Below are 69,465 nucleotides of genomic sequence, written 5' to 3'. Positions count from 1 at the left end.
AATTGTATACATATGTAACAAACCTGCACGTTGTACACATGTACCCTAGAACTTAAAGTGTAATAATAATAATAATAATAAAGGCTAAAAAAAAAAGAATACAGAATTGTCTGTTTAGAAACAGTCAAAAAATATACTCCCACATCATACCTTAAAATGTATGGGTTACAGCCAGTATTCTCCTCAGAAGTAAATTCATAGCCTTAAACCGTTTAATTATCAAACTATAAAGGATGAATATGAGTAAACTAGGCCCCAAACAAAAATTCCCATTGAAATGACCAAGAAAATACGGAAGTTAAGGGAATAAAAATTGTACCTATCACTGACTACCTTTCACAAGCCAGAAAGAGAGAAATTTTCAACAGATATTGTTCAGAGAGGACAGGACTAGAGAAGATACAGAAAATTAATCTGTGAGCCCAGGATCACACTGGCAAGTTCCCCGTTGTGCCTGTGCAGAGATTTACAAAAATCTAAACCTTCCCCTGCCCCTACAGCTGAAACTGAAAGTCAGAGACAGAAACCACCTGGGCTTCTGCTGGGTGACAGGTCAGGGCAGGTGCAGCAGCCAGCACAGCACCTGACATATAGCAGGTGCTTCAGGTGTTTCTGCTGCATAAAGAAAGCAAGGATGAGCAGCCAGGAACAGTGCACTGGCCAGCAAAGCATCGTAGCTCCCGTGCGCAGACCAGCCTGAAGAATCAAGAGCTGGGCCCTACACTGAAGGCAATTTGTCCAGGAAATTGAAGAAGTGTCATGAGAAGGACTGCCCTGGGGCTCCAGAGGCTCAGGAGGTGCTGCCTTGGCGAGGCCATCTCTGCATCTAGAAGGATCAGGGAGTGGGCCACCCAAGCACTCTGCAGAGTCCAAAGTGGGGGCGGGCAAGGAGTAAGGATGGTGGTGTCCCAGGGACTGAAGATGGCTTTTATCCTGAAGGGGATGGGGAAACTCACAGGAGGAAATCATAAACATTTGCTGAAGCAGTGGGCAAGAAAACCAGGCTCAGCACAGGAGCTTCCAAGGCCCTGGCAGAAGGAGCCCCTACCAGTTGCAGGGGAAGGGACAGGGGACACTGCCCCACTCCTACCCAGTCCCTTTCTGGCTGCCCAAACCTGCTGTCCTCAGATCTGGGGGACACTCCTCCTGCCCTACCAAAATGGCATTGGCTCTGGGAGGTAATTACTATTGGTAGGTGATATACTTTGAATATTTGTCCCTGCTCAAATCTCATATTGAAATGTAATCCCCAATGCTGGAGGTGGGGCCTGGTGGGAGATGATTGGATCATGGGGGCAGATTTCTCATGAATGTTTTTACGCCATCCCCTTGGTGCTGTCCTTGCGATAGTGAGTGAATTCTGGCTGCATAAAAGTGTGTGGTACCTCCCCCTCCTCTCTCTCGATCCTGTTTTCGCCATGTGAAACGCCTGCTCTCGCTTCCCCTTCCGCCAGGACTGGAAGCTTCCTGAGGCCTCCCCAGAAGCTGATGTTGGAGCTATGTTCCCTGTACAGCCTGCAGAACTGTGAGCCAATTAAATCTCTTTTCTTTATAAATTTCCCAGTCTCAGGTATTTCTTTATAGCAATGAAAGAAGAGCCTAATACAGTGGAGGTTGAGAGACTCCAAGTAAACAGGGCAGGACAGGTGGGTTTAGGGTTGAGGGTGAGCACCAGGAGTAAGGGGACCATGCTAGCTTACGGAATGGACCTCAAGACCCAGGGCTCCCCAGGACACGAGGCTGTCAGCGTGGGCCACTGGGTCACAGGCAGCCTCCTTCCTTGCACCACACTCTGGGGCCTGCCTACGCCCACCCCCAGCAACACTGAACCTCTGGAAGACCCTGGCTCTGCAAAGACAAAAGTCTGTGAACATGAAGCCTTAATTTAAAATTAACCAATGCCTCTTTCACAGGTTTGGTAAATAAACGTCTGGAATTCTTTCTTCAAACACAAATAACCGAGTTAGTCTCATTACAAACAATAGCTCCCTGCAGATGGGCAAATGCCACAGAAATGTCACCAAAAAGCCTGGAAATGGAGGGTGTGCTTGCCTGGGGCTGGGCTGGCTCACTGAACCTCAGTTTCTCCAGTATAAGACACTCCTCTCCCACAGGTTCTGAGATCCTGGAGGAAGATGGGTCTCACCCAAGTCCCTGGCCCCAGTTGAGTCTGGGATTCATCGGATAGAGCAGTTGGGTTGGGGGAGCTCCAGCTGAGAGGAGGTGGAACCAGGTGGGGTCCTGACCATGCCCTGTCCTCTCCAGGGCCCTAGCCAGGCTGCTGGCCCTCCCAGGGGGCAATAAGACCCCATTCTCCCCAGGCAGGGGGACACAGGTGAGGCTTACAGTCTCTGCTCACTGACTGGGGGACCCGGTGCCACGGCCTACCTGCCCCAGTGTGTTCAGAAGGTCCCTCTCCAGCAACCTCGGTTCCCAGAAGGTGCCACGTGCAGCCAGGGTGCTTAGAACATAGGACCGACACAGTGGCTCACGCCTGTAATCCCAGCACTTTGGGAGGCCAAGGCGAGCGGATCACCTGAGGTCAGGAGTTTGAAACCAGCCTGGCCAACATGGTGAAACCCCGTCCCTACTAAAAATGCCAAAAATTAGGCTGGGTGCGGTGGATCACACCTGTAATTCCAGCACTTTGGGAGGCCGAGGCGGGCGGATCACCTGAGGTTGGGAGTTCGAGACCAGCCTGACCAACATGGTGAAACCCCATCTCTACTAAAAATATAAAAACAAACAAAAAAATTATCCGGGCATGGAGGCTTATGCCTGTAATCCCAGCTACCTGGGAGGCTAAGGCAGGAGAATTGCTTGAATCCGGGAGGTGGAGGTTGCGGTGAGCTGAGATCACACCATTGCACTCCAGCCTGGGCAACAAGAGTGAAACTCCTTCTCAAAAAAGAAAAAAGAAAAAAAATCAAAAGTTAGCCCACTGTGGTGGCACATGCCTGTAGTCTCAGCTACTCAGGAGGCTGAGAGAGAAGAATCACTTGAACTTGGGAGGTGGAGGCTGCAGTGAGCTGAGATCACACCACTGCACTCTAGCGCAGGCAAGAATGAGACTGTCTCAAGAAAAAAAAAAGAACATGAGGGGTGTCATCCTTCTCCCCTCCATCCCCAGGCCCTGGCTCCAGGCCCCTAACCACCTCCTGCTGACCTCACTTCTCCTGTACCCCAACTCCTCCTGTACCCAAACTGGAATCCCATCCCAAATCTCCCTGTCCCCCACCTCCTCCCAAATCCCTCCTCTCCCTCCTCCTACTCCCCTCAGGGTGTCAGGCCTTCTCAACAGGGTCCCCACAGCCTCATCATTCTCCATGCTGGGAGACCTGGTAGCCCATGGCATGTTACAAGGGGCACAGCTGATCCCCTCCACAGAGCCCTGGCGCCCACACCTACACATGGGCTTGTAACCGGAGGTGGGGGGAAGCTGAGATGCACCAGCTGTGTGCACAGGAGGCTCAGCCCGGTGAACCATCTTCACAACCAGGATCCACCAATACCCTTGCTGCAGGTCCCAGAGGCCTGCCTGGCAGGTGATCATCTGCAGGAGTGCTGGCATCACCCGGCACCAACACCCACAGGGACCAGGCTGGGGTGAGAAAAGGCACAGGACTGGCGGGGAACAGAAGCTAAGCAAGAAGCTCCCGCACCTACTGTGCGAGGTGCTAGAGGCAAGCTCGGTGGGGACCAGCTCCGGGCCGAGGATGGCCTGGATCCCATAGCAAACCAAGAAGTGTGTCACCTCACACACCCCCGCTGGGGGATCTGGGCTCCTAATTCGCAGATACAGAGCCATGCACAGGGTAGCGGCACCTCATGGAAGGGGCAGATCCCTGCACTGTCTGTCTTCCCATTGAGGGGTCTGTCCTCAGTGCAGGGCCCCAGGCAGGCGCTGTCTGCAGAAGGTGGGAGTGGCTGTCTCTCTGGAGAGCGGCTGCTGGGGCCCCTTCCCTCAGCTGCTCCCTGAGGCCTTGGTATCCCTGGTGTCTGATCATCCCACCAATGCTCTGCCCCCAGCACACACACATCTTCTGCCCCACTGGGACCTCAAGGTTAAGCCCAAGTTGTTCAAATACAGAAAAGCTACTCAGGGTATGAAATGTTTGTTGCTGCAGCCCTGATGGTGGAGAAAAGTTGGAAACAGCCTGAACGCCCAAGATGGAAGCCATCTCCTGAACACACCTGGGAAAAGAGCAAGCCTGGAGGGGAAGGAGCTGGGGCGCCAGAGGAGAGGCAAGCCCAGTGCAGTGGGACACCAAGGGTATGACGACAGGGGGCGCTGATGGGCAGTGCCAGGGGCACAGGACCATGGCACACATCACACTTAGAAAGCACACATCGGGGACGGTGGGGGAGGTCAGGTGCGCTGGGCTGTGCGCCTGCAACAGGCATGAGTTTTTGTTCCTCCTTTACTGTGTTTTCTACATTTTCTATAAACAAGCACATACTGCTTCATTATTTAAAGGGCCAGGCACTATGGCTTACACCTGTAATCCCAGCATTTTGGGAAGCCGAGGCGGGCAGGTCACTTGGGGCTAGAAGTTTGAGACCAGCCTGGCCAACGTGACAAAACCCCATCTCTACTAAAAATACAAAAATTAGCCATGTGTGGTGGCGGGTGCCTATAGTCCCAGCTACTCAGATGGCTGAGGCACGAAAATCACTTGAACCTGGGAGGCAGAGGTTGCAGTGAGCCAAGATTGCACCATTGCACTCCAGCCTGAGTGATAGTAAGACTCTGTTTCCAAAAAAAAAAAAAAAAAAAAGTGGGGGTGCTGGCACCACAGTCACCTGGCCTCTGCCACTCGGTGTCTTGGCCTCTCCTTGGCTCTCAGCCTCTCAGGCACACCCAGGGAAGCCTGGCCCAGCAGATGCAGGAAATACGTCTATGGCACTGCAAGGGCCTCAGCTCCAGGCCTGGGGTGGGTGTGGTGGAGCCTCTGAGGAGGGAGACGCTGCCTAGTGAAGGGTGGACCTTGTCCAGGGTGAGACCTCTCCACCTACGCAGTCCCTGACTGCTCAGTGGCCTGGCCTCACTTTTTCCACCTGTATACTCACTGGCCCTCCAGGCACTATGGACCCCCTGGATGGGCCCTGGGGGCACCCAGCACCTCCCCCCAGGGCACACAGCAAAGGCCCTGGGGAGGACTGGGAGGATGGGGTTGTTTTTTTGTTTTTTTTTTTTGAGACGGAGTCTTGCTCTGTCGCCCAGGCTGGAGTGCAGTGGTGCCATCTCAGCTCACTGCAAGCTCCGCCTCCCAGGTTCACGCCATTCTCCTGCCTCAGCCTCCTGAGTAGCTGGGACTACAGGCTCCCGCCACCGCGCCCGGCTAATTTTTTGTATTTTTAGTAGAAACAGGGTTTCACTGTGGTCTCGATCTCCTGACCTTGTGATCCGCCCGCCTCGGCCTCCCAAAGTGCTGGGATTACAGGCGTGAGCCACCGCGCCCAGCGAGGATGGGGTTGGTAGCCATCTCTGCAGCATCATTATCTTGCAAAATGCAGCAAGTAAATTCAGATGTGTAAATGGCCTAATTAGAATTTCAAGAAGAGTAAAAATATTTTTAAAAGAGAAAGTTTAACTAAAGGCTTATTTTAAATACTGAAGTTATCACCTGCAAAATGGTCAACCTGGCAAGATGGGCCACAGGGGAGGGGGTGTGGGGCGCCCAGCCCCCATCTTCCCCAGCCTCACACCGTATAGCTGTCCCCACGTCCTCTGCCAGGCAGGTGAGAGAAGTCTTAGGCTCCCCAAATCTGAGCTTTAGGGGGGCACCCCCACAGGAACACTCCTACTGCATTGGACCTGACTCAAAGGATGCCCTCTGCTGTGGTTAAGGCACCCAGCCTGAGCCCAGGGAGGCTTCAATAACAGCCAGAGCCAACTGCAGCCAGAGGAGGCCCAAGGAGGGACCAGAGAGGCAAGCCCAGGGGCCTGGGATGCTCCAGGGAGGAGAGGGATGAGGTGAGAGCTGGGGTAGACACGGGGGATGAAATGCACCAAACAGCCACTGCACTGCGGCCTGTGGACAGCTCAGGAGAGTCCCTGGGCATGGCATGGCCAGGGCCCTTGCTGGTGTCCTGGCACTGCAGGCCTCCCCAGGTTGACCCCATAGCACAACCTCACCACCAGCCATGAGTCATCCTGAACAAGGGGCGGCACAGCGGGGGTGGCTGGCCAGCCTACACCAGGCTCTCCAGCTACAAAGATAAGGTCTTCATGCAGCAGCCAGATCGCCGACCACCACCTGCCCACCAGCCCAAGGCTGGGACACAAAGAGGACACACATGAGCCCCTGGTCTGGCAGTGCCTCTGTCAGAGGCATGTGAACCAGAACAACTCCATCTTGAATAGCAGCTGGGTAAAATGAGGCTGACAACTACTGGGATGCCTTCCCAGACAATTAAGGCATTCTAAGTCACAGGATGAGATAGGAAGTCGGCACAAAATACAGGTCATAAAGACCTTGCTGATAAAACAGTTTGCAGTAAATGAGCTGGCGAAAACCCACCAAAACCAAAATGGCCACAAGAGCGACCTCTGGTTGTCCTCACTGCTACACTCCCACCAGCGCCATGACAGTTTACACATGCCATGGCAATGTCAGGAAGTTACTCTGTATAGTCTAAAAAGGGGAGGCATGAATAATCCACTCCTTGTTTAGCATATCATCAAAAAATCACCATAAAAATGGGCAACCAGCAGCCCTCAGAGCTGCTGTCTGTAGAGTAGCCATTCTTTTATTCCTTTACTTTCTTAATAAACTTGCTTTCACTTTGCACCGTGGACTCACCCTGAATTCTTTCTTGCGCGAGGTCTAAGAACCCTCTCTTGGGGTTTGGATCAGGACCCCTTTCCTGTAACAACTCTGCCTCGGGTCACAAGGATATTGGAGCCCATGATGCTCGAGGATGAGGCCAGTCCTCCCAGCAGCCTGGGCAAGGGACACCCTCCTGCTTCCCCATGAAAGGCCACGTGAGCTGACGTCAGGAGAGTCACACCCCTCACCACAGGCTGGCTCAGGGGCTGTGGGCCCCGAGGTCCCAGCAGTGCCCCCAACCTTAGCATACAGCATCGAAAGGCCAGGCACCCACAGAGAGGGCCAGGTGGCTGTGGGGGCCCAGGCCTTATTCTCAGGAAACGGGTCCCAGGCACACCACAACCCTCACAGGGGAGCCGGCCTGCTCCAGCAGTGCCAGCTCACAGGGAGTCCCATGCAGGTCCCAGGGAGAAGAAACCACACACACCCCCAGAGAATGACCACACACACCCCCAGAGGCACACATAGGATACCTGGGACGCCTGCCAGCAGACCGACAGCCAGGAGGCCCCCCACCCCGATCTTTACAACACCGGCAACCACAAACTGTAAGACACGAAAGCGTTGGGGCGTTTCCATTTTCTAATGACAGAAGACACTAGTCAAGAAACAGTTCAGGCTGGGTGCGGTGGCTCATGCCTTTAATCCCAGCACTTTGGGAGGCTGAGATGGGAGGATCACCTGAGGTCAGGAGTTCAACACCAGCCTGGCCAACATGGTGAAGCCCCATCTCTATTTAAAAAAAAAAAAAGATTACAAAAATTAGCCAGGGATGGTGGCCGGCGCCTGTAATCCCAGCTACTCGGGAGGCTGAGGCAGGAGAATTGCTTGAACCTGGGAGGTGAAGGTTGCAGTGAGCTGAGGATGCACCACTGCACCCCAGCCTGGGTGACAGAGGGAGACTCTGTCTCAAAACAAACAAACAAAAAGGAAACAGTTCAGATGCAGCTGTAAAAACAAAGTTAAATCACTGCTGCCCGTTTACATCAGAATAAATACTAGTTGGTGCTATGGGCTGAATGTGTGCCCAAAGTCCATGTGCTGGAAACTTAATTCCCAACACAACAGTGTTGAAGATGGGACCTCTAAGAGATGTTTAGGTCACAAGGGCTCTGCATATGAATGGATTAATTCCGTTACTGTGGGAGTGGATTTGTTATTTCGGGTGCAGGTTCCTGATAAAAGGATGGGTTCTGCCTCCTTTAGCGCTCTCACGTGTGCTCCTGCCCTTCTGCCACCTCCTGGTCCTGGGGTATGCCACGACAAGAAGGCCCTCGCCAGATGTGGCCCCTCAATCCTGGACTTCCCCGTCTCCAGAATTGTTAGAAATAAGTCCTTGTTTTTCAGGAATTAGCCAGTCTCAGGTATTCTGATACAGCAGCACAAAATGGACTAAGACAGACAGATTAAGTCCTGTGTACAAAACTAAAGTAAAAATACCTTCTAGAAGAGGCCGGGCGCGGTGGCTCAAGCCTGTAATCCCAGCACTTTGGGAGGCCAAGACGGGCGGATCACGAGGTCAGGAGATCGAGACCATCCTGGCTAACACAATGAAACCCCGTCTCTACTAAAAATACAACAAAATTAGCCGGGCGAGGTGGCGGGCGCCTGTAGTCCCAGCTACTCGGGAGGCTGAGGCAGGAGAATGGCGTAAACCCGGGAGGCGGAGCTTGCAGTGAGCCGAGATAGCGCCACTGCACTCCAGCCTGGGCGACAGAGCGAGACTCCGTCTCAAAAAAAAAAAAAAAATACCTTCTAGAAGAAAAGACAGGTGCATGTTTATCTGGCTATATGCTAGGGAGGGTTGACTACACAATATCTAAAAATGGAGAAAGGCCGGGCGCGATGGCTCACACCTGTAATCCCAGCACTTTGGGAGGCTGAGACGGGTGGATCATGAGGTCAGGAGATCGAGACCATCCTGGCTAACAGGGTGAAACCCTGTCTCTACTAAAAATACAAAAAATTAGCCAGGCATGGTGGCGAGTGCCTGTAGTCCTAGCTACTCGGGAGGCTGAGGCAGGAGAATGATGTGAACCCAGGAGGCGGAGCTTGCAGTGAGCCGAGATCACACCACTGCACTCCAGCCTGGGCAACAGAGCGAGACTCCGTCTCAAAAAAATAACAAAAAATAAAAATTAAAAAATAAAATAAAAATGGGGAAAAATCCAACAGACTTCACCACAAAATGTGAAACATTCTTGACATCAAAAATGATCATAAGGCCGGGCGTGGTGGCTCAAGCCTGTAATCCCAGCACTTTGGGAGGCCGAGACAGGCGGATCACGAGTTCAGGAGATCGAGACCATCCTGGCTAACACGGTGAAACCCCGTCTCTACTAAAATACAAAAAAAATTAGCCGGGCGAGGTGGCGGGCGCCTGTACTCCCAGCTACTCGGGAGGCTGAGGCAGGAGAATGGCGTGAACCCGGGAGGCGGGGCTTGCAGTGAGCTGAGATCCGGCCATTGCACTCCAGCCTGGGCAACAGAGCTAGACTCCGTCTCAAAAATAAATAAATAAATAAATAAATAAATAAATAAATAAAATGATCATAAATGAAAATTAAAAGGGTGAGAAAAATGTACAGCAGGCAAAAAGATGAGTGAAGAATGAATATCTTTTATATATAAGGACTCATACAACAGCTGAGAAACCCATCAAAACCCAAGAGAAAGCCCGGCACGGGGGCCAGGCAGCCACAGGAGACGAAGCCGCAACACCCTGCAGGCACACGGCAGCTGATGGAGGCGGCCAGGCTGGTGCTGATCTCTGACAGGACACCACTGCTGGTCAGCTATGGGAAAGGGCAGGGCATCTGTGTCCCCGCCAGTCCTTCTCACCCAGGCCTGGTCTCAGCGTGCACTACCCCATCACACCCTCCCAGCTCCCCCTCCTAAGGGAGCCCTGCTACTCATCACCATCTTGTAACTCCACAGTTGGCCACTGGTTTCTCTGTCTGTTGTGTTGTTTCTCTGTGTGTCTCCTCAACCTGGCTGGGAGCTCCTCAGGGGCAGGGCTGGGCCTGATGTGCCTGTGATGCCCAGGACTCAGCATGAGGCTGGGTGAGTGGGTGCTGAGTATGGCAACACATGGGTGTTTACATCAGCCCCTGTCCCAGCTGAGCCCTGAGGCTCCCTCTTGCTGTGGGCAGGACCACACCCCAGGGCCCAGCAGAGCAGGCAGCCACAAGCCAGGGCCCAGGTTGCCCAGGCCAGCACCACACCAGCGCCCAGAGCAGACATGACAAATCAATCACCACAGCAGACCGGAATAAACAATCACCACATTCCAGGTGGGCAGGACAGGAGATGGGGAAAGGCAGAGAAAGAGGCACAGAGAGGGCCACAGAGAAACACAGAGAAGACCAAGAACTGGAAGGGGGAGGGAAAAGGAGGGACAAGAAAGGAGCAAGCAACAGGAAGGAAAGTGAGCAAGTGTGCCTGGGCAGCCTTGGACCTGCCCAGCCAACCACCCTCCTGCGGGCCTTGTTACCAGGGCTGTCGTTTGGCATCTGGCTGACCTGGCCTCCCTGAAGTGTGGTGGCCTATGAGGAGTTAAGGGCAGTGGGACAGCCCCTCTTGCCACCCTGAGACGCCCCATCCCCTGTGCCACAAGCAACCCAAGTACCCTGCCTGAGCCTCTTTGTCCCAACCCAGAAGACCCTGCATAGCCAAATGTCCTGAGCAGTGACATTCTCGGCCAGACGCTGGTCCTCCCACATGGTCTATGGCTGTGATCAGAGCACGTTCAGACTATTCAGTTACGGGCTGTCTGCAGCCATTTTCATCCTACAATGGCAGAGCACTGCAACTGTGACAGAGACCATAAGCCTTGCAAAATTGAATTACTTACTCTCTGACCCTTTCAGACAAAGTTTTGTGTGCCTGGCCTCCAGGACTATCCTCTATCCCTGTGGCTCCAGTCTCCCAGGGGCAAGTGAATGGCCTGGCCCAGTAGGCTGTGCCGATACTGGATGCCACTGTGGCTGGCATCCTAGCTAAGGCAGGTGAAGAGCAGACCCAGTGAATATCCAAACCAACATCAACTAGCAACCTAGTCAGCCAGCCCCAAACAGGCTTGTCCCTAAAGCCAGACATCAAACCAGTGGCTGCTGTCCATATTCCGGCCAGTAACAAACTGGCCTGAAGCTGGGAGGCAGGAGGCCCTCACATCCACCCTGTCCAGGCCAGGAGCTGTGCCCACCCAGGGTGAGAAGGACCAGGAGCACACCGGGTCCACGGCCACAGTCCATCCCTGTCACCCCCACCCTCCAGGCCCACCAAAACACTCTGCTGTCCTACATGGGAGAGGATGTCCCCAAGCTAAACCCAGAATACTCACCTGTCTTGAGGGGAGATCAGCATGTCCTGACGCCCACCCTGCGGGCTCTCGCTCCTGCAGGGAAACCAGAAGGCACAAGTGAGGTCAATCCAGCTGGTAAGTCCCTGCTGGATAAAGGTACACGAGCCCAGACCGTCCTCTAAGCAGGACCTTGTCAAGCCTGACCTGAAGGTCATCCCATGGTGCTCCCGACTCATAACCACACACTCATGTGTACCTTCTTGTCCCCACGAGTCCAGGACTGCAGTTGACACTGGGCTGCCAGGGTTCCTTGTCAGCATTTCTAATGCTGTTGACCATCCTTCAGGAACGTGATCCTTCAGAGATGTGGACGGATAATGATGTCTTCCCCATCACACACAGCACAGTAGGAGGACTCCCACCCCAGGGTAGCCAGGCTCGGGTCCTGCTGGCCCATGCAGGTGCTCATAACCCCACAAGGCACCTGCTCTACCTCCCTGGAGTCTGCTCTGCCTTGTAGGCCAGGCCATGTGCCTCTCCCGAGGTTTCCTGAGGCCAACACAGATCCTGGGCCCTCGGAGGCAGGCAGCTGCCCCCAACAGTCACCAGGACAGGGAAAGCTGGGAAGCAGGCAGGTTCCTGGCCCTGGAGCTGAGGCCAGGTATGAATGACCATTTGGTCCCAGCCAGGTGTGAATGACCATTTGTCTGGGACGGGGGGACCTGGCACTCAAGCCTGTGGTGCTCAGGCTTATGGGCTGGAGCAGGAGACAAGGGGGTGCCTGTGCTCCCACAGCCTTCAGCCTTCCTCAGGGAAGGACCCTGCGGTTTCCTGTCTTAGCCAATGGCCCGAGGGACACATTCCCTCTCGTTATATCTAGGCCTGGGGATGTTGCCAGAATGTTCATGTCGTAAAAATGAAAAACAAGACACCGCAGACAGACAGGGAAGGGCTGGGCCTCGGACGGGAGGCCGTCTCTGGGGAACATGGGTAATGAGAGCTCTCTCCCCCAGCTCTATGGTGTTTTCTAGACGGTTCTGAGGCTCTGCCCAATAGTCCTTTGTGGTCATGGTCCATTCTGGCGCCCCCACGGTGTGTCTCCCTGTCTCCCAACAGCCTCTTCATCATGGGAAGGGGTCCAAGTGAGGGTGGGCAACAGGCTACACCTCAGGGTGGGATCATGGGGGGTGGGACATGGGGCCTGAGGCAGGGAAGAACCAGGGACCAAGCCAGGCACATGTGCATATGCATGTGCGTGCATATGAATATGAGTGTGTGTGTGTGCCTGAGAGGGGCAGGCCTGGCTGGGAGCCCACCCACCAGCACTGCGTCCCCAAGAAGAGATGCTGCTCCTACTCCAAGGTCTGAGGCTTAGGAACCAGCTTTTGCTCTGAGTGTGACATTGCTAGGAAACCTCTGCTTTTAGCTTAAGTGTTCACATAGGTTTTGAACCACAGAGAACCATGTGACTTTTTAAAATCAGCCCTGATAAGCACCAGCCTCTCCCGAGGAGTCACCATGTGCCACAGACTCACGACACACTGGCTGCGAGCCATCATCTCATGGACACCACCAGGTGCCTCAGGTTGGCTACACACCCCATTTTACACATGGAGAAACTGGGTCCAGGCCAGACAGTGGCTGGGCCAGGATTTAACTCAGGTCTTCCTGCCCCCAGGGCCTCCCAAAGTCCCCCACCCAGATGGGGAAGTATGGCCAAAGAAGAACACGGCTCTTTCCTCATGGGCCTCCCGCCTCATGGGGTCCAGCCAGGCCAAGAACCTGCAACCATATGGGAGAGCCAATAGGAGACCCTGGAAAGGGGTTCAAGTGAGGCACTGGAGAGGGCTTCCCCAAAGAGATGGGTGGGAGCAGAGAACAGCAGCACCACAGGAGGCTGGATGGTAGGAGCAGCCAGAGCTGCAGGTCTCCTTCCTAAGGGTACACTAGCCACAGCAGCATCGTACAGGCAGGGGCAGAGCAGAGCATCTGTGGCCAACCTAAGGGAGCTCTGGGCAAAGGACAGATAGAGGGATGACAGGCAGGACAGTGATGTGAATGCAGAACTAGTGATGGGATCATATGGAAAGGTGGGGGGTGCTCACCTTGGGGAGCCCCCCGAGTACCACTTCAAGGCTGCTCTGCAGGTTCTGAGGTCACCTGCCTGGCCAAGGACCCACTACCAGCCGCCTCAAGGCCAGGGGACGACTACACGCTTTATTGGGCCCTTTCCCCCAGTGAGGATGGCCTGGCATGGGCCCCCCCCACCAAACTCTCCAGATCCAGTGGCTGGCCACGGGGCTCTGCCAGCCCCTGGCTACACCCCACTGATGCCCTAGGAAGGCCTGTGGTTCCGGCACGGTATCCATGATCCAACCAAAGGGCTGAGAGGTCTCATACTGGGGCATGAGCCTGGCCCGGGCCACATAGCCAGATTAGCAAGCTACAGCCCCTTGGATGGCTGACAGCACGGGGCAGCTCCCATGGGTACACACTGGGCCCAGAACTGGGATGGAGGATGCAGCCCGGGCTGGGTAGGCAGTGAGGAGCCCAGGTGAGCTCATTCTGTGCTCCCTGAAATGTGGTCTCATCAGGACACCCCCTCCCCAAGTCTCCTCACTTCCTGCTCTGTAAGCGGGAGGTGACACTGACTGCAGGTAGCTGAGAACATGCCCTGGTAACAGCCAACGCAGGCAGGTGCGTGGAGTGCCCCGTGGCCACTGGACAGGGAAGGTCCTTGCTGCTCAATGACAATGGTGTCTCCTACAGCAAAACCCAGTGTTCTCCTAGGCCTGCTGCCACTCTGGGCACATAGTGAGAACACGCCCACTTCTACTGCGGACATTGAAACACAGCCCACACCTGGGAAGGCCTGGGAGGTCCCTGGGCACACACTTGAAGGATGCTGCACTTTTGGGGCTACATAGGCACAGGGCTAGTCTTTCACTATCCCCACTAAGCCTGTGTGTGGTCACCCACCACCTGGCCTTCAGACCTCCTTCTGCCTGCACTAAACATGTAAGGGGCACCGAGGACACTTGCTTGGCTCCTCTCCAACTCCAGGCCCTCCACAGGTAGCTTAGAGGCCGAGCTCTGGTCATCCAAGCCAGTAGTCTGGGGAAGGGTCCTGGTCTGCTGCAGGAAGCTGGGTGGAGTCAGTCTTGCCTGCCATGGCGGTCCCAGCTGCCCTCTGGTGGCCACGCTCGGCTCCCTATTGCTTTGCAAGAGACGGCAGTCCCTCAATCAGCAGGGGCAGTGGGAAGGGTCTGGGCCTAACTGGTTATGGGGTGGGGTGAAATCTGTGGCTCCAGGCATCCACCAGCTCTGGGTCATCTTCCTGACCTGAAATAGGCCAAGATGTGAAGCCCCTGAGCCAGGAAAGCCTACTAAGGGATCCTTGATACCGTGTCTCCTCAGAGTAACCCAAGACTTCATCTTGGTTTTTTCTGGCTTTTTTTTTTTTTTTTTTTGAGACGGAGTCTCGCTCTGTTGCCCAGGCTGGAGTGCAGTGGCCGGATCTCAGCTCACTGCAAGCTCTGCCTCCCGGGTTCACGCCATTCTCCTGCCTCAGCCTCCAGAGTAGCTGGGACTACAGGTGCCCGCCACCGCTCTTGGCTAATTTTTGTATTTTTTTAGTAGAGACGGGGTTTCACGTGTTAGCCAGGATGGTTTTGATCTCCTGACCTCGTGATCCACCCGTCTCGGCCTCCCAAAGTGCTGGGATTACAGGCTTGAGCCACCGCGCCCGGCCTTTTCTGGCTTTTTTTTTTTTTTTTTTGAGACGAAGTCTCGCCCTGTCACCCAGGCTGGAGTACAATCTTGGCTCACTGCAACCTCTGCCTCCCGGGTTCAGGCAATCCTCCTGCCTCAGTCTCCCCAGCAGCTGGGATTACAGGCATGTGCCACCAGGCCCAGCTAATTTTTTTGTATTTTTAGTAGAAACCGGGTTTCACCATATTGGCCAGGCTGGTCTCAAACTCCCGACCTCATGTGATCTGTCTGCCTGCCTTGGCCTCCCAAAGTGTTGGGATTATAGGCATGAGCCACCGTGACCAGTCCATCCTGGTTTTTTTGGTTTTGCTTTGTTTTTGTTTTTGTTTTTATTTTGAGACAGAGTCTCGCTCTATCACCCAGGCTGGAGAAGAGTGGTGTGATCTCGGCTCACTGTAACCCTCACCTCCCTGGTTCAAGCAATTCTGCATCAGCCTCCCAAGTAGCTGGGACTACAGGCACATGCCACCATGCCCGGCTAATTTTTGTATTTTTAGTAGAGACAGGGTTTTGCCATGTTGGCCAGGCTCGTGTCTAACTCTTGATCTCAGGTGATCCGCCTGCCTTGGCCTCCCAAAGTGTTGGGATTACAGGCGTGAGCCACCACGACCGGCCTCATCCTGGTCTTAATTGAAGCTAGTGGCAAAAGAACAGACACCTCCCCACGACTAAGCCACCATCAGGGAAGTCCCCAGGACCCCCAGGGCCCACCTGGTGCTCTACAGTGCTGTCCCTAGACTCCCACCCTCCATTCCTGGCCCCATCTACAGAGTGGGCCCTGACTCCCTATCCCAATTCAACCCTGTCACTCCCTCTGCCAGGGCCAGGTGGGGAACACGACAGATGGGCTAGACAGAGGGTGGTGCCTGGCATCCATGCGCAGAGCTCCCTGCTCCTCCCAGAGACTGGGGATCCTGCTGCTCCTGCTCCTCGTGTACTCACTCCGGACAGCCTCACGCTCCCCCAGGCCAGACTCCTGGGGTGACAGTGAACTCACCCTGAATCCCTAGTAGCACAAACAGGAGGAGGGGTGCTACCCTACCCTCACAGAGCCACAGAGATGCAGAGGGCCCCTGGGGCTGGGAGGACACTGCAGGGCCACCTCTGGAAGGGGTGCCAGAGCAAACACGGGAGCCAAGCAGCCCAGATGTGGTGGGTGGGGAGGCTCAAATTTAGCAGGACTGAGGGTCAGACCTTGTTCTCCCAGGAGGGACCTTGGTCAGGAGGTTCTTGTGTTTATGCAGAAAAGTCTGACAGGGCAGCTCAGCCAAGAGCTGGGCAGGGGCTGGCTTGGCTGTGCTCAACTACCCTCTCAGCTGGGACTTGAGTCCCTTAGCGAATGTTCTGTGCCCAGTCCTCTCTGCTGGGCCCTGGTGGACCCCAGAATGGGGGTAGGGTGGGGTCAGGAGACAGTTGGGAGCAGACATTGTGGATAGGATGGGGCAAGACTGGGGGAAATGCCTTCCCAGACACGCTGTGGTTCACACTGTGGTCTGACCTAAGGCCTGGATTACCTGCTCAGGAACTGACTGGCCACTGGCATGGCACACTGGGCAAGAGAGCGCTGACTGGCCCCTGCATTCAGCACCATCTCAACTCCAATACAGTGAGTACAAGACAGGTAACACCCGCCCTGTTTGGACCAGATCTCTAACCACAGCCTGGATCCCAGAGCAAAGGCAGATAAGGCAGTAGTAAGGAAGTAGTAAGAAGTAAAGGCAGCTACCCCAGAGAAGCTAAGGTCAGGAGAGGTGGAGGCTCCCACTGCACCCCGCTGGCCCATACCATAGAGGAGGCTTCCCCCACAGCGGCGTGGGTACCCACCTGAGGTTATTAGACAGCAGCATTAAGAGCCTACTTTAAAAAACACCCACAGGGCACCTTTATTTTCCTTATTTCTAAATATGCCTGGGTGTAGGGAAAGGGAGCTGAAGTCCTTTGGTTCCATTTTAAGTATGCTACGTTACACATAGCTAACAAACGGTGAAATTTTATAAGCAGCCAATATTTAATTATTTAAAAATTAAAATAGGCTGGAGATCTCACGCCATCTGCCCAGGGCGACTCCCCAGCAAACCGAGCAGAGGCTCCCTCAGAGTGCAGAAGACATGCTCTGCACGGGCCCCGAGGGGGCGCAGGGCGACGTGGGGAGGGAGACCCAGGCCGGGAATCCAGGTGGCGTGCCCTCGCTCACCCCCGAGGCGGCAGGAGCAGCGCGGCGCGGGGATATCCCTCCGAGCCGTCGGTGCCCCTGCGCTTCCCGGCGGCGCGCTGCCCCAGGAAAGTTCCCGGCCTGCCGCCCCTCGGGCCGTTGGAAAGTTTCCGTGGCCGCAGGGCCCCGGCAGCTAGGCGCCAAGCGTCGCGCGGGGCGGACACGGCTGCGGGGTCGGGCCACGCTCAGCTGGAGAGCTCGATGCAAGGCGCCCGGCCGGGTCGAGTAGGGCTCGGAGACCGCGCACAAAGGGACCCGCCCCCTCCCCCGGCCCGAGGTCTCCGGCGCCGCAGAGCGCACGGACAAGACGCGGGTGGGGCGGAGATTGGCTCCGAAGCCCGGCCCAGACCCTCGCCCTAATCTCGACTCCGGGCACAAGACCCAGTCCGGACCGCTGCCCGGAACGCGTCCCAGATCTGCAGCCCCGCCCCCAGTCCCGGCTCAGACCCGCGGCCCCAGCCCCAGGTCCCGCACCCCGCCCACTGGCTCAAGCTTACCTGGAGCGCAGCGTGGGTGGCTGCGCAGCGTGGGCGGCTCCGCAGCGCGGCCCCAGACCCCAGAAGGGCGTCCCCGGGTCCCTCGGCGCGCGGGGTGCGGCGTTCCCAGGGCGGGGCGCGGCGCGGGTCGCCGTCCACTGGGCCGCAACTCGGGCCGGTGCGGGGGCCGCCCCCTCCCTCCGGACCCAGCAAGCAACCCGAGACCCCGTGCCAGCCCTCTCGCCCTCACGCGGCCCGTGTGCAAAGCGGACCGGGCCGGCGACGCGGAACTCCGCCCCGCCCCATCTGACCGCAAATTTCCCCATTGGTCGAGAGACCCGGCGCGGCACGGCAACCGGCGCCGATTGGACGGGTGCGTGGAGATGACGGCTTTCCATTGGGCCTTCGGGATGTCAGTCCCGGCGGCTGACCGGCCCCCTCGCGGAGGGGCCGAGGCCGCGGCACCTGCCCGAACCTCTGCGGTGGTAGTGGCCGGGAAAGCGGGGCAGCTTCCTCCCAGCCGAGTTACGAGAACATCCCCCGACCATCCAGCCCCGAGCAGGGACTGGTAGGGCCGGCGCCCCTTCCCCGGATTCCGGCCGCGTAGCCTCCATTACCACCCCCAGTTCACAGGTATCCTTCTTCAGCGCCTGCTACTCGCTGTGCGCTGCGCGGTGCACGCCGCGCCTTCCTGTCGACATCGAATTGTATTCCTCACGCAAACCGCGAGGGAGAGTTCTGCCACTATCCCATTTTATAGTTGGGAAACAGCCTCAGAGAGGTTCTGACTTGCTTGAACACAGTCGTCTGACCCTGGGGCCTGGGGACTCTCTCACCCTCACCGCCCCTGGGCCCCCGGAGCGGGGCGGCGGTGGAGGTAGGCTGCCGTATTTCCGAGAGCAGGAAGGGACCCCTTCTGTAAACCAGGGGCTCACCTCCCCCACCAGGCCTGGATGTGGAGACCTCTTAGGCTTGTCCCACCTTTCAGGTCCCCCATGGGGCCGCCTTTATTACCTCCTCCTGGCATCCTCACAGCCCCACAGCTCTCCGTCTGGGGAAGTGGAGTTGTGCGTTTATGCCCCCGTACTGCTGTCCCATTTTCTCCACCTTACCTGGAGTCAGAAAGAAACGCGGCTTCGCTGCCTGTTGAGATTGGCATGGTTGCATTTCCTCTCCAGATTGAGAGTACCTGACATGAGTGGGAGCATGACTCTCCGCCAGCTCCGCGTAACCTTGTGGTGTGGGGGGAACCAGCAGGAATGCTGCTCAGTGGGCTTTTCTAGGGGGAGGTCCTGAGATGACTTCTTGGCCAGTGACCCTGGCTCATGCATGCTGTCAGCCTTTCCTGCCCTGGATGCACCTGGACATGACCAGTTCCTCAGCTCATTGCATTCCCCAAGGCCACCTGGGGAAGCAAACTGCCCACAACCATGCTCATGGGTGGTGGAGGGGTGTGACCAGACACTCTTGTCTTTTCCACCCATATTGGGAGTCCCGTGTGTTCACCCAATCATTCCTTGGCCAGGACAAAGAAAATGAAATGGCCCAAGGCAAGGACTCACTGCTGGAGCCACCGCTGGGTCCATCTGTGTGCTGGCAGCATGGTGAATCGATCTCAGCTACCTTTCAGAGCCAGGCAGCTACTATCAATCGATTGGAGCTGGCACTTCATGTGCCAATTGGCCTCCTGGCATAGGGTGGTTGCTTGCTGCTCTGGGAGGGCAGAATGAAATATCTGTCCCTAGAATAGGGGCCCTCACAAGCCAGGTAGCTGTCATCCTGTGGAGCAGCACCATGGTGACATTCTGGCTCAGGTGCTGTGTAGCTGAGGGGTCGTTTCCTCCATTTAGGAGTAGACGTAATGAGTCCAGCTGTCCCCAGCCATCTCTCCAAGGCCATTGGACCCTGGTTCTGCTGGAGCCCCTCTTCTCACAGTGACCTCATAGTCCTGTACCACCCCCTCCCCAGACTTGCAAGGACTGGACAGACCTCTGTTGAAAGAGCACAAAAGAGACAACCATACACCAACATCTGTGCAAGTGAGACTACCTCTCCCCTCTTCACCACCCCTACCACCCATAGAGTTGCAGAGACCTGTCTGCCCTTGGCAGGCAGGATCACTAGCTGAGGTCAGAGGATGTGGGGGCAGCACCAATTCAAACAGGACTAAGGACTGCTGTCCAGCAGTTGGCCCATTAGGCTGCAGCTAGAAACACAGCAGGGGAGGCTGGGTGCAGTGGCTCATGCCTGTAATCCCAGCACTTTGGGAGGCTAAGGCAGGCGAATCACCAGAGGTCAGGAGTTTGAGACCAGCCTGGCCAACATAGCAAAACCCCATCTCTATTAAAAGAATACAAAAAGGCTGGGCGCGGTGGCTCAAGCCTGTAATCCCAGCACTTTGGGAGGCCGAGACGGGCGGATCACAAGGTCAGGAGATCGAGACCATCCTGGCTAACACGGTGAAACCCCGTCTCTACTAAAAAATACAAAAAACTAGCCGGGCGAGGTGGTGGGCGCCTGTAGTCCCAGCTACTCGGGAGGCTGAGGCAGGAGAATGGTCTAAACCCGGGAGGCGGAGCTTGCAGTGAGCTGAGATCCGGCCACTGCACCCCAGCCTGGGCGACAGAGCAAGACTCTGTCTCAAAAAAAAAAAAAAAAAAAAAGAATACAAAAAAAGGTAATTGGGCATGGTGGTAGACACCCATAGTCCCAGCTACTTGGGAGGCTGAGGCAGAGATCGCTTGAACCTGGGAGGCGGAGGTTGCAGTGAGCTGAGACTGAACCACTGCACTGCAGCCTAGAAGACAGAGCAAGACTCCATCTCAAAAAAAAAAAAAAAAAAAAAGAAAAACACAGCAAGGGAGACCACAGGGACCAGTAGCCCAGTGTCCTCCCTCTCTCATCCTGTCACCTAGCTCCATAGGGACAGCTATGGGGCCCACAGGGAAAGCCACAGAGAGAAAATGCTTTCAGCTGGGTGTCAAGAAGAACTTTTCAACAGTTGGAGCTGTTGAAACCAAAAGAGTGGCCACAGGAGGTAGTGAGCTTCCTATCTATGTGCAATTAGAGGTTGGATGCCAGTGAGCCTGTTGCAGCCCCAAGCTCCCAGGGCTTAGGTGCCCACTCTAGACCCATCTCATCTGCTGTCACCTGTTTCCTGGCATCATATGTCATCCAGACTGGAGTGTCAGTGGTAACAAAGAACATCAGAGTGTCTTCTCTGGCCCTGTCTAGCTGGGAAAAGTATGGCTGGGGGTGGGGTTGGCCCAAGGCCACAAGCTATGACAGAACAGGATGCAAACCACCATCTGACATGTTACTGCATCCCTCTTTGTGCGCAAAGGGAAACCTTGGTCAACTCTTGTCCAGCTTTGAGGTGCATGGTCTGGTGCTTTGGGGCAGCCCACTCTGCAGCTGCTGCCATGAACCCCAGGGCAGAGTCCATCACCCCCAAGCCTCAGATCCCACTTGTCCACCATCACCACCTCTTGGCCCTACAGATTGCATAGATTTGGCTGCTTAGAGGGAAATCACTGGTACCAGCCCTACACGATCCCACTGCTGGATGGTGGGAGAGACAACTATGTCTGGCTAGGTCTGCGGCCCACTGGCCATGAGTCCCTGGACATCTGGAGTCCTTGGTTTACTTGTTATAAAAGGTTCTGTTGGATTCCAGGAGAAACACAGATAAGACAGCAAAAGTGTGGAGCACAACGGGCCTGCATGTAGGTCCAGGTTAGACTCTTGCCTTTGCTGATTACCAGCCAGGTTCTTCCCATCCCTGAGCCCCAGTTTTCTGCAGGGCATCAGGGCACCTAGGTCTTCAACGCAGGTTGAAGCCTCTCGTGCTTGCCACCTTTTTTGACTTCAACTGAATGACATAACTCCTCCAAGTCTCAGTGTTTACATGTTTACATCTATAAAGTGGGGTGAAAGAACTGCTGACCCAGACATTGGGTTTAAAGTGCTTTACACATTATCATTATCCCTAATGTCCTTGTCATCCATGTCATAGTTTTTTGAGTGCTCACTCTTTGAGGCAGGGCATGGGCCTCTGGGCTTTGACTCTCCACCTTTCTGCCACATAGGCCCAGGCACAGCCCAGAGGCCACTGGAGCAGGGGTCCCAGCTCATGCCTCTGTCCTGTTGGGAGGGCCCCAGTCAGTGTCCACCTGCTCGCCTTGCACAAGTCAAGCTGGGCCAGCCCCTCGTCACTGGGGCCTGGACCTGGATGTGAGCTCAGAGGCTACAGTGTAGGGGTGAAAGTAGGGGAGGGGATGGGTGTGCAAGGTATAGTACTCAAATGCCTAGTCCAGGGTCTGGGGTCCATACTGGGAATGGCAGGGACATCAAGGAGGAAAGAGCCGACCTGGAGGCCATAAAGTGAAGGAAAGGATGGCCAGGAGGAGGATGGCCAGGTCTAGAGGCGGGGTTGAGTGGACAGGATGGGAAGACCAAGTCGCAGTCTGAGGGGGCCGTTCTGGAAGTGAGCATTCCTGTAGCTCTTTCGAGAGAGGCTGCAGGGTAGGCAGGTGACAGATGGTGTCCATGAGGGCATGAGCTGAGGAGCGGCTGCAACCTTCCAGGGCGTCCCCGCAGGCAGGGAGTCGCGGAGTACCCGAAGGCCGCGGGATCGGGAAGCGCTCAGACGCCTGCGCAGCCCCAAGCCATGGCGCAGCCTCGGGGGCGGGGCGCCAGGAGACTGCAGCCTCCGAGCGACAGCGCGCGCAGCCAACGGGACTCCGGCATGCGGCGCGCCGCCCCGCCCCTCGCTGCGCGGCCCAATGGTGAAGGCGCCGGCTTCGGGCCGGGCGGGGACTGGGCTGGCTGCGGTGGCGCGCGGGCGCGGCACCCGGAAGTCGGCGGCGGCGGCGGAGGCGGTGAGTGCGCGGCTCCGGGGCTGGCCGACTCCTCTGGTTGCCTGGCCGGCCTGGGCTCGGGGGCACCGGGCTCTGGGTGCGCGGACCGGGCTAGGCTGCTTGAAGGTGGGTGGGCTGGCCGCACCGCCTTGCCCTGCCTCAGTTTCCCCTTTCTGAGGTATGGTATAGAATCAGGCGGCTGGGTCAGGGGCTACCACGTCGATCCGGCCGACGAAAATGCCCCGCGCCTTACTGGAAGGCGTTTTTGATACTACCCGCTGACACGGGATGCGAGGGACACTGGCAGGTGGGAACCAGACTCGCTGCGGGGAGGCTGAGACTGACAGGGCCGGGAGCTGCGTGGTCCCTGCAGGGTGGGTGGGCTGCGCGGCCTTGGCAGCATCAGGGACAGCTCTGGAGCCCAGTCACTCTGTCCCCTACCTGCGGCCTGCTGCGGGCCAGCAGGGTGACAGCTAATGTGGGTGTGAGTAGTTAGTAAGTGCTGGGTCATCCCTGCGCCTGAATGCGGCCTTCCTGGGGAGGTTTGGGTAGTTACATCCCCCACCCCCACCTCCAGGGCATCAGAGGTAGGGGCTGGCAGGGCTGCACTCAGGGCAGTCCTTGCCCCACCGCAGCCTGGGCTTTGCCCGTTTTCCTCTAGGGAAGTGGGCACAGAGAGGGCTGTTTGCTGAGACCCCCCACCTTCCCTGCCCCCAGCACCTCTTCTGTGCTCCCTTGGCTTCCTGCTGGGCCACAAGCTTTAGAGTGAACCTTCTGCCCTTGGACAAGTCCCTGGGCCTCAGGCCCCCTTCCTCTTCAGGAATGTCACATGCCCTGTCCTGGCCAGGGCTGTCTGCACTGGCCAGGCCTATTGTGTGGCTCCAGACCTACTAACCACTGTTTTGCTGCCACTCTGGGGGCAGAGCCCTCTTCCATGAGGCAGATGTGACAGCAGCTGTAAGGGGTAGCTGAGTAGCTCTTTGGAAGGCTTTCTCACGCTAGCTCATTTGCCTTTGGGCAGCCTTTTGGGGCAAGCATTCTTTGATCCAGTCCTGCTCCCACAAGGAAAACTCAGGCTAAGGGGACAGATGGTGTTCCCAAGGTCATTCAGATCCAGGGCCCGCTCCCAGTGCCTCTACTACTCCTGGGCCACTCTCCTAGGAGTTTTCCTGCATCTGTGTCCTGTTGGGTGGGTTGGGGGCAGCTGGAGAGGGTGACCATGTTGTTAGATGGACACAGCAGAGCCTCTGTTCCCGCAGGATCCTACTGCTCTGGTGGTCCAGGGTGGGGTGCCCTGGTGCCCCCACCCTCTTGGGCCCCTACACAGCTTTGTGTTACTTGCATGTCCCCAGACTGCAGGCCCCTCAGACCAAGCGCCTGCCTGCTGTGATGTGTGGTGGCCATAGCCCTTCCCTGAGCTGAGATGACCAGCTGTCAGCTCTGCCTGGGCTGCCAGCCCTTTGTGCTTCCTTGGTCTTCACTTGTGGGCTGTCATTCTGATTACGTTTTGCAGTGTGTGTAATCACACGTAGTGTCTTGGGAACTTGATCCTGTGCCTGGCTTCTGCACCAGATGGTGAACTTGGAGGGCACCCTGGTGCCCACCTAAGCGTGCTGCTTCTGAAAACACCCACAGATATATGAGGGACTTCTCAGGGACCCCAGAAGGGGTCTGGAGAGAAACAGCCCAGGACAGGGAGGCTGGGAAGACTTCTCGAAGTAGGGCCATGCTTGTCATTGACACTCCAGATGCATGAGAAGCAGGGCCCATCCTTTGGTGATATGTCAGTCAGCACATGGCAGCAGCATGGCAGAGCCTGGCCTTTGTTGGCCCCTACCATAGGGTTTGGGCTATCTTGAAAACAAGCCTATCCCTACCATAAGGATGGGCTCTGTGAAAACAAGGTCACCCGAGAAGGACTGAGCTGCCTTTTGAGGTTATCACTGCAGCTTTTTCCCCTTTTTCTCTCAACTTCCTTTTTAGATTGCAAAAATAGTTTATGCATGCTTAAAAATAAAAAAGGCCGGCCTCCTTCTCCCAGCGGCTGCTCCCCTGGTGCGCTTGCTGACATTTGAGGGTGCATCCATCAAGATCTTCAGTGCCACGCTAACTTGAAGTGCTTGCCTTCACCCTCTTTGCAGGCGTGGTAGGAGTGCCCCCTTTTTGTTTTCACTAACCACTCAGGCCGCAGGGGCCGCTGCGAGGCTGACCTGTTCCTGGCTTGTGAGGAAGCTGAGTGTTCCTCCCAGGAGGGCCTGAGGATGGGGCCACCCTGTGTCCAGAGCCTTCTGTCTGCTCACGATGCCTCTTGTTTGTGTTGCTCCTTGGAACTGGGAAGAGACAGTGATCCTCTGGTGTGAGGCTGAAGTAATGCCCCGGAAGCATTGTGAAGATCTGAGGAGAGAGTACCACTGTAGAAAATGTGTTGTGATAGGCTGGGCTTGGTGGCTCACGCCTGTAATCCCAGTACTTCGGGAGGCCGAGGTGGGCAGACTACGAGGCCAGGAGATCAAGACCATCCTGGCTAACACGGTGAAACCCCGTCTCTACTAAAAATACAAAAAAATTAGCCGGGCATGGTGGCTGGTGCCTATAGTCCCAGCTACTCGGGAGGCTGAGGCAGGAGAATGGCGCAAACCCAGGAGGTGGAGCTTGCAGTGAGCTGAGATCGTGCCACTGCACTCCAGCCTGGGCAACAGAGCAAGACTCCATCTCAAAAAAAAAGAAGAAAAGAAAATGTGTCATGATAAAATGCCATTTAGGCCCGGTGCAGTGGCTCACGCTTGTAATCCCAGCACTTTGGGAGGCCAAGGCGGGTGGATCACCTGAGGTCAGGAGTTTGAGACCAGCCTGGACAACATGGTGAAACCCTGTCTCTACTAAAAAAAAATACAAAAGTTTGCTGGGCGTGGTGGCGTGCACCTGTAATCCCAATGACTCAGCAGGCTGAGGCAGGAGAATCGCTTGAACCCAGGAGGTGGAGGTTGCAGTGAGCCGAGATCGCACCATTGCACTCCAGCCTAGGCGACAAGAGCAAAACTCCATCTCAAAAAAATAAAAAATAAAAAATGCCATTTAATAGCCAGAGAGTGTAGATTGGTGAGGTGTTGCTGAGGAGATAGGAGGGCAGCAGGGCATTGCAGTGGCCTTGCAATCCAGAAGGTTTCCCGACGTTAGGACTTTCTCTGCCCAGGCCCCGGGAACAGCGACACTGTGTTCTTATGTGTGTTTACCGCCTCTGCTGGCAGCCACCAGGAGCCCATGTCACATGTCTGTGTCTGCCTTGTCCTTTGAAAAGAGCAGCTCAAGCTTTCAAGCTCCGCCCCTGGGGGCTGCCACAGCTGATGGGGTGGGGATTACAAGGGCTGGGGATTGGGCGCCCGGCTGCTCAGCCCTGCTGCACCAGCCCTTGTGGGCATTGAGGCTATTAAACGGGGGCAGCAGACTGTAGGACTCAGTTGCCCTCTGTTCAGGGACTCACCACGTGTAGCCCCAATAGGAGCCCGACTTGACGGCTACCCTCCCAAGTGTCTAGGTCCCCTTGTCGCTGTGGTTCTAATAACTTTCTGTTCCCTCGTGTGCACCCCTGCCTCTGTCACCACTGCTTTCTGCTTAGCACACCTCCCCTCTGCCCACGTGCTATGTTTGCCTTTTTGGTTGCCAAAGGGAAGTGGTTCCACCAAGAGCGTGTGTCCCATCCCCTATGGCCCCCAGGGTCTCCAGGTGTGGCGTTGCCGTGACAGCCCAGCTGCACCCCGTCCTGTGCAGAGCTGTCTTGCACTGGGGCTGATTGGGTCTTCTCTTGCTTTCCATGAACAAGTGACACTTGGGTTCTTGCCTTTCCTTCCCTCACTTCCCTGCCCATAGAAATGTCCCAGTCCCAGCAGGGAAGGATGGCAGGATCTGTGCACTTTCATTTTTTTTTCTTTTTGAGATGGCGTCTTGCTTTGTCACCTCAGAAGGCTGAGGCAGGAGAATCGCTTGAACCACGGAGGGAGAGGTTGCAGTGAACTGAGATCATGCCACTGCAACCTCTGCCTCCCGGGTTCAAGTGATCCTCCTGCCTCAGCCTCCTGAGTAGCTGGGATTACAGGTGTGCATCACCATGCCCAGCTAATTTTTGTGTTTTTATTAGAGACAGGGTTTTACCATGTTGGCCAGGCTGGTCTTGAACTCCTGACCTCAGGTGACCCACCCGCCTCGGCCTCCCAAAGTGTTGGAATTACAGGCGTGAGCCACTGCGCCTGGCCAGTGCACTTTCTTTTGAGGGTGGACATTACTGTTCCCCACCGGGAAGCATGCCTACTAGGTGTGCACGCTTTCAGTGCCTGGTGTGACAGATTGTACAAAGTGAACCCAGCCACACAACTACCATCCATATCACACATGAAACCACCGCCAGCACCCGGACATCTCCATCGTGTCCCCCAGTGGCTGCCTAGACCGGGTGGCCCTGCCCTGCCTTCTGTCTCCATGGGCAGATGTTGCTTATCTCTGGCCTCTGCATGGAAGACCAAGCAGAGTGTTATCTTCTGGCTGGGACCTCCCTGCTGCCTCGGGAACGGGGGCTTGTTCCTGTTCATCGCCGTGGAAGGGCACAGGCTGGCTTCCTTTCCAGGTTATGGGCTTTCTTACTGTGTCACTTTGTGGACTTGGGCACCTGCAGAGTGCCTGGCATGGTGAGCAGGGGTTGGGGCATAGCGTGATCTAGGCAGGGTTTGGAAGGTTCTTTGAATAGCCAAGAGGGACAGTCTGAAGAGTGCCCTCCAGACACCCAAGAATGCGTTGAAGCTAAGGTGACTACTGCAGCCTCAGAGGCCTGGTGACACATGCAGGGCCTCAAGGGGCCCATGTGACTAGGAGTTCAGGGTGTGGCTGAGGTGAGCCAGACTGGATGGCCAGCGGCCACCTGAGGATGATTGGCTGTGTGTTTGGGAAGCATGGGTCGTCCCCACCTCACAGCATTCACACAGGCAGACAGCGGGCAGATCCAAGAGCTTCACCAAGGCCGGGCGCAGTGGCTCACACCTATAATCCCAGCATTTTGGGAGGCCGAGGCAGGGGATCATGAGGTCAGGAGTTCAAGACCATCCTGACCAACGTGATGAAAACCCGTCTTTACTAAAAATACAAAAATTAGCTGGGCCTGGTGGCATGCGCCTGTAATCCCAGCTACTCGGGAGGCTGAGGCAGGAGAATTGCTTGAACCTGGGAGGCAGAGGTTGTAGTGAGTTGAGATTGCACCATTGCACTCCAGCCTGAGAGACAGAGCGAGACTTCGTCTCAAAAAAGGAAAAAAAAGAGCTTCACCACTGTGCAACCATACAAAGTAGTTAAGAAAAAGGAGTTCTCATTTTGGGACAAGGAGAGCCTCCTTTAGCAAGACAGGGGACATGACCACTGTACGGTAACGATGGGAAAATCCCATGTAATATAAGACTATTTCTATGAGGCAGCATCACAGGCATTTTGTCCCCTGAAAGGCAGGGGACAGCTAGGGAGAAAACAGTTGCAGGCCTGGGACAGGCACATGGTGGCCCACATCACACCAGGGTCAGTGAGACAAAGGCCCAGTGGTCAGTAACCACATTGGTGAATTGTAGGCAAGAACATACAGGAGGTCGCAAGTTGCCCAGCCAGTAGGGAATGCCCATAAAACCCTGGTGGGAACATTTCCTACACCACATACACCCTGGAGGTGGGTGAGTGGCAGCAGGTTCTGGCGCTAGACGTTAGCGGGAACTTGGCCGAGTCTGCTTATCTGAAAGCGTCACCCATGGATGGAGCAATTCCACCTCCTGGGTCTATCCTAGGAATGTCCTCAGCCGCTCTCCCACTGCTGTAAAGAAATACCTGGGATTGGGTCATTTATTTAAAAAAGAGGTTTAATTGGCTCATGGTTCTGCAAGGTGTATAGGAAGCATGATGCTGGCATTTGCTCAGCTTCCGGGGAGGCCTCAGGAAACTTAACAATCATGGCAGAAGGCGAAGCATGAGCCAGCACTTCACACAGCTGGAGCAGGAAGAAGAGAGAGATTTAAAACACACTTAAAACCAGATCTCGTGAGAACTCTTATCACTGTACAGTACCGGTGGGGGGGATGGTGCTAAACCTTCGTGAGAATTCCGCCTCCGTGATCCAATCACCTCCCACCAGGTCCCACCTCCAACACTGGTAATTACAATTCAGCGTGAGATTTGGTGGGGACACAGATCCAAACCAAATCAGCCCATGTGCAGAGCATGTGCTAGGGATGGTCACTTGATGGGACTAAGACACCAGCCAGAGCTGAGAGGCAGAGAAGCGGGAAAGCTGGGCAGTGGTGAACCAGTGGGGACATGGCTCTGGTGGAGACGGACTTCATGGCCAGTCAGGGAGAACGGAGCAGTGGGACCCTAGTGTGTTAACCCCACAGCATACATGTGTCTGCTCACATGTATGTGCAGGCAGGCTAAGAACACTCTGGTGCCACAGGCAGCCCTTGGCTGAGGCTTTTTTTGTTTTCTTTTTTGAGACTCAGAGTCTTGCTTTGTCACCCAGGCTGGAGTGCAGTGGTACTGTTATAGCTCACTGCAGCCTCAAACTCCTGGGCTCGAGCAATCCTCTTGCCTCAGCCTCCTGTGTAGCTGGGACTACAGATGCATGTCACTGTGCTCGGCTAATTTTATTTTATTTTTATTTATTTTATTTTACTTTACTTTTTTGAAACGGAGTCTCACGCTGTCACCCAGGCTGGAGTGCAGTGGCACAATCTCGGTTCACTGCACCCTTTGGCTCCTGGACTCAAGTGATCCTCCTGCCTCAGCCTCCTGAGTAGCTGGGATTATAGGCCTGTGCTACCATGCCTGGCTAATTTTTGTATTTTTAGTAGAGACAGGGTTTCACTGTGTTGGCCAGGCTGGTCTTGGAATTCCTGACCTCAAATGATCTGCCCGCCTCAGCCTCCCAAAGTGCAGAGATTACAGCCATGAGCCACTGCACCCGGCCTTATTTTATTATATTATTAATATTATATTGAGACAGAGTCTCCCTCTGTTGCTCTGTTGCTGGAGTGCAGTGATATAATCATAATTCACTGCAGCCTTGATCTTCCAGGCTCAAGCCATCCTCCTACCTCAGCCTCCCAAGTAGTTGGGACCACAGGCATATGCCACTGTGCCTGGCTAATTGTTTTTATTTGCTTATTTATTTATTTATTTGAGACAGCGTCTCACTCTGTTGCCAGGCTGGAGTGCAGTGGCACAATCTCGGCTCACTGCAAGTTCTGCCTCCCAGGTTCACGCCATTCTCCTGCCTCAGCCTCCTGAGTTGCTGGGACTACAGGTGCCCGCCACCATGCCCGGCTAATTTTTTGTATTTTTAGTAGAGACGGGGTTTCACCATGTTAGCCAGGATGGTTTTGATCTCCTGACCTCATGATCCACCTGCCTCGGCCTCCCAAAGTGCGGGGATTACAGGCGTGAGCCACCGCGCCTGGCCTTTATTTGCTTTTTGTAGACAGGGACTTGCTGTGTTTCCCAGGCTGGCCTTAAACTCCTGACCTCAAACAGTCCTCCTGCTGGGCCTCCCAAAGTGCTGAGATGACAGACATGAGCCCTGCGGGATGGGGCTTTGGCCTGTTAAATGTAATTGGAAATGTTTCTCACCAGAATGTGCTCCTGGGTGACCTGAGCAATGGGATTAACAACTGTGGACCCCACCAGCCTCCAGAGCTGCCAGTCGTGGCAGCAGGAGACTCAGCCTTGGGCTGGGGCACAGAGAGGCTGAATAGAGGGTGAATGAGCAGGCAGCGTTCCTTGGCATTATACAAAAGCTAGTAGAGGTGGTGCTGGTTGGTGTGGGGTGGGCGACTGGCACGGTCAGGTGCCTGATGCCTGTTGGCCTCCTCGGAAGGGGACGCTGGCAGTAGTGGGTTCTGGAACATGCAGGAGGATGGCCTGGATTTGTCCTGCAGCACCGAGGTCTGCCTGTTCCCCACTGGGTCTTCCATTTGAGGTGCTGTCAGCATGGTCCTCGTCCCCCTTGCTGCTTTTCCCCATGGGCCTCTGCAAGGTCACTGCCCACGCTCCACCCCACCTACCTGCCTGTGTGGTGGGCACTGAGAGTCAGGGAAGCAGATCCTCACTGCTGGGCAGCAGGCCATGTGCATATCCATCAGGGTGCCAGACCTTGTCCCCATGCAGCCCTGGCTGGGGTCATTGCCGCTGCTGCTCTCTGCTTGTGGCTTTGGCCCGTCTTTGCCCAAGCCTTCTGTCTGAGTGGTTTTCTTGTCGTGCCTTTTTTAGACACCACATGGAGTGAGGTTTGGGGCTTGCCTCAGCTGGAGTCTCATTCTTCTTAGAGAGGGAGTTTAGCCCCTTTCCATTTGGCTCTTAGGACAGAAGGCCCTGTTGGTTCCTCCGAGAAGCAAGGGGAGGAGCCCTAGGCTGGAGAGGGGATTCTGGAGCAGAGTGGATCTCAGAAGCAGAAGGTGGGCAGAGAGGACGGTGCATGCCGGGAAAGTTCTCGAAAGCATCAGCAGATGGGCCCAGAGTGCCTGGAAAGCTTCCGCCCTTCACAGACGGCGCCATGCACTAAGAATAACCCGTGCCAAGTCCAGGCTTTCTTCCTATTTTGCAGAATTACCAGGTTGTTAGGCCAGGGGAACGTATGCCGGGATTCTGGGAAGACTTCCACCCGCACTGTTATTCTTAGAGGACGGGAAGCCCTTGGCTGTGGTGTGAAGAGGGCTCTTTCTTTCCATTCATACCTCACAGATCCTCTGGCCAGGCTCAGGGCGCTGAAGGACTCCAGGAGTGTGTGGGGGATTTCCTCCCTGGAAGAGGCCTGTGCTCTGTCCCTGCTGAGGCTGGCGGCATTTGCAGTCACATGGTGAGCTCGCGGTGACTGTCCCCTTCTTACCTCCCTGGCAGGGTTGGCGAAGGCCACACCAAGGTCCCAAGTGATTGGTTCCCAGGCCTCCCTGCACAGAGGCTGTGCGTGTCCCCCGGGCATTCACTCTAGCTGTCTGGGCTGCAGGGAGGCAGGGTGCCTGGCCTGAGTGGAGGTGACACTCTACTGGGGGTGGTAAGTGGTGACCATCACAAAGGCGACCTCTTTCATCACATCTGTGTGAGAGGAGCTGGACTCTCCTCAGATATGGACGAGCCTCACAACCCATATCCTTTCATCTCTTGCATGTCCACCAAGTCCCTATGTGCTCCGGGAGGCAGTGGTACAGGCCGGCCGCTCCGCATGACCAGAGCACCAGTGCCTCATACTCCAGTGCATTTCCTTCCCAGGGTGCGCCAGGACTCTTGTAAAGAGGGCATTCCCGTGTAAGCAGTTGCTTTATTTTTTTTATTTTTTTATTTTTTTTTTGAGATGGAGTTTTCCTCTTGTCTCTTAGGCTGGAGTGCAATGGCACGATCTCAGTTCACTGCAACCTCCACCTCCTGGGTTCAAGCAATTCTCCTGCCTCAGCCTCCTCAGTAGCTAGGATTATAGGCGCTCACCACGATGCCCGGCTAATTTGTTTTTGTTTTATTTTTTTTTAGATGGAGTCTTGCTCTGTTGCCCAGGCTAGAGTGCAGTGGCACAATCTTGGCTCACTACAACCTCCACCTCCTGGGTTCAAGCAATTCTTGTGTCTCAGCCTCCTGAGTAGCTGGGACTACAGGTGCCTGCCACCACGCCTGGCTAATTTTTGTATTTTTAGTAGAGACAGGGTTTCACCATATTGGCCAGGCTGTTCTCAAACTCCTGACCTCGTGATTCGCCCACCTTGGCTTCCCAAAGTGCTGGGATTACAGGTGTGATAATTTTTGTATTTTTAGTAGAGACGGGGTTTCACCATGTTGGCCAGGCTGGCCTCAAACTCCTGACCTCAGGTGATCCACCCCCCTCAGCTTCCCAAAGTGTTGGGATTACAGGGGTGAGCCACCTCCCCCAGCCGGCAGTTGCTATAAAATTTTTTTTTTTTTTTTTTTTTTGAGACGGAGTCTCACGCTGTTGCCCAGGCTGGAGTGCAGTGGCGTGATCTCGGCTCACTGCAAGCTCCGCCTCCTGGGTTCACGCCATTCTCCTGCCTCAGCCTCCTGAGTAGCTAGGACTACAGGCGCCCGCCACCGCGCCCGGCTAATTTTTTGTATTTTTAGTAGAGACGGGGTTTCACTGTGGTCTCGATCTCCTGACCTTGTGATCCGCCCGCCTCGGCCTCCCAAAGTGCTGGGATTACAGGCTTGAGCCACCGCGCCCGGCCTAAAATTTTTTAAAAAGATGTTGTTAAGACCCAGTCATTAAGACTTCCTGAGGTGGGAGGATCACTTCAGCCCATGAGTTTGAGAACAGCCTGGGCAACATAGTGAGACCCGATCTCTCCAAAAACATTTAAAAATTAGGGCCAGATGCAGTGGCTCACATCTGTAATCCCAGCACTTTGGGAGGCCAAGGTGGGTGGATCACGAGGTCAGGAGATCAAGACCATCATGGCCAACATGGTGAAACCCTGTCTCTACTAAAAATACAAAAATTAGCTGGGTGTGGTGGTGCGCACCTGTAGTCCCAGCTACTTGAGAGGCTGAGGCAGGAGAGTCACTTGAACCTGGGAGGCGGGGCTGCAGTGAGCTGAGATGTGCCACTGCACTCCAGCCTGGGTGACAGATCGAGACTGTCTCAAAAAAAAAAAAAAAAAAATTAGCCGGGTGTGGTGGTATGCACCTGTAATCTTAGCTACTTGGGAGGCTTGAGGTGGGAGGATGGCGATGGCTTGAGCCCAGGAGTTCAAGGGTGCAGTGAGCTATGATCACATGACTGCACCAGGGCGACAGAGTGGAGGTAATATGCTTCCTCAAGTAGCCGTGAGAACGATGCTTCTTTTCTTGTCCTGGCTCAGGAACCTCACCACCATGCCACGTTGCCCTGCTGTGCTGTGCTGGTGTTGTGGGTTGGTGGCAGGACGTTTGCCCACCTCACAGGCCCTGCTTTCAGTCTTGGAGTATGGCTCTTCTCGACTGCTGCCCACACGGCCTCCTGTCCTCAGCCTGGACTACATATCTGGGCTGTTCCATCCCTGTGGGCCTGTGAGGCCTGGCCATGTGCCTGTGCCATGCCAGTGGCTTTCAAGATGATGATGTTTCTAGTAGGACCACATGTGAGCACAGTAACCACCATGGTCAGGAGGAAGCTGGCTGCCCATCACCACCTTGCCCAGGGACCTCTTGCGCCCTGGCGGGGATCAGCAGCTCCTGCTGTGGGAGAACAGAAGGCAGCATGCTGACTTCCAGGAGTGTCCGCAGCATGGCTGGGCAGATTAGAGCTAGAAATGAACAGATCTAGTGCTGAGGCCATCCTGGGTCTCTGGGGAGCTGCCAGGCTGTGGGTGCGGGGTCCAGGAGGCCCACTTGATCCCAGCATCCCACATGTGCCTGCTCGGGGTGGCCAGCTCACTGCTTCTTCACCCCTAGCCCAACCAGCAGGTGCCCCACCATGAGCCCCTCCGGGCTCACCTTGCCCATCCCCGCCATGTGACCTGGGAGTCGTGGTGGGATGGGATCACAGCTACAGAGCACACAGCACAGGGAGGAGCTCATCAGCATCTTCCCCCCTGTGGAGCCCTGGCCCAGCCTCCTTTTGGACCCGCCCTGGCAGCCGGGTTTTGCGGCGCCTGCCCCACCCGCCCAGTAACCTACTTGCCCAACTGCTATCCCAGTGGCCGTGAGGCCAGGTGACGAGATGGGGGTGTGTAAAGCATTTTCTGCCTGGAGAGGATGGGCGTGTGGCCATCTGATTGCTTCTGCAAGCCTGGTGGATGTGTGCAGGATATCCTGGTGGTCTCAGCCCCGTGGGGCAGGCGGGTCCCCTGCAGGATGCAGAGACTGGGCGTGGCTTCCTGCAGATGTTCAGATGCCTCTGGGCTGTGGCCTCTGAGACCCAGGGCAAGGCTGCTGGCTGGACCGCAGACCCTCCTGCCTGCCTCTTCCTTCAGCTGCTCTTTGTGGTCTGGCTCTGGCCGCCTGGGCCTCAGGGCCAACCCTGAATGGCTTTGACCACTCTGTGGCCTTCTGACTGCTGAGGACTTGCAGAGAGTTCACTGGGCTTGGCTCAAGTGCTGAGCCCAGGGCAGGGTTGGGGACAGGCAGAGTGGGTCCTTACCTGGAAAGCCAGGCACGATTGTCCCTGGGACACCAACCCTCCTGTAAAGTTGGCCAACTCGGGCACCCTTGAGTGCAAGCTCTGTGTGGCACAAGAGATGCCCTGAGGAGCCCAGCCTCACCTGGTGTGATGGGACCTGTGGAAGTTGTGGGAAGTGGTCCTGGCCACCCGTGTGCGCACCTGCCCTGTGCCCAGATCAAGTTGTGGTGACCAAAAGGACAAGGACTATATCCATGGCTCCCTCCCAGAGCCTGGCAAGTCAGCAGGCATGAGAGGGTGTTGGAAGCTGTGGTGGGCCTGTGTGGGGGCCGTGCAGGACCTAGGGAACCTGCAGGGCTTGGCTTAGGGAGCACACAGGGGCCCAGGCAAAGGCAAGGTCACAGGTTGGGGGAGGTGAAGCTGGCAGGGGGAGGGGGAGACCTGCTGGCTAGAGCTGGGTTGGAGGCCAGTGGGCAGTGGGCCTGGCTCGAGCAGGGCGCGAGGGATTGGAGAGAAAGGCAGTTCCTGATGGTCCCCTCCTCAGGGGCTGGCTTTCCTCTGGTCCTTCCCTCCCAATGACCGCGTCTTCGTCGAGGCCACAGCTCTTGGCTCTGCGCCCACACCTCCAGTGCCAGGCTGCCCGGAGATCCGTTGATGGCCTTCCCTTGGACCACGGAGCCCTCCCTGCCACTGGTGCCTGGAGGGCTGGTCTGCTGCCCCTGCACCCTGGCCAGCTAGGATGGTGGGGTCGTGCAGCTGAATTAGGGGTGCCTTTCTGTCTGTCCTATGTGTATCAGTGGCCAGAACTGCCCTCATCCGCGGCCTTGCCAGCAGCTAGGCGTGCAGCCCCGGGAGGGCTGAGGTCGGCTGAAGTTGAGACCAACGGCCTTCTCTAACACCCCAGAGGAGCATGTCCCTGGTGAGCAGGCCTTGGGTAGCCCTGGGCTCCAGGCCAGTGGGATTCCAGTAGGAATCGGCTGACAGGGCTTCTCTAGTGACTGCAGCCAGGGGTTCTCATGTGCAGGAAAGACCAGCTCCTCCAGAGTGAAGGGACTTGTGTCTTCTGGCCACGTGGTGAGGGCTGGGCCCACCCCATCAGTGGCACCTAGCAGGTGGACACCTGGGTGCACCCCCAAAGCCCAGCGTGCTCCCCATCTTCCTGCACTGCATTCAGGAGGGTTCTGCCTCATCAGCTGCACCTGATCTGCTCTTAAACCCACAGCTGAGCTTTAATGTGCAGTCACGGAAGCTTTCATTTCTAAAAGAACTTCCTAAGAGTTCTTTTGGCCAGGCGCGGTGGCTCACACCTGGAATCCCAACACTTTGGGAGGCCGAGGCGGGCGGATCACCTAAGGTCAGGAGTTCGAGACCAGCCTAACCAACATGGAGAAACCCCATCTCTACTAAAAATACAAAATTAGCTGGGCATGGTGGCGCATGCCTGTAATCCCAGCTACTTCAGAGACTGAGGCAGGAGAATCGCTTGAACTCGGGAGGTGGAGGTTGTGGTGAGCCAAGAGGATGCCAGCCAGCCTGGGCAACAAGAGCAAAGAAACAAAACAAAAAACAGTTCCTTTTGCTGCTTTGTAAACCCAGTTTGCTCTTCATCACTTCCTTTCCCCTGCAGATATTTCTGAGCTGTCTGTTTTCTTTCTGCCATCAGATCATGGTTGGTTGATGATGCATGTACAGTTATCTTTCTGCTGGTTCTTACTCATGGTGCTTCTTTCGTTATGTGGTTCTTTCTGACTATGTACTGCTTCTGGTCTTTAAAAAATGATTTTGAGACTTCTTTGAAGTATAGGATGAAGGTATCTTTCTCCAGAGAGAACTTCAGGCACAGGGGCACTGCCAGTGCTGGAGCCCCTTAAAACTGTGCTTGGCTTGCGGGTCCTTGTACCCCCAGTGTGGACCTGGACAACCGGCTGTGCCACCGCTTCTCAGGAACGTCCCCCCACTTTTGTGCAATGTCCCCATGAGCCCTGGGGGTGACTGCGGCTATAGTTCATCTCTCCCTGAGCATTGCTCTTTGGAGTCCCAGCCTAACTTAGGGGAGAGTCTTCTGTTAGGTCCTCCATCCTGCGGAGGTGTCTGGACCTTGTCTTCTGTCTCCTTCGCCCCCGGGGGCCACCAGAGCATGAGCCCCAGTGTGTTCAGTGGGCAAACGCTCTGAGGCAGGATTGGCCACTGTATTCTGCTGTCCTCTGTGGACCACACTCTCCCAAGTGTTGGCCAAATGCTGCATGAGCTCATCAACTCCTGGCAATTTTTAAGATGTTTTCATATTTTATTGAGCATCTCGAGTTGTTTTCACCAAAAGGATTGGCCCTAGTAGCCTGCCCACCCTCGGATGATGGCCCCCTATGGGCGCTTCCAGGGCACCCAGCGAGGGGACCCAACCCACTTCCAGCCCCCCAGTCTGCTTCTCACAGGGACCCCTTGTAACGACACACCCTTTAGTTTCCCATCCTATGCAGAGAGCAGACCATCTCAAATGGCTGCCCATCCCCCACCACCCAGTGCATCTGCAGGTGGTGCTCATTGCTGTCCCAACACCTCAACTGCACAGCCACCAGCTCCTCACTGAAGCAGACGGTGCCCAGTGGCTATCCCTGACGCCCGTGCCTGTGGAGGCACATACACTGAACCGTCTTCACCACCCTCCCCACTCATTAGACTTTTCTTGGAGGAATCTTTTTGGCTCTCTTCAGTATTTGAACAGCTTCTTGGCTGTCCCATGTCCCAGCTATGAGCACTGGCTCTGCCCTCGAGCCATGTCACTAAATCATTGCACACGTGCACATTTCAGGAAACTTGGGTGTCACCCTTGGCTGGCCTCGGGATCTAATCTCCGTTCTCCACTCATTTGCACTGTGGAAAACTGCCTGCTCTGGGCCCCAGAGGTCCTTGGGTGGGGAAGAGGTGTGTGCTAAGTGTGCAGTCACCCAGCGTGTCCACGGCACGTGTCCATGCCAGCTGCTGTGGGTGTGTGGGGCCCTCGGGTCCTGTGGGATGGTGAGTGTGTGTGCTGAGTGGGGCCTGCAGGCCCTGCATCCCAGGTGAGTGGGCCATGCTGTCCTGCCTGGCAGGATGGGGGCGGAGGCAGGGCTGCCTCCTTTGGTAGCATGTGGGGTGGGGTTGGTGCTGTTGTAGGGGAGGAGATGTGCATGTGGAGGACGGTCTTGAAGGAAAAATGTATACAGTGGTCCGTTTCCAAGACAAAGTGCCTTGAATTGGCTTAGGTCAGCAAACTACAGAAGAAACAAGACATACTAGGCCCCTGCTTGGATAGCTGATGTGTGCTTGCCAGCCTCCTCTTTCCCCCCACTTAGTTGCCTTCACCCAAACCAAAGAAGTTTAGTCTAAGATGAAAGTTTACTGGCCTGCAAAATAGCTCATTTTGTCTGTTCTTATCAGCCTGCCTGCTACTTAGGTCATAAGTTAAATACTTTAAAAGTCCCTGAGCTGACTAGGACTGCAATGCATTGTGGCCTGCAGCAAAATACAGCAAGACAACCCCCAAAAAACACCTGAAGCCCCGAGCCAACAATTAATAGGCGACGTCCAGGAAAAATTGTGACCCCATAGTACTCGGCCTATAGGATCTAGGGGAGGGACCTGCGCACTAGGGGATAAATTGCTTGTTGAAACTGTGCTAGGTGTGCCTGCCTATCTGACACCTGATTTTGCAAGACTGTCTTTAAAAGTCTCACTTTTTCTGTTCTCTGGGTCTCTGAGTTCATTCTTTAAGTTTGGATGGGTAAGTTTGTTTTTCACAGTGTGGCTCGTGCCCTCACTGCTGCTGCCCCCTTTGGGCCCCCCAGTCCCCCAGCTCGGTGTGTCCAAGCCTTCAGAGTACCGTGGTGCTGATGAGATGCTTCTGTTCAGGGCTGGTGTTGCAGGTGGTGGAGAGACAGTCTGGCCAGTGCTGATGAGTGTATGGGTTTGGGAGGTGTTTGTGTGGCGCTGGCCAGGAATGTGGTGTCCAGTTCCCCCACACCCAGCAAGCGGTACAGGCACCACAGAGGTGGTTCTGTTCTGGCCTGTTGCAGGTTTGGAGGGCAGCGCTGAGTATCTGGCATCTACTCAACTGGGTGTTTTTCTTTTCCCGCAGACCTCTGGACCTGTGTGAGCAGAGCCGCCCTGCGCCACCATGTGCATCATCTTCTTTAAGTTTGATCCTCGCCCTGTTTCCAAAAATGCATACAGGTAACCCCCTCGCTCTGCATCTGCGGCACCCTGCAGGGTCCTGGGTGCCCAGCCAGTTCTCATGCCACCCGAGCTGCTGTGTGCAGGAAGGCGTGTGGGCCAGGCCGGGGCTGCACAGGCCTGGCACTGCCCTCCAGGACAGGGTCACTCCGTGTGGGATGCTGTCAGAATGCCTCTTGGGGCGGGGACTCCAGTCGATGTACAAAGGCGTGAAGACTCAGCCACAGAAGGCAGCCATAGGTAGGACAGAGAAGTGACATGGGTCCAGGCAGGCTGCAGTTCTATGGGCTTTGAGGAGGGTTGGGCGGCAGAACCGGGGTAACGGTGTCAGTGAGTGAGAGCCAGCTTGGGCTGGCTGGTCGCAGCTGCTGGTGAGAAGTCAGAGTGGTGGCCAGGCTAGGGGTCTGTGTGTGGGTTCTGAGCTGAGGAAGAAGGACCTGGGGTAGAGGGGACGCTGAGGACCAGCCAGAGGAGTCAGGAAACCAAGGCCAGAAGCCACCCCTGACCCTGGACTCAGGACGGCCACACCTCCATTCCCTAGGACACCCCAGCATGTATCCCCACGGAGAGTGAGGCAGAGATGTAACCCATGCCCAAAATGAAACTTGTAACCATTCTCTAATGCAACTGCTTGGGAAGCTTTCATCATTTTAAAATCTATACCAGAAATGATTTGAACCATTTCAAGAGGGCTCACAGGCTCACACCTGTAATCCTGGTGCTTTGGGAGGCCGAGGTGGGTGGATCACAAGGTCAGGAGATTGCGACCATCCTGGCTAGCAGGGTGAAACCCCGTCTCTACTAAAAATACAAAAAATTAGCCGGGCGTGGTGGCAGGTGCCTGTAGTCCCAGCTACTCAGGAGGCTGAGGCAGGATAATTGCTTGAACCCAAGAGGGAGAGGTTGCAGTGAGCTGAGATTGCACCACTGCACCCCAGCCTAGGTGACAGAGCGAGACTCCGTCTCAAAAAGAAAAAAAAAAGAATGTAAGGACCGGGTGTGGTGGCTCACGCCTGTAATCCCAGCGCTTTGGGAGGCCGAGGTGGGCGGATCACGGGATCAGGAGATCGAGACCATCCAGGCGAACATGGTGAAACCCGTCTCTACTAAAAATACGAAAAATTAGCTGGGCATGGTGGCACGCACCTGTAGTCCTAGCTACTCGGGAGGCTGAGGCAGGAGAACTCAGAAGGGTTGAACCCAGACAGCGGAGGTTGCAGTGAGCCGAGATCACGCCACTGCACTCCAGCCTGGGCGACAGAGCAAGACTCCATCTTAAAAAAAAAAAAAAAACAAAAACGATTAAGGGCTGGGTGCAGTGGTCAGCACTTTAGGAGGCCGAGGTGGGTGAATCAGAAGGTCAGGAGATCCAGACCATCGTGGCTAACAGGGTGAAGCCGCATCTCTACTAAAAATGCACAAAAAAATTAGCTGGGTGTGGTGGTGGGTGCCTGTAGTCCCTGCTACTCGGGAGGCCGAGGTGGGAGAATGGCATGAACCTGGGAGGCAGAGCTTATAGTGAGCCGAGATTGTGCCACTGCACTCCAGCCTGGGCAACAGAGTAAGTAAGACTCCATCTGAAAAAAAAAAAAAGATTAAGGTAAAATTAGGTCATGTGGGTAGGCCGTAATCAATATGATGGGTGACTCAGATACGCACAGGGGAAGCTGGTGTGTATACAGAGATAGAAGCAGTTGTCTGTATGTCGAGAAGACCCTCAAAAGGAGCCAGCCCTGCTGACGCCTTGATCTTGGATCTCCAGCATCCAATGCTGCGAGACAATAGTGTCTGTTGTTGCAGCCGCCTAGTCTGTGGCAGCCCCAGGAAACTAGCACGCTGAGGAGAGCTGGCCAGCTCTGTATGCGTTTCAGGGCTGCCTCCTGCAGGCTGCCGAAGAGACTCTACCCACCCCGAGTGCTCCCACCTCTGGGAAGAAAGCTTGATGGCCAGTCTGCAGGTGCTGGTCAGTGCCACCCGGCCCCCTGGGTGGAGAGGAGGAGGGTTGACATGGGCCCCTCTTGCTTTCACTTAGAACCTGTGTGTTGCTGCCAGGACCTGTCCTGTGGTTTCTGCCATACCAGTTGGCCTTGGGATTTCTCTGGACTATTTTCCGAAGCCCTAAGCCAAAGGCGAAATGTGCCACCTCTGGGTGACTGAGCAGATGTGCGCTGTTTTCCTGACTTCATGGGAGGGTGTGAGACACTTCTGGTGGCTGCTGCTGCTCTGGCTGTGAGGTGTCCAGCCAGGAGAAGGGCACGCTGCAGGCTGGGAGCACAGGTGCTTCTACCGAGCCCCTGACAGCACCCCTGCAGCACTTTGGGAGGCTTTGTACAGGTATCCAGCTAGGCTGGGCTGGACTCCTCACCTGTGGACTGGGGTAAAAAGTGGGGTGCTTTAGGCCACTATGTTTTTATTATTGTTGTTGTTGTTTTAGAGACAGGATCTTGCTCTGTTGCCCAGGCTGGAGTACAGTGGTGTGATCACAGCTTACTGCAGCCTCAAACTCCCCAGCTCAAGTGATCCTCCCACTTCAGCATGCCTAAGTAACTGGGACTACACCATGCCCGGCTAATTTTTTTTTTTTTTTGATAGAGGGAAGGTCTCGCTATGTTGTCCTGGGTGGTCTGGAACTCCTCCTGCCTCAGCCTCCCAAAATGCTGGGATTACAGGCATGAGCCACCATGCCCAGCCTAGGCCACCGTGTTTGGTAATTTGATACCCATCACAGAAAACCAAGACCCTGCAGCAAGATAACAGTCACTTCATCATGTCACCCTACCTCTTTCGAAACTGCCTGTTTACGTCCAGGCGCGGTGGCTCACGCCTGTAATTCCAGCACTTTGGAAGGCCAAGGTAGGTGGATCACTTGAGGTCAGGAGTTCGAGACCAGCCTGGCCAACGTGGTGAAACCCCGTATCTACTAACAATACAAAAATTAGCCTGGCGTGGTGGCGCACACCTCTAATCCCAGCTATTAGGGAGGCTAAGGCAGGAGAATCACTTGAGCCTGGGAGGCAGAGGTGGCAGTGAACTGAGATAGCACCACTGCACTCCAGCCTGGGTGACAGAGCGAGACTCCATCTCAAAAACAAACAAACAAAAAAAACACAACTGCCTGTTTATAGCCCCATGCGATGCCCCTTGCTGACTTCAGCCTGGAGTGGCTGCAGGACAAGCTGTTACTTCATGGGGCAGCTTCCATGGGGTCACTACTCAGGGTTTGATCACTGGATCTCAGGCCAGAGTACCTCCTATCTATCTGTCACCAAACTGCCTCCCAGACAGTGCACACACTCACCCCCTAGCAGAACACACTCGCCCCCTGAGATGATGCATATACCCCTTGAGATGGTGCACACACTCACCCTGCCTAGCAGCGTGGGTGTCAAGTGGTGGTGGATAATTAGTGGTTTCAGTTATTGGAACAAAATGAAGCCGGGGTGACTTGCCATCCTCCGGGACCTCGCCATGGTGGGTGCATCCCTGTCTCTCTGGACGTGGGGCGCAGATAGGCTTCTATCCATGTGCAGCCCTACCAGTGATGATGGAGAGAGCTACTTCCTCCCCTCTTTGGGGCTTGATCTGGGTACTCGGCATGCTGGCTCATGCCTGAATTATGTATTCAATGAAATCCCTGGCAAACCACCAGCAATTCAGCTAAACAGTGACTGCTGGTACAAAAATAACCTGGCAATTAATGTTCCTGAGTTATTAGGCAAACATATATAATTGCTGCTTGTTTAAAAACAGACAGCTGAACATCTTAGGACAAAAGTCCATGCTCATTCAGCTTTTCTTCTTACTTTTCCCCCCTTTATTTTCCCTTTGCAAGAGCATTATGTCAGAATCAGCACCCGAAGCCAACAGCCCTGGTTTGGGGTTAGACTGGGATGAGATGTCCCTGGCTCCCCCAGCCCCTGTTCACCTGCAGGGCTCTGGGACGTGGAAGCAGAGGAGGAAGGTATTTAAGAGAGAATGCTGAGCGGAACCACATGGAGCTTGACCCCACCCATGGCTCTCATCCCAGACTCTGGCGCGTCCCCACCATAGCACTCAGGGACTGCGGTGTTCTCCCTTCTTCTGCCCGCTGGCCAGGTCACAGCCAGTGGGCACCTTCTACAAGACTGGCCCATCCAGGTCTGGGGCAGGTGTACTGCCTTCTACTGCACTGTCCAGCCCACGGAAGGTGGGCTCTACTGCCATCCCCGCTGCAGAGGTTGGGGGGCACTTCTGCCCAGAAGGGACATGGAGACTTGGTCCAGGTCTGGGTTGAAACATAGCAGTTAGAGGTACAAAGGCTGAGGCTCATATCAGGGACAGAGACCACCTCCCCCTACCCCAGGCAGCACATTCCCAAGACCTGGTACAGCCCTGGGGCCAGCTGGGCATCAGAGCAGGCTGAGTGAGGCACTCTGGAGGTGCTGAGGCTTCCGTAGCAGACCCCAAGGGCTCTAGGCATGGCACAGTCCCTGGCAACAACCAAAAGCATTTCCCCAGTTCTGCAGGCAGGAAGCTTCAGGGGCAGATGCTGAGTTGGGGGGCACACATGTGCACACAGGCCTCCAAGGGCATGAGTGGTGGGTGCAAGCACCACTTTCTTTTTTATTTGAAATGGAGTCTCGCTCTGTCACCCAGGCTGGAGTGTAATGGCGCGATCTCAGCCCACTGCAACTTCTGCCTACCAAGTTCAAGCAATTCTGTGCCTCAGCCTCCCAAGCAGTTGGAATTACAGGTGCCCACCACCACGTCTGGCTGATTTTCGTATTTTTAGTAGAGACAGGGTTTCACTATCTTGGCCAGGCTGGTCTTGAACTCCTGACCTCATGATCCACCCTCATCGGCCTCCCAAAATGCTGGCATTACAGGCATGAGCCACCGCACCCAGCCATGAGCACCACTTTCACTCCCAATTTTATGAATGTCCGTTATTTCACAGTTCATCAGAAGCAAATGTTTTATGAACTTAATGTGCAATGATCAGTATGGAAATTATTTTTAAACACTTGTCAGGATCTCACCACTGCAGCTTGGTTTCATACTCACAGTGTGATGGTAGGACAGCCAAGCCCTGCTCCTTGGAGCTGCCTCTCCATGGCACAAGTGTTCAGGGGGTCTTCAGCCATCATTTTTTTTTTTTTTTTTAGAGACAGGGCTTCTCTGTTCCCCAGGTTGGAGTACATTGGTGCAGTCACAGCTCACTGCAGCCTCAAACTCCTGGGCTCAAATGATCCTGCTGCCTTAGCCTCCCAAGTAGTTGGGAATACAGGCATGCACCACCACGCCTGACTAATTTTTGTTTTTGTTTTGTTTTTGTTTTTTTTGTAGATATGGGGTCTTACTTTCTTGCCCAAGCTGGTCTCAAAACTCCTAGGCTCAAGTGATCCTCCCACTTTGGCCTCCCAAACTGCTGAGATTATGGGTGTCATCCACTGTGCCTGGCCCAGCCATTGCTTCTTAGATCCTTGGGTCTAACGAATATTGCAGGAACTGACCCCTTCCACTCAGTCACCACTATGTCCTTATTTGTTTTCTTCTAGTGTCCAAGCTGGGACTTGAAACTCAGTTTTCTTTCCTCAAGATCAGGGCTATTAAAGTTTAGATGTCTCTCCTAATTGCAAAAGAAATATTTATTTGATTAGGCTGGGTGTGGTGGCTCACACCTGTAATCCCAGCACTTGGGGAGGCCAAGGCGGATGGATCATTTGAGGTCAAGAGTTCAAGACCAGCTTGGCCAACATGGTGAAACCCCATCTCTACTAAAAGTACAAAAAATTAGCTGGGTGTGGTGGTGGGTGCCTGTAATCCCAGCTACTCAGGAGGCTGAGGCGGTAGAATAGCTTGAACCTGGGAGGTGGGAGTTGCAGTGAGCCGAGATCGCGTCACTGCACTCCAACCTAGGTGAGAGAGGGAGACTCCATCTCAAAAAATAAAAATAAATAAAAATAGAAATATTTGTCTGATTCATAATGCAAAAAACCTAGTAAGACAGAGAAGTTCCCATCCACTCCCCACCGACCCCAGAAATTAACTCCAAAAGACACAGAATGGAGCAGCCCTCAGACGCCCACATGCTGTGCCGTTCAATCTGTATCCTTGAGCTCACGCTTCCAGGAGCCCATGGATTTGTTGTGAGTGTTCCCAGGGCTGGGGACAGATGGACAGAAGGAGGGACAGGCCCCCACCCTCCAGCCTGGGCTCCAGGCATGCTTGGTGCCAGCCCCTAAGGGCCTAGCAGAGCTGTCTCCCGCCATTGAGTGGTGTGGATGTGTGTCCCTGCCCAGCATCCTCCTGTTTACGGGCAAGGCTCTGAGTGCAGTCCCGGCTGCAGGCCCCCAAGAGCTCACCTGGAGCCACTGTGCTCCTTCCTCCTGTGCAGATGCGGCGGGACTGCTGGCTTCCTGCCCTCTCTGAGACTGGTCCTTATTGCCACTCAGGCCAGTTTGGTGTGTGAAGAGAGAAAAAGACTTAGCTCGCTCGTTTCCATCTGAAGCCATCAGTGGTGCTTTCCTCTTGCAGGCTCATCTTGGCAGCCAACAGGGACGAATTCTACAGCCGACCCTCCAAGTTAGCTGACTTCTGGGGGAACAACAACGAGATCCTCAGTGGTGAGTCTTCCTGCGTGCTCCGCGATGGCTGCGCCTTGTTACTTCCCTAGCCCCTGCGTGGCCGAGTGACCCTAACTGAGTGGTGCTGCCTCCGAGTGTGATGGCGGGGTGTAGGGGTGGAACCGATGGGGCTCGTGGTCGGGGCTAGCCCCAGCACTGGGCATCGCCAGAGCTGCCCACCCAGCACTGTCTGCGCTGCTTCCTGTGCCATGCGTGTGCACAGGAGCCCCATCATGCGAAAGGATCAGTTGGTTTTATTTGGATCCTCCTTTTTGCTGAGGGCATGTGGGTAGATTTGTGTGATGTACAGATCCACACTCGGTCACGTTGTGAAGCGACCCAGTCATGTGAGTGTGTGCATGCATGTGTATGCGCGCGTGTGCGTGCCTGTGTTTGTGTGTGTTTGTGCATGAGCACACTTGCTTCAGGGATGGCGGGGCTGAGTTTGGGGAGCCGCTGGTGCTGAAGCCCTGTCACCTGCACCATGCATGTGTTGCATGAGGTGTATTCATAGGGCAGAAGTAGGGGTGAGAACCAGGTCCTCCCCTTCAAAGATACCAGCCTTGTTGAAGTCCTGTTGGACAGGAAGCAGTTCCTGCCCATGGGGTGGTGGGACTCTACATGGAAGATGTGCAGAGATGGCTGGTGAGGCCACAGATTACTCTGCCTGTGTACCAGGCGCCAAGTGGGCCCGAGTCATCATGGCATGCTCCAGAGTGCCCACTCAGGCCAGATGTGTGACCTCGTGGGCCCATGGAGGCTGTGTGTACCCTGTGCTGCCTCGCAGGCTGGGAGGGCAGGTGTTGGGATTACAGGTGTGAGCCCAACACTTTGGGAGGCAGGAGGATTACTTGAGCCCAGGAGTGCAAGAACAGTCTGGGCAACATGGCAAAACCCTGTCTCTACAAAAAAATTACAAAAATTAGCCAGGCATGGTGGCGTGTGCCTGTGGCCCCAGCTACTCAGGAGGCTGAGGCTAGAGAATTGCTTGAGCCCAGAAAGCAGAGGTTTCAGTGAGCTGAGATTGTGCCACTGTACTCCAGTATGGGTGACAGAGCAAGACCCTGTCTCATTCAATCAATCAATCAAATAAAAGCTCAGCTGTGGGGTTTTGTGAGGACTCCTATGTAGGCCTGTGGCCTGGCAGTAGTATGAGAATGCTGCTGAGGCTGAGTGGTCCTGGCACCGTGTGGGAGGAGGACGGGTGCATGGAGACTTGAGGCAGGGCAGTCCTAGGCCTGCTGGTATAGGATGATGCAGTGGGTGCAGGGCTGGTCAGGATGGGTGGGTAAAGGCACGGGACTGATGTCCTTGGAAAGTGGAAGGTTTTTGTAGATGAAGACATGGTGGCTCAGAGGGTTTCCCTCCTCTGGCTCCTTGACTATTGTGCCCTCCTGGGCTCCATCCCACCCTGGCACCCAGGTCTGTCAGCTGCCTCTGAACTAGTGCCAACCCCAGGAGCTCCAGTCTTATGGAATTGTTCACCCATGTGGTGTTTTGATGGTAGCAGCTGGTGCACTGATGTACACGGGCTCCTGCCAAGTGTCGGGGTGACCATATCACTAAGGCCCACATCCTCTCACTCTCTGGCGTCACCAGATTGTGTGCAAAAGTTTAGGATGGTGGTTCTCCAGGTGTGGTCCTTGGGCCTGTAGCACCAGCTTTACTTGAGAACTTGTTGGAAATGAAATCACCCTGGTGCAGTGGCTCACACCTGTAATCTCAGCACTTTAGGAGTCAAAGGCAGGAGGATCCCTTGAGGCCAGGAGCTTGAGACCAGCCTGGGCAACATAGTGAGTCCCTGTCTCTACAGCAACAACAAAAAATTAGCCAGATGTGGTGGCACATGTCTGTTGTCCCAGTTACTCGGGAGGCTGAGGTGGGAGGATCACCTGAGCCTGGGAGGTAGAAGGTGCAGTGAACCGAGATTGAGCCATCACAGTCCAGCCTAGGCAAGAGAATAAGACCCTGTCTCAAAAAAAAAAAAAAGAAAAGAAAAAGAAAAAAAGAAATGCAAATCAAAATCATTAAATTCATAAAAATTTGGCCATTACTTCTTTTTTTTTTTTTTTGAGATGGAGTTTCGCTCTTGTTGCCCAGGCTGGAATGCAATGGTGCCATCTCAGCTCACCACAACCTCTGCCTCCCGGGTTCAAGCTGTTCTCCTGCTTCAGCCTCCCGAGTAGCTGGGATTACAGGCGTGCGCCACCACACCAGGCTAATTTTGTACTTTTAGTAGAGATGGGGTTTCTCCATATTGGTCAGGTTGGACTCAAACTTCCAACTTCAGGTGATCCGCCTGCCTCGGTCTCCCAAAGTGCTGGGATTAGAGGCATGAGCCACTGCGCCCAGCGGCCATTACTTCTTCAAGTAGTTTTTTTGTCTTCTCCCTCACTCTCTCCTTCCCTCCAGTTACATACATCTGTTAGTTCACTTGCCTTTGTCCCACACCTCTGTGATGCCCTCTGTGTACTTTTCTCGGTGCTCCTGCATCTTGCGGTTTTCCAGCCTGGTGTCTGGGAGCCAGCCCTACTCCCCGGCCTGTGTGAGCACTGGTGGTTCTTGCCCCAGTGTCATATAGTCTCTTCCCTGAGATGCTGACCAGACATTCTCTGTGCAGCTCCTTCCTCTCTGTACTTTTGTGCCACTGTCTTAGTTCGTTTGTGTTGCTCTAAAGGAAAAAGCTGAGTCTGGGTAATTTTTTTTTTTTTTTTTTTTTGGAGATAGAGTCTCACTCTGTGGCCCAGGCTGGAGTGCAGTGGCACGATCCTGTCTCAGTGCAGCCTCTAACTCCTGGCCTCAAGTGATCCTCCAACCTCTGCCTCCCGAGTAGCTGGGACTACAAGTGCACACCACCATGCCCAGCTCATTTTTAAAAATAATTTGTAGCGACAAAGCCTTGCTGTGTTGCACAGGCTAGTCTCAAACTCCTGGCCCGAAGTGATCTTCCTTTTTTGGCCTCCCAAAGTGCTGGAATTACAGGTATAAGCCACGGTGCCCAGCCAAGGCTGGGTAATTTTTTTTTTTTTTTGAAATGGAGTCTTGCTCAGTTGCTTGGGCTGGAGTGCAATGGTGTGATCTTGGCTCACTGCAACCTTTACCTCCCAGATTCAAGTGATTCTCCTGCCTCAGCCTCCCGAGTAGCTGAGATTATAGGCACCTGCCACCACTCCCAGCTAATTTTTGTATTTTTGTGTTTTTTTTATTATTATACTTTAAGTTCTAGGGTACATGTGTACAGCGTGCAGGTTTGATACATAGGTATACATGTGCCATGTTGGTTTGCTGTACCCATCAACTTGTCATTTACATTGGGTATTTCTCCTAACGCTATCCCTCCCCCAATGCAATTTTTGTATCTTGAGTTGGGATGGGGTTTCACCAGGTTGGCTGGGCTGGTCTCGAACTCCTGACCTCAAGTGATCCACAAGACTGGGTAATTTATAAAGAAAAGAGGTTTATTTGGCTTAGAGTTCTGCAGGGGACCTGAAGCATGGTGTCAGCATCTGCTTCTGATGCAGGCCACAGGAAGCTTCCAATGATGATGGAAGGGGAAGGGGAGGTGGTATGTGCAGATCACACGCGGAGAGAGGAAGCCAGAGAGAGCGGGGAGGTGCCACGCTGTTTTAAACAATCAGTTCTCAGAGGAACTAATAGAGCTAGGACTCATCACTGTGAGGACAGCACCATTCATGAAGGATCTGCCATTAGGTAGATCTGTCTCCCATTAGGCCCCACCTCCAACATTGGGGATCAGTTTTTTGGGTTTGTTTTTTTTTTTTTTTGAGACAGAGTTTCACTATTGTTGCCTAGGCTGGAGTTCTATGGTGCTATCTCGGCTCACCGTAACCTCCTCCTAGATTCAAGCGATTCTCCTGCCTCAGCCTCCCGAGTAGCTGGAATTACAGGCGCCTGCCACCACGCCCAGCTAATTTTTTGTTTTTAGTAGAGACAGGGTTTCACCATGTTGGCCTGGCTGGTCTGGAACTCCTGACCTCAGGCAATCCACCCGCCTCAGCCTCCCAAAGTGCTGAGATTAGAGGTATGAGCCACCTCACCCAGCCCGGGGTTCAGATTTTAACATGAGATCTGGGGGACAAACATCCAAACTATGGCAGCCATGAACTCTGGGTGTCTCAGTTTCCCCAAACACTAAGCCCCTCTTCTCAGCTCAGGGAGTCTGCTGAATTCAGCCTGGTCCCGCCACTCCCTGGGCTGGGTCCTGGAGCCTCTCTAATCATGGGCTCACTTTGTTTCCTGTCTCTCATATCCTTTTTGGTAAAACCCATTTGATATGGTTTGGCTGTGTCCCCACCCAAATCTCATCTTGAATTGTAGTTCCCAAAATCCCCACATGTCCTGGGAGAGACCCAGCGGGAGGTAATTGAATCATGGGGCAGTTACCCCCATGCCGTTGTTCTCATGATAGTGAGTGAGTTCCACGCAATCTGATGGGGTTTTTTGTTTTGTTTTGTTTTGGTTTTGGTTTTGTTTTTTTTTGAGACAGAGTTTTGCTCTTGTTACCCAGGCTGGAGTGCAATGTTGCGATCTTGGCTCACCGCAACCTCCACCTCCCAGGTTCAAGCAATTCTCCTGACTCAGCCTCCTGAGTAGCTGGAATTACAGCCGCTTGCCACCACGCCTGGCTCATTTTTGTGTTTTTAGTAGAGATGGGGTTTCACCATGTTGGCCAGGCTGGTCTCGAACTCCTGACCTCAGGTCATCTTCCTGCCTCGGCCTTCCAAAGTGCTGGGATTACAGGCATGAGCCACTGCTCCCAGCCAAGATCTGATGGTTTTACAAGGGGCTTTTCCTGCTTTGCTTGGAACTTCTTCCTGCTACCATGTGAAGAAGGACATGTTTGTTTCCCCTTCCACCACGATTGTAAGTTTCCTGAGTCCTCCCCAGCCATGCTGAACTATGAGTCACATCTCTTTCCTTTATAAATTACCCAGTCTTGGGTATGTCCTTGTAGCAGCGTGAGAATAGACTAATAAATACACCATTGTTTCATGTATTTTATTTATATTTTTTGGTTGTTTTATGCAGGAAGGTAAATCTGGTCCTTGTTACTTGGGCAAATTTGAAAGTTTTGTTCTTGTTTTAATTATTGATTTGTGAGAGTTGTTTATCCATTCTAGATATGAGTCCTTTGTGCCTACTCATTTCCTTAATGATAACTTTTGGTGAGCAGAGTTTTTTTTTTTTTTTTTTTAAGGTAGAGTCTCAGTCTCATTCTCTTGCCAGGCTGGAGTGCAGTGGTGCAATCTCAGCTCACTGCAACCTCCGCCTCCCAGGTTCAAGCGATTCTCCTGCCTCAGCCTCCAGAGTAGCTGGGACCACAGGTGTGCACCACCACGCCCAGCTAATTTTTGTATTTTTAGTAGAGATGGGATATCACCGTGTTGGCCAGGATGGGCTCTATCTCTTGACCTCGTGGTCCACCTGCCTCAGCCTCCCAAAGTGCTGGGACTGCAGGTGTGAGCCACCGCGCCCAGCCAGAATATTTTATTTTAACAAAGTACAGTTTATCTTCTCTTTTATGAGTTGTTCTTTTTGTGTCTTATCCAAAAAGTCTCTGCCTACCCAGAGGAAAATATATAACAATATTTTCTTCCATTTGCTTCTAGAAGCCTAATTTTGGTTTTTATGTTTGGTCTATGATTTATCTCAAGGTTTTGTACATAGTGTGAGGTAGGGGTTGAGATTTACTGCCTCCCACCCCCAAATCTCTCTAGTTGTTCCAGCATCATTTATTAAATGGATTTTCTTTTGCCTAGTTCATTACTATGGCAACTTGGTTGTATATCAGTTGAACATATACGTGTGGATCTATTCCTGACTCTGTTGTGTCCCTTTGATCTATGTATCTGTCTTGATGTCAACACCACACAGTCTTTGAGTGCTGTTACTTTTTAGTAAGTCTTTAAATCAGGGTGGGCACAGTGGCTCACACCTGTGATCTCAGCACTTTGGGAGGCCGAGGCGGGTGGATCACCTGAGGTTGGGAGTTCAAGACCAGTCTGACCAACATGGAGAAACCCCGTGTCTACTAAAAATACAAAATTAGCCAGGTGTGGTGGTCCATGCCTGTAATCCCAGCTACTCAGGAGGCTGAGGCAGGAGAATCACTTGAACCTGGGAGGCGGAGGTTGCAGTGAGCCGAGATCATGCCATTGCACTCCAGCCTGGGCCGCAAGAGTGAAACTCCATCTCAAAAAAAAAAAAAAAAAAAAAAAATAGAAATCAGAAAGTGTGAGTCTACCTTCTTTTTCGGGACTATTTTGGCCATCCTAGTTCCTTTGCATATACATAGATATTTTAGTCAGTCTGTTAATTGCTATAAAACAAAAAGCCCCCTAGGATTTTGACTGGGCAGGTGTTGAATCTATGAGTCATTTGGGGAGAAGTGTCACCTTAACAATACTGAGTTGTCTAAGAAGTACCCAATGAAACAAATAACAACAAGAAACACTATTGGCCGGGCGCAGTGGCTCAAGCCTGTAATCCCAGCACTTTGGGAGGCCGAGACGGGCGGATCACGAGGTCAGGAGATCGAGACCATCCTGGCTAACACGGTGAAACGCCGTCTCTACTAAAAATACAAAAAAACTAGCCGGGCGAGGTGGCGGGCGCCTGTAGTCCCAGCTACTCGGGAGGCTGAGGCAGGAGAATGGCGTGAACCTGGGAGGCGGAGCTTGCAGTGAGCCGAGATCCGGCCACTGCACTCCAGCCTGGGCGACAGAGCGAGACTCCGTCTCAAAAAAAAAAAAAAAAAAAAAAAAAAAAGGCCGGGCGCGGTGGTTCAAGCCTGTAATCCCAGCACTTTGGGAGGCCGAGACGGGCGGATCACGAGGTCAGGAGATCGAGACCATCCTGGCTGACACAGTGAAACCCCGTCTCTACTAAAAAATACAAAAAAACTAGCCGGGCGAGGTGGCGGGCGCCTGTAGTCCCAGCTACTCGGGAGGCTGAGGCAGGAGAATGGCGTGAACCCGGGAGGCGGAGCTTGCAGTGAGCCAAGATCACGCCACTGCACTCCAGCCTGGGCGGCAGAGCGAGACTCTGTCTCAAAAAAAAAAAAAAAAAAAAAAAAAAAAGCAAGCAAGAAAACAGCCCGGGCGCGGTGGCTCACGCCTGTAATCCCAGCACTTTGGGAGGCCGAGGCGGGCGGATCACGAGGTCAGGAGATCGAGACCATCCTAGCTAACACGGTGAAACCCCGTCTCTACTAAAAATACAAAAAAAAAAAAAAAAGAAAAAGAAACACTATTGAAGTTGGGCGCGGTGACTCACGCCTGTAATCCCAGCACTTTGGGAGGCCGAGGTGGGCAAATCACGAGGTCAGGAGATCGAGACCATCCTGGCTAACACGGTGAAATCCTGTCTCTACTAAAAAAATGCAAACAAATTAGCCAGGTGTGGTGGTGGGCACCTGTAGTCCCAGCTTCTCGGGAGGCTGAGGCAGGAGAATGGCCTGAACCTGGGAGGTGGAGCTTGCAGTGAGCCGAGATCTCGCCACTGCACTCCAGCCTGGATGACAGAGCAAGACTCCGTCTCAAAAAACAACAACAAAAAACAAACAAACAAACAAACAAAACTATTGAATCAAACTATTCAAAACAAACTATTGAATCTTTCAGTCAGTGAATATGCACATCTCTCCTTAAATCAGGTCAGCTCAACTTGAGACCTTCAGCAGTGCCCTGGAGTTTTCAGTCTTTGTCACCCTTTTTTCATTAAATATTTTCGTGGTTCTTTTTGTTTTTTTTTTTTAATCACACGAAGGGTTTTAAAATGCTGTTATAAATGGTATATTTAAATTTTCGCTTTCCAGTTCTTGCTAGCATTTATTAGTTCTAATACATTGGTCTTGGTATTCCTTTTGGATTTTCTTTATATATGATCCTGCTGGTTGCAAATAGAGTTTTGTTTTGTTTGTTTGTTTTTGAGATAGAGTTTTGCTCTTGTTGCCCAGGGTGGAGTGCAATGGCGTGATCTCGGCTCACCGCAACCTCCATCTCCCGGGTTCAAACGATTCCCCTCCCTCAGCCTCCCGAGTAGCTGGGATTATAGGCTGCCTCAGCCTCCCAAGTAGCTGGGATTACAGGCATGTACCACCACGCCTGGCTAATTTTGTATTTTTAATAGAAATGGAGTTTCTCCATGTTGGTCAGGCTGATCTTGAACTCCCAACTTCAGGTGATCCGCCCACCTCAGACTCCCAAAGTGCTGGGATTACAGGTGTAAGTCACCGCACGGGGCCACAAATACAGTTTTATTTCTTTATTTTTGATCTTTATATCTTTTTTTCTGTTATAATTGATTATTGTTATAAAAATAACATCTTAGGGCCAGGCACGGTGGCTCACGCCTGTAATCCCAGCACTTTGGGAGGCCAAGGTGGCTGGATCACCTGAGGTTGGGAATTCGAGACCAGCCTGGCCAACATGGAGAAACTCCGTTTCTACTAAAAATACAAAATTAGCTGGGCGTGATGGCATGTGCCTGTAATTCCAGCTACTCAGGAGGCTGAGGCAGGAGAATTGCTTGAACCCGGGAGGTGGAGGTTGCAGTGAGCTAAGATCGCACCATTGCACTCCAGTCTGAGCAACAAGAGCGAAGCTCTGTCTCAAATAATAATAATAATAATAATAATAATAAATAAAATAACATCCTAGCCAGTGCAGTGGCTCACTCCTGTAATCCCAGCACTTTGGGAGGCTGAGACAGGAGGATAGCTTGAGCCCGGGAGTTCGAGACAAGCCTAGGCAACACAGCGAAACCTTGTCTGTACAAAAAAGTGCAAAAATTAGCCGGGTGTGATGGTGCACGCCTGTGGTCCCAGCTACTTGGGCTGAGGTGGGAGGATCGCTTGAGCCTGGGAGGTGGAGGTTGCAGTGAGCTGTGTGATCGCCACTGAACTCCAGCTTGGGTGACAGAGTGAGACCCTGTCTCAAAAAAATAAAAAACAAAATAAAATAATAAAAATAACATCTTAATGACAGGCTTTTTTGCCCCAATCTTTGGGTAAAATGACCCCCTGGTCTCCTGTGGCTTTCCGGGCCTCTCCAACCTTGTGGCACTAGCAGTGGCCCGCGCCCTGCAGAAGATTTGGCAGGGGTAAAGGTCCTGGTTGTGTGCTGGGCTCCGACTGAAGGGCCTGCCCTTTGGGCCTGGTGCATCCTGCTGGGTGAGGATAGCCAGCGTCCCTGCACCCCATGCAATTGGAGCCTAGTGCTGCCCCTCAGCCTTGGAGCTTGGGCTCCTCAGAGCCTGTGCAACTCTCCCGGCTCCAAAGATTGCAGAGTGAGGGCCAGCCTCCTGGCCCAAGTGAGAGGATATGTTCCGCAGGGCGTCTGTTGGGATAGGTGTGGTTGGTGTCATAGTCGTCCTGCAGGGCAGGGATCTCGCTTGCATGACCCATGAGCCCCAGGGGCCGCCTGGCCTTGAAGAGTTCCAGCCACTATTCCATAGCTGGGGCTGCTGGGCCAAGCTGCATGTTGAATGTCCTCGAGGAGCTTGAGGCAGGAGCTGGGCCGAGTATGCGTCTCCCAGGGCTGGGGACCGGGGGGGGGGGACTGGAATGGGTGGCATCAGTGGTGGTAACACTGTCATCTGCCACAGGGCTGGACATGGAGGAAGGCAAGGAAGGAGGCACATGGCTGGGCATCAGCACACGTGGCAAGCTGGCAGCGCTCACCAACTACCTGCAGCCGCAGCTGGACTGGCAGGCCCGAGGGCGAGGTAAGGCGAGTGGGGTGCGACCAAGTTGAGACAGGGTGGGGTGGGGCGGGCCTAGGTGAGACAAGGTGGGGCCAAGGGACTACAGGACTGGCCAATGTATGATGGAGCATGGCGGGCCAAGGTAGGAAGTGCCAAGGTGCTTGTGCTCAGGTGTGGGATGGGGCAGGGCTGAGGTACTGTGGGGCAAGGCCAGGTTCCAGAGTGGGCGGTGCCATAACGTGGCAGGGCAGAGCCCAGGTAAGGGTGGGGACAAGAAGAGGGCAAGCTGGGCCCCGGAGCAGATGGGGGTTTCTGCGGGCATATCACCACCACCACTGAGGTGTGCTGCAGGGGTATGTGGCAGAGACAGGAAGAGTGAGGAGGGGCATCCCCATTTCCCATGCCCTGGCCTCCTGGTGTCACAGCTGGGAGCCCACTCCCACCTGACCCACGCAGCACTGTTTACTCCTCTTAGGGAGCACTCTCCACTTGTCCTCATTGCATGTCACTCCTGACTGCTGTGTCACAGTCCCCTGCCTGGAATGTGTGTAGAGTAGATGCCTTCCCCGAGATGACAGCTCTGTGGACACACATTGTCCCCACTGAAAGGTGTTATTACTTTATGCTGGATTTCCATAGGAAGACATAGTGGGGAAAAATTTTTTTTAATAAAATGAGTAGTTTTCATTGCTGACCTGAGTGGCAGCCAGGCTAATGAGATGTGGCTGACTCTTGTGACAGTCATGACAGGCCAGGGCTCCAATGGGTCCCCTCATCTTCCTGCATCCTCCCCAGGGGGCCCCACATCAGTGTTCCTGGGGGAAGAGCACATCCCTGCAGCTGTGGACACGGCATCTGTCCCCTGCCTACAGGTGAACTTGTCACTCACTTTCTGACCACTGACGTGGACAGCTTGTCCTACCTGAAGAAGGTCTCTATGGAGGGCCATCTGTACAATGGCTTCAACCTCATAGCAGCCGACCTGAGGTGGGTCTGCCAGAGGGGGATGGCGGCTCTGCCCAGCACTGCCTCGGGGGCAGGCCTCAGGCTCATCAGGAAGCCGGGTTCCTCTGGAGGCCGTGCTAGCCTCTCCAGGGACGTTGCTCCTCATGACTTGGCAAACATTCTGAGGAATGAGCCTGTCACAGATGTACCAACTCGGGTATTTGGGAGTGAAGCCCAAGGCTTCCTGTGATGGCATGAGGGCTGCTGGCTTCCTGGAGAAAGCTGAGGCTGTGAAGAACAGTCACACAGAGTGGCCCTGGCTGGGTGTTCTCCCTCCCACGGGCAGGCTGTGCAGAGCAGCCCTCGGCAGCCCTGGCCTGGAGTGGCTGGGATGCTGCGCTCCCAGGGAAGCTCCTGTTGGAGACAAGTCCACAGGAACTGCAGAGGTTTTGTGTGTTTTGCCCTTCCGTGAAGTGAGCATTCCTCCCTCCTGCCCTCCTCCCCCTCCAACGCCCCAGAACTTGGCGAATGCTGGTAGTCTGGGCCTTCCGCCAGGACAGGCAAATGGGAAGTGGTCGGCACACTGTGGCGGGCCCTGAAGCTGCCTCCTTCCACAAGGGCAGGTCCACAGGCCGCTGTCCTGGCTCCCGAGTCCCAGGCCTGCTGTTCGTTGAGCATCCCTTGTGTGTGGCATGCCTAGCTCTGCCCCGCACGGGCCTGTGCACTTGCTATGGAGGCTCAGAGAGTTGCGGTGTCCCCTAGGTGGAGAGCCGAGGGCTGGCGTGGGGCACTTGCTGCCCGGAGCCCTTCTTCCTGCCCATGCCTTTGTGACTCCAGGTGGCAGAGCCCGTGTGCTCCCTGCATGCCTCCATGCTCAGGAACCACTTTCCCCGGTCAGTAGTTCTATGTGGGTCTGACTTAGCCTCAGGAGAATGGATCCGTGGCTGTGATGCCAGCAGAACTCGGCACTCAGCAGCTGTGTGGAGGTGGGGTGCCAGGGGTGCCATGCCCTGAGCAGATGCATGGGCTCCTGTGGTTGGGGGGTGGGATCTTGGGCTCCTCAGAGCCTGTGCAACTCTCCCGGCTCCAAAGGCTGCAGAGTGAGCGTCAGCCTCCTGGACCTAGCCTGAGGATACAGGCAGTGGCAAGGAGAGCGTACCACAGGTCAGGCAAAAGCTGATGCCAGGGCCGAGGCTGGAGGGTGGGGGACATCAGAGGTCAGCGAGCAGCCCTGCTGGTAGGTACAGATGAGGAAGCCAAGGCCTGGAAAGGAAAGAGGCTTGTCACGGCCACAGCTATCCCTGGGTGAGGCCTGCCATCCGCCTGGCCTGTGGTAGTGCTGGCAGTGGCCCCAGCATGGGTGTCCAGTTCTGTAGGTCCTTACATAGAAAGCCCAGAGGAGCTTTTTGCCTACAAACAGTCTCTGAAATTATGAACCAAGTATCTTAGGAAAGTTGCCAAAGACCATGGTGAGGAAGAATGGGAATGGAATGTGAACGTGGATGGGGGGCCCTTGAAGCCTACTAGGGGTGGGGAAGGTGGGTCCCACCTGGTGGGCAGCACTTGGGGAGGAAGACACCACACCTGGCTCTTTCTCTGCATCTGTTCATCTCGAAGGGCCAGTGCTCCATGCCCAGCATCTGACCTGGGAGGGCATTTCACAGGCCACAAAGAGATCCTCTTCACTTTGCAAAAAAGGCACTTCACGTTCTAGAAGACTTGCTGTGGTATTGAGGATTGGAATATTTTCAGCTGGGGAGCATTTTTAACTATTTTCTTTTTTAAAATTAATTTATTTATTTTGTAGAGATGGGGTCTTGCTATGTTGCCCAGTCTGGTTTCAAACTTCTGGCCTCAAGCAGTCCTCCCTCCTCAGCCTCCAGAGTAGCTGGGACTGTAGGCATGAGCCACTATGCCTAGCTCAACTGTCCCTTAACTATTTTAATTGTACACTTAACACATGAGAGTAGGAAAATGTGGTCTTTGGCGCTTTTTTTGGAAGCCTCGATCACCCTGGGGCCACCTGTCCAGAAACACTCAGAGATGAGCTGTGGTGGGGGGCCTGATGGAGAGGTTGGTGATGTGGGAATGCGGCTCAGCCCTGCAGTTGTCCCCATGGGCAGCCTTTTGTGTGCCCATGCCATGGGGCATTCGGCAAGGCAGGAAGGCCTTTTAGATGCCGTGCTTCCCAGGCTGGTGGACCCCGAGGTGAGCTGGGAACATACCCATGATGCTGGACAAGAGCTGGGGCCTCCATGACCCTGCCTGCCAGGTGCCCAAGGGGCTGGGTCCTGCAAGCCCCTGACCTGGCCACAGTGGGCTACTATGCACATCGCTAGCCTCCAGAAACAGGGCTGTGAGCTCCCCAGGCAGTGTCGGGGGAGGACACCCTATGGCTGTAGTCTGACATTCTCTCCCCTTGGTCTGCAGCACAGCAAAGGGAGACGTCATTTGCTACTATGGGAACCGAGGGGAGCCTGATCCCATCGTTTTGACGCCAGGTGAGCCTGCCCTGGCAGCCTCATGGGGTGGGGGGCTGTTCCTATGCAGAGGTTACCCCTGTGCTTTTTAGAGACCAGGCCCTTGTCATATTACTCTCCTGGGATGACTTTGTGGCCGTTTAAGTGCCTTATGGTCTGTACGGACCTTGCCCTGTACCTGCACACTTCAGAGAGCCCTGGCTCCCTGCTCGCCCCCCCACCACGGGCCTTTCCTGCTGAGCGAGATATGCCCCTGTTCTGGGCTTCCCACCGCAGCCCTGTAGCCCAGCCAGCCACCCCCAGCCTCGCTTCCTGTGCCGTCCCAGTGTGCCCTGTGCCTGTCCCTTCTCAGACCCTCTGGGGCCGTCACCACCCGGGTTCTTGCCTGGTCTGCTCCCTGACGCACATGTACACACTCCACTCCAGCCCCACACAGACGCACACCTCCTGTACCCAGTCCCCAGTCGGATCCCCGGTCCCCATCCTCAGGGCCTCAAGCCCCCCTGCACCAGGTCACACTCCACAGCTGGGTTCTTCCTGCCCTGCCTCTGCACCACTGCCCAGCCTGTGCCTCCCGCTGCATGTCCTTCCTTTCCCCCCTCCTTGGATGCTGCGATTTCCTGGAAGCTTCCTCTGCCAGTGCCCCAACCTGGACAGAATGTGTCACGTTGCCACCTCTGCAGCCATGTTCTGGGAGGGAGGTCTGCATCTTGTCCCAGGTCTGGTGCCAGGACAAAGCAACACTCCTGGGAAATGGCATTTGCCCTGGGTGCACAAAACTGTAGGGACCGGAGCCCGGGTTCCGGGGCCAGCTGGCTCCCTCACTTCCATGCTCGCTGCTCGCAGAGACTCCTTGCTGGTGGCATCATGGAACTGTGCCTCAGACGCCCGCTTTGGTCCCTCTATTCAAGCTGCTGGCTCACACAGGGTGTTTCAGCACCTGGGGAGTGTGTCAGTGCCCTTGGTGCCACCCACACCCCTCTGTGAGGGGGCTCCCTCACACCCCTGGCTCCTCTGAAGCTCCGTGCCCACGTCACACAGACTTCCTTTGGCATTTGGCATAAATCACCAAGTGAGATTGCAGGTCACAGGTGCACACCTTCCCACTGGGTATACATGGTGGAACTGAAGCCCCAAGCATTTCTGGAGGGGCCCAAGGTAGATAGTAAGCAGTCCCCAGGACAGCTGAGTGGCCCCACCCCTCCTGCATCTTGGGGGGCTGGTGGTGCTGACGGGCTCATCATGAGTCCTATGGTCCTTGCCTGGCCCACACTGGAGCTAGCTTCCAGCTAGCTTCCATCCACAGATGGGCCCAGCACCCCATTTGCTAGGGTAGTGCCCAGGCCTGAACCCCTGGGCTAGTTGGGATCTCCAGAGGAGGCATCTGCCTGGAAGGTGGCTTCCAGTGTCTCCCACCCATTGGCCCCACGCATACCAGCTGGTGCCCTCTCCTCCACCTGGGGCTCGTCCTTCCGGCCACCCTCTGTGACCCTGGTCTTCCCCTCCCCACCTTGAATACAACTGTGGGCGGTCCACCTGAGCTCCCAAGAGCTGGGCAGTGGCACAGACATAGACACTACCAGTGAGGCAGGGATGTGGCCCCAGAAGGTCCTGAGCTTGCAAAGGATTGTTCTGACTGTCTCAGCCAGCTCTTGCTGTTCCACCTGCCCCAGGACCTCCCTGTCAGTTCAGGGTCCGTGGGGTTGGAATGTGTAGCAAGATGGGTCTGTGGCAGTGGAGTTGGGCCACGCTGAGCCTGTGACTGCCCAGGAGAGAACTGGAAACTAAAAGGTGCAAAAGCAGAGACCCCCTACCACCCCCTCATTCTGAACATTGGCCCAGAGGCCTCTGGGGCAGTCGCTGTAACCATCCACGTGACACCCATGGTTCTCAAAGGCTGAGACCTCCGTGGCCAGAGATGCTTATTTTCTGCTCAGTTGTTATTTTGGGGAACTTATTTCTGTCTACATTCTGCCTTATCCCTGAGCCTGCCCCACCTGGTCCACATTGCCTTTATTTTTTTGATAACAGCTTTATTGAGATATGACTGACTAGCAGCACAGTTCACGCATTTAAAGTGTATCATTCAGTAGGTTTCGGTTCATTCACAGAGTTGAGTAACCGTCATCACTACCTAATTCCAGGACCTTTTCTTGATCCCCAAAGAAAGCCATACCCATCAGCAGCCACTCCTCAGTTCCCGCTTCTTCAGCCCCTGCAACCTTTAATCTGCATTCTGTCTGTGGATTTGCCTATTCTGGACACTTTGTATAAAGGGAATCCTATAATACGTAGTTTAGGGGACTTTTTTCACTTAGTGTTGTCTAAAAACCCACCAGCGGCCGGGCGCGGTGGCTCACACCTGTAATCCCAGCACTTTGGGAGGCTGAGGCAGGCGGATCACGAGGTCAGGAGATCAAGACCATCCTGGCTAACACGGTGAAACCCCGTCTCTACTGAAAATACAAAAAATTAGCTGGGCATGGTGGCAGGCGCCTGTAACCCCAGCTACTCGGGAGGCTGAGGCAGGAGAATGACGTGAACCCAGGAGGCGGAGCTTGCAAGTGAGCCGAGATCGCGCCACTGCACTCCAGCCTGGGAGACACAGTGAGACTCCGTCTCAAAAAAAACCAAAAAACAAAAAAACCAAAAAAACCTCACCAGCATGGCTAAATAGTAGAAAGGAGAGTTTTATTCGCTGTATCAGTTTACAGACTTGGAAGAGAGAGTCTCTAGCATGGACTGAGGTGCTCTCTTTAAAGAGGAGAAGGGCAGTTTGAGTTTTATGTCTCCTGAGGTCCATATCACACAATAGAGTCATACATATTCAATAGGTTTGGGGAAAAGCCATACATATTTATGAGGGGACCCGAGAACATATGCAATAGATAAACATATATGTAACATACATCCCACGTTCACTTTGGGGCAGGGTTTTAGCATTAAAATGGGGCAAAATCTGGCTCTTTCCATCAAAAGGTGAGCTCTAGGCCGGGCGCGGTGGCTCAAGCCTGTAATCCCAGCACTTTGGGAGGCCGAGACGGGCAGATCACAAGGTCAGGAGATCGAGACCATCCTGGCTAACACGGCGAAACCCCGTCTCTACTAAAAACACAAAAAATTAGCCGGGCGAGGTGGCGGCGCCTGTGGTCCCAGCTACTCGGGAGGCTGAGGCAGGAGAATGGCGGGAACCCGGGAGGCGGAGCTTGCAGTGAGCTGAGATCTGGCCACTGCACTCCAGCCTGGGCGACAGAGCGAGACTCCGTCTCAAAAAAAAAAAAAAAAAAAAAAGGTGAGCTCTAGGACACAGAGTGCAGCCTCTATGAACTGCTGAAACCGGCTTACGGTCTGTAGTTGCTTATCAGAAAAGAGTGTTTGAAGGCTGATTCTCTGTCCAGTCGGGGTTGTAGTAGTCTGGGCTGTAAGTCAGAGTTAAGAGGGTCTTGATAATGTGTGATAATGAGTTAAGATAATGTGTGTGATCGCTGCTATTGTGAGGGAGTTTATCAAGAGTGCGTTTTTTCTTGTAGCCATAGGAATTTAAGGAGTTGCCAAGCCAGCTGCCCTGAACCCTCAAGCCAGTTGGTACTTTTTGTTTCTTCCCTTCATCCCTTAATGGACACTTGCATTGTTTCCATCTTTCGCCTGTTATAAAAGTGCTGCTCACAGTGTGACCTCACCGCGTTTGTGTGGTCGTATGTTTTTATGGCTCTTGTGTGAATACCTAGGAATGGAGTTGTTAAGTTGTATGGTAACCCTGTTTAACCTTTTGAGGAACATCCAAACTGTTTCTCAAAGCTGCTGCAGCCTTATACATTCCCACCAGCAATGAATGCGGGTTGCAGCTTCTCTGAAACCACTTGCTATTTTCTGCGTTTTTGGTGATAGCCATGATAGTGGGTGTGAAGTAGTGTGGCCTCGTGGTTTGGTTTGCATTTCTCTCATGGTTATGATGTTGAACAGCTATTTTCATGCTCGTTGGCCGTTTGTATGTCTTCTTTGGAGAAATGGTTATTCAAATTGGGTTGTCTTTTTGAGTTATAGGAGTGCCTTATACATTCATTCTAGCTACAAGTCTCTTATTTAAAGCACAAAGTTTTAAATTTTTAAGTCCCGTGTCTCTTTCTTTTTTTTCCTGTTGCTCATGATTTTGGTTTCTTTTCTAAGAAACCATTGCCTAATCTAAGGTCATGAAGCTTTCCCCCGATACTTTCTTCTTAGAGTTTTATAGTTTTTGCTCTTTCACTTGGGTCTTTAGTTTGATTTAACTTTTTTTTTTTTTTGAGACAGGGTCTGGCTCTGTCACCCAGGCTGGAGTGCAGTGGTGCAGTCATGACTCACTGCACCCTCAACCTCCTGGCCTTAAGAGATCCTCCCTCCCTGGTCGGGCGCGGTGGCTCACGCTTGTAATCCCAGCACTTTGGGAGACTGAGGCGGGCAGATCACAAGGTCAGGAGATCGAGACCATCCTGGCTAACACGGTGAAACCCCATCTCTACTAAAAAATAGAAAAAAGTAGCTGGGCGTGGTGATGGGTGCCTGTAGTCCCAGCTACTCCGGAAGCTGAGGCAGGAGTATGGCGTGAACCCAGGAGGCGGAGCTTGCAGTAAACCGAGATCGTGCCACTGCACTCCAGCCTGGGCAACAGAGCAACACTCCGTCTCAAAAATAAAAAATAAAAAAGAGATCCTCCCTCCCAAGTAGCTGAGACTGCAGATGTATGCCATGCCACCATGTCCAGCTAACTTGTAATGTTTGCAGAGATAAGGTCTCACTATTTTGCCCAGGCTGGTCTTGAACTCCTGGGCTCCTGTGATCCTCCTGCCCCAGCCTCCCGATGTGCTGGGATTATAGGAGTGAGCCACCTCTCCCGACCTGAGTTATCTTTTGTGTATGATGTGAGGTAGAGTCCAGCTCCATTCTTTGCCCACGACTATGCAGTTGAATGGTCTTCCATGTCGTTCACGATGGCAAAAGCACTGTGACACCTGGGGCTGGAGGCTTGGCTCTGGGGGCCCTGGCAGAGCCAGGGCTGTCTCCCTGAGAAATGCCTTGGCCAAGATATTCTCCTGGAAGTCTGACAGGGAAAGGGGTGGTGTCTTGGTCTCCCTGGTGCATCATTTGGGGTGCATGGCTCCCATCAAGCCCCCCACCCCTGCTGCTCTGGCTTCTAGAGAAGAGCCTCTGAGGTGAGGTGCTTCTCCACCTCAAGTCCCTCCCCTTCGCTTTTTGTGTCATGAGAAACCCTTTTCCTGTTGGCCTTGCCTTCTGCCAACACTCTGGGAGCTTGTTCTGAGAAGCCACAGTTCAGAGAAGCCACAGTTCAGAGTCTGTGCACTGAGCCCCCTGGCTCTCCTAGCCAGGGGCCTGGCTGGTATGCAGAGGTGGGCCATGCTCTGCTGAGGCCCAGCCTGCACCTGTGCCCACTGTGTGGCACTGTTGGGGGTTCCCCAGATAGGGACGTGATTATGGTGGGTGCCTCCTGGCCTCTGGTGGCTAATTCTCCCACTCTTGAACTTCTCAGGTGGCCCCCCAACCTGGCGTGAGGTGGAGAGGTTCCCTCTTGGCTGCCCCCTTTGCCTGTGAGATTTCAGGTTGCTCATTTCTTATTCATCCATCCATGCTGCTGGGCATCTGTGCCTTGTGGTCTCCTGTGGGTGTCCCTTTCCGCCTACTGCTGAGTTCTCCACTCTTTGCCAAGCCGTCAGGTCAGGAATGAGCATAGGGAAGGTGCTGGAGCATGGAGTGGCTTGGCCTTAGTCTGGCCTGATTTCATTGTCCCCAGCTGTACCCCATGTTAGGTGGGTGGCAGGTGGCAATTTGCCCTGACATGGCACAGCAAGGCCTCTGCATGGCCAGCCGATTGCTCCCCACAGGCACCTACGGGCTGAGCAACGCGCTGCTGGAGACGCCCTGGAGGAAGCTGTGCTTTGGGAAGCAGCTCTTCCTGGAGGCTGTGGAACGGAGCCAGGCATTGCCCAAGGATGTGCTCATCGCCAACCTCCTGGATGTGCTCAACAATGAAGAGGCGTGAGTGGGCGGGTCCTGCTGGGGTGAGCCCTGGTGTCTCCCAACCAGGGCAGAGGGAAAGGCAGGCCCTGCCGCCCTGGGACGCCCGTGGAGGTGGCCAGGCTGGGTCCCCAGCTGCAAGGAAGCTGATGGACATGCTGTCCTCCCTGCCTGTCCCCTCGAGCCAGCTGAGGTTTCCAACACCAGGGACTTTTGATGACAGGAGATGGGCCCAGGCCCAGGCCCAGGGGAAGCTCAGTGTGCCCAGAGGCTTGATGCAGCCACATGGGGCCCAGAGCAGATGGATGCTCCCCTCTGCATGCTGAGGGCTAGCGGGAAGTTCCAGAAGATTCTAGACACTCAGCAAACCCAGGCGGAAGAGACAAATCATGGAAATGAGTGGCCAGGGTCAGCACTCTCAGGGTTGATGGGGCTTCCCGCATGCAGTCTGTCCCCAGCGACCCTGGGCTGAGTGCTGGGCAGGGACTTGCAGTTCCGGGAACTGCCTGGGTGTAGGTGCCCCCACCCACTTCCTTGCCTGTAGGCCTCAAGGCCCCTCAGGTGCCAGGCACCGGGGTCTCGGTTGCCCCAGCCAGGGGTCCTGGTGCTTGCCATGCCGGCCTTTCTCCCACTGAGCAAGATGCCCCACCCATCCCTCACTCCCCACCCAGGTCAGACCACTGCCCTGCCCAGGTGACCCAGCATCCACTCCCACCCTGTCCAGCTTGCCCCCTTCAGAGAAGCCCCCATGGACTGTCTCCCACTCCTCCCCCTGGGGCCCCTTTCTGCCCCCTGTCTACCCTTCCTCTCCTCTGGGCCGCTGATCTGCGGCCTCATCCTTCAGCCTCAGCATCACTGCCTCATTGGAAGAGCCCCACCTGGGCGTGCCCAGCTGTAAGTCCACACTTACAGTGTGCCATCTGGGACAGGCCGAGGACCGGCCCTGGCTGCCCTCACTGATGGCTGGAGCCCCAGTGCTAGCTACAATGGCTGGTTTGAGTGGACTTCTGTCACAAGGGCAGATGCCCACAGGGCACCTGTTGGGGCAGGCAGGGAGCTTGTGTGTGCCATCTGGGGCCAAAGCTCTACGATTGAGTCATAAGTTAAGGGTAGATGGAGATTTTCCGCCTTGAGCAGAAACGTGTAGGAAACAGGCCTGTTGTGGTGGCGCATGCCTGTGATCTCAGCACTTTGGGAAGCCGAGGTGGGTGCATCACCTGAGGTCTGGAGGTCAAGACCAACCTGGCCAACATGGTGAAACTCTGTCTCTACTAAAAATACAAAATTAGATGGGCTTGGTGGTGCATGCCTGTAATCCCAGCTGACGACTGGAGCCCTGATGCTAGCTACAATGGCTTGCTTGAGTGGACTTCTGTCAGGAGAATCGCTTGAACTCGGAAGGTGGAAGTTGCAGTGAGCCAAGATCGAGCCATTGCACTCTAGTCTGGGTGACAAGAGTGAAACTCTGCCTCAAAAAAAGAAAAGAAGAGAAAAGAGAAGAGGAGAAAAAAGAAAAGAAGAAAAGAAACAAGCCTTGGCCGGGCGCGGTGGCTCAAGCCTGTAATCCTAGCACTTTGGGAGGCCGAGACGGGCGGATCACGAGGTCAGGAGATCGAGACCATTCTGGCTAACACGGTGAAACTCCGTCTCTACTAAAAAATACAAAAAAAACTAGCCGGGTGAGGTGGTGGGCGCCTGTAGTCCCAGCTACTGCAGAGGCTGAGGCAGGAGAATCGCCTAAACCCGGGAGGCAGAGCTTACAGTGAGCTGAGATCCGGCCACTGCACTCCAGCCTGGGCAACAGAGCGAGACTCCGTCTCAAAAAAAAAAAAAAGAAAAAAGAAACAAGCCTTGCAGTTCCCCGGCCACTCCCCAGAGCCAGTTAGGCCACCAGGTGGGATGGGGCTAGACCGAGCTGTGGGCAGGCCACAGAGGGACTAATGGCCACCGCTTCCCTCCATCCTGCAGGCAGCTGCCAGACCCGGCCATCGAGGACCAGGGCGGGGAGTACGTGCAGCCCGTGCTGAGCAAGTACGCAGCTGTGTGTGTGCGCTGCCCTGGCTACGGCACCAGGTATTGCAGCCCGGTGGGTGCGCCACCTCCTATCCCATGTCCCACCTTCCACACTAGAGGGCCGGCAAAGAAGCCAAGTGCCCCCATGTTCCATAGCGAGGGCCAGGCTCCTTCCTCGCCTGAGTGGATTCCAGAGCTTCTGCCCTGTCCAGATGCAGCTACAGGGTGAGCAGATACCACAGGCTCCCAGGGCCCCATAGGCTGGGCTTTAGGAACCAGTACATAGCCACACGGGGCCAGGATGGCCTCAGGGCTGCCTGCACATTGGTGGATCCCTGTGGGCAAATGCCCCAGCACCATGGTGGCACTAGGCCTGCAGGCTGTACCCTTGGGTGGCAGCTGCTGGCCAGCTTTCCCGCCTGGGGCTGGCCAGCCAATTGGCAGGTGCACAGTGTGATTTCTTTCAGCCCCTCCTCTATCATAGACTCATATTCCTGTGTATGAGGGAAAGGCAGGTGCCAAGTCCTCTCCTTGACGGCATGGCCACTGGGTCCCACCCCACGGGGAACACTGAGTGTGTGTCTGCCCTGGGAACCAGCCTGTGCCAGGGCTGCTGGGGAATCCGGTGCCACCCTCTGTCTGCAAAGCCCACAGCAGAGAGGGATGGAGGAGAGGAGAGTGCGCTGAATGTTTGCTTCAGGTGGGCTGGCATGGCCTGGGCATTGGGAGAGAGGGCACAGGAGGGGAGTCTTCCAGACAGAGGAGGCCTGGGCCCCAAGTGGTCAACAGCTTGACCTCTTGGAAGAACCAAGCGTGGCTGTGTCTGGGAACCTGGGCCTCCGAGGGGGAAGCGTGTGGTCAGCCCGCAGGCTTCTGTGTGCCGTGGCTCATGCTACACAGGGAGAGCAGGGCAGGGTGGGGTGGTTCCTAGTGAAGGTGGCAGGACTCACTTAGCGTGGGCCTGCGGAGCCAACCAGAAGCTCACGTGCCACTGACGGCCCCTCATCATCCCCAAGGCTGAGGCTGCTGTTCTTCGGTGACTTGGCACAGCCTCTACGCATGGGGGTCCTGCCTCTACCTGCCTGCATTCTTGCCCTAGCTGTAGCTGTGACAGGCAGGGCAGGGCTGAGGGACACCAGGTGAACGAGGGACCCTGCTCTCTTTCAGAACCAACACCATCATCCTGGTAGATGCGGACGGCCACGTGACCTTCACTGAGCGTAGCATGATGGACAAGGACCTCTCCCGCTGGGAGACCAGAACCTACGAGTTCACACTACAGAACTAACACCACCTCTGGGCATGGCCAGTGGGCTCCTGGGGGGCCCTGCCTTGAGGGGCACTGTGGACAGGAAACCTTCCTTGGCCATACTGCATTGCACTGCCCGTGGCTTGGCGAGCATCCCCTGGATCAGGACCGTGTGGTTTGCGTGTTACCTGTCTGTGTCCCCATGCCTAGCTCAGGGTCTGCCTTTATGCCAGTGGGGAGCAGCAGAGTCTGACACCAGGTCTAGGACTGGCCCAGGTACACCATGAACATGTGGATACACCGGAGCCCATCTTGCACATGTACACAGGCACACACACGGCACACCCATACACTCCTGCACGTGCACAAGCACACACACGCAAGGCATATACATGGACACCGACACAGGCACATGCACATGTACATGCATAGGTGTACTACACATGTGCACACATGCACAGTTGCACAGACATGCACATACACGATGCTGGACAAGGCAGAAAGGCAACTCTCACCTCTCATGTGCTTCTGGCCAGTGGGCCTTCGTTCTAGTCCGATGACAGGAGTAGGCTTGTATTTAAAAGCGGCCCCTCCTCTCCTGTGGCCACAGAGCACAAGGCGTGCTTGAATTCTTGACAAGCAGACCTGCTCCTGCAGAGGAGACAGCCACATTTGGAACTGGGCACAAAGAAGACCTGAGAAAAACCCACTGTCTTTTTTTTGAGATGGAGTATTGCTCTGTTGCCCAGGCTGGAGTGCAGTGGCACAATCTCAGCTCACTGCAACCTCCACCTCCCAGGTTCAAGCGATTCTCCTGCCTCAATCTCCTGAGTAGCTGGGATTACAGGTGTGCGCCACCACGCCCAGCTAAGTTTTGTATTTTTAGTAGAGACAGGGTTTCACCAGGTTGGTCAGGCTGGTCTTGAACTCCTGACATGGTGATCCACCTGCCTCGGCCTCCCAAAGTGCTGGGATTACAGGCGTGAGCCACCGCGCCTGGCCGAAAAACCCACTCTCATAACAGAAGTGCAGACTCATTGCCAGATTCAGTGCCCTTGAGTGTGCCAGGGTGCTTTGTGTTTGGGACAATCCTGTGTGTGCCAGGAGGCTCCGTGTGCACCAGGGGCTCTCAGATTCCCGCTTACCCAGCTGGAGGCCATGGCCCTGGCAGCCCCATCTCAGCCAGCCCTGCTCTCTCCCTCCTCCCACCAGGTGAGGCAATCTTCATAGGAACCTGTACCCGAATGTGAGCTGCTGATAATAAAACTTGAGGCTTTGGTGAGCGCATTTCGAGGCCTTTCCCTTGTGTGCAGGGTGCCAGTGGGAGCTGTTGCGTCTCCCATGCAGCCAGACACCCTGGACAAGGCCCTTCCCACCTCCCCCTTTCCTCACGGCTTCTTCAGCCCCACTTGTGGATGCCTGTGGGTCAGCCCATCTGTCCTTGGGCAGGGGCCGCCGTGAGAGACCCCATGCGTGTGGGATGCGGTAGATGCTGGTTATGGGGCCAGTCACCCATACAGGTCTATCGGGTCGCCGTGGAGGCCTCACTGGAGGGGGAGGCAGGCTGGGCTGGACTTCTGTTGGATGGTGGGGGCCAGGGGATGGTAAGAGGGGCAGGAGAGCAGGTCTGCATCTGTCTCAGCCCCAGGAGCTCCTGGTTTGG

The 69,465-nt window shown here is 54.6% G+C and overlaps 2 protein-coding genes and 1 non-coding gene across 84 annotated transcripts in view; 2 read left to right on the top strand and 1 right to left on the bottom strand.

Moving 5' to 3' along the window:
* ARVCF (ARVCF delta catenin family member) overlaps positions 1–17,935 on the bottom strand; it is a 55,425-nt gene extending 37,490 nt beyond the window's left edge. For 14 of the 33 annotated variants that reach the window (XR_013399583.1, XM_077950827.1, XM_077950836.1 and 11 more), the window contains exons 1-2: positions 17,617–17,935; positions 11,176–11,229 (exon numbers count right to left, since the gene is read on the bottom strand). The gene's annotated coding sequence lies outside the window, so the exon portion shown is untranslated. Of the gene's footprint in view, positions 1–11,175; positions 11,230–11,392; positions 11,856–17,566 lie in introns of those variants that run through there. The other 19 variants (XM_077950811.1, XM_077950819.1, XM_077950833.1 and 16 more) reach the window with 7 other exon arrangements.
* A 4,448-nt stretch (positions 17,936–22,383) lies between these two features.
* On the top strand, positions 22,384–69,089 carry TANGO2 (transport and golgi organization 2 homolog). 50 transcript variants are annotated; one of them, XM_028827975.2, is made up of 10 exons: positions 22,416–22,475; positions 31,212–31,326; positions 38,681–38,775; positions 45,292–45,380; positions 55,008–55,127; positions 55,979–56,093; positions 58,482–58,552; positions 64,408–64,561; positions 66,509–66,613; positions 67,721–69,089. In XM_028827975.2, exons 3-10 carry the CDS (start codon positions 38,720–38,722, stop codon positions 67,839–67,841), a joined length of 831 nt encoding a protein of 276 aa, XP_028683808.1. In that variant the 5' UTR covers positions 22,416–22,475; positions 31,212–31,326; positions 38,681–38,719; the 3' UTR covers positions 67,842–69,089. The 50 variants fall into 50 exon arrangements, 43 of the variants coding, with proteins under 43 accessions (XP_015005220.1, XP_028683803.1, XP_028683811.1 ...); XM_028827971.2 differs by having other exon boundaries at positions 66,509–66,778; XM_077950962.1 differs by having other exon boundaries at positions 55,902–56,093.
* Positions 35,060–35,141, top strand: MIR185 (microRNA mir-185). The gene has a single exon (NR_032430.1). It is a non-coding gene; the product is annotated as a microRNA mir-185 (primary transcript).
* Positions 69,090–69,465: the final 376 nt, after the last annotated feature.

This window comes from Macaca mulatta, chromosome 10 (assembly GCF_049350105.2).
Source record: "Macaca mulatta isolate MMU2019108-1 chromosome 10, T2T-MMU8v2.0, whole genome shotgun sequence".
Taxonomy (NCBI): Eukaryota; Metazoa; Chordata; class Mammalia; order Primates; family Cercopithecidae; genus Macaca; species Macaca mulatta.
The sequence above is the reverse complement of the archived record's forward strand: the minus strand, read 5'-3'. Positions and strand labels throughout refer to the sequence as shown.

Coding starts and splice junctions, on each gene's coding strand:
- TANGO2 (XM_028827970.2), top strand. CDS start 38,720: ATGTGCATCATCTTCTTTAAGTTTGATCCTCGCCCTGTTTCCAAAAAT. Junction 58,553..64,407: donor TCCCATCGTTTTGACGCCAG/GTGAGCCTGCCC, acceptor TGCTCCCCACAG/GCACCTACGGGCTGAGCAAC. Junction 66,779..67,720: donor TGTCCAGATGCAGCTACAGG/GTGAGCAGATAC, acceptor GCTCTCTTTCAG/AACCAACACCATCATCCTGG.